Source organism: Macaca nemestrina, chromosome 3, assembly GCF_043159975.1.
Source record: "Macaca nemestrina isolate mMacNem1 chromosome 3, mMacNem.hap1, whole genome shotgun sequence".
Lineage (NCBI taxonomy): Eukaryota > Metazoa > Chordata > Mammalia > Primates > Cercopithecidae > Macaca > Macaca nemestrina.
In genome coordinates this window covers 129189968-129262056 of record NC_092127.1, presented here as the reverse complement: position 1 = coordinate 129262056, position 72089 = coordinate 129189968, and the positions used below count along the sequence as shown (strand labels likewise).

The 72089-nt window shown below is 33.7% G+C and overlaps 1 long non-coding RNA gene across 1 annotated transcript; it reads left to right on the top strand.

Moving 5' to 3' along the window:
- The first annotated feature begins 37808 nt into the window (after nt 1–37808).
- Nucleotides 37809–50847, top strand: LOC105463594 (uncharacterized). The gene is made up of 3 exons (XR_976431.2): nt 37809–37851; nt 45901–46074; nt 47494–50847. It is a non-coding gene; the product is annotated as an uncharacterized lncRNA (long non-coding RNA).
- Nucleotides 50848–72089: the final 21242 nt, after the last annotated feature.

Genomic DNA, 72089 nt, shown 5'->3' with positions numbered 1-72089 from the left:
ATGGAGCTGGAGGCCATTATCCTAAGCAAACTAATACAGGAACAGAAAACCAAATGCTGCATGTTCTCTTTTACAAGTAGGAGCTAAACGTTGAGTACACATGGACACAAAGAAGGGAACTTTTGACATCAGGGTCTACTTGAAGGTGGTAAGAGGAGTGTGAGGACTGAAAAACTACCTAACAGATACTATGCTTATTACAAATGTGACAAAATAATCTGTACACCAAATCCCCTGACACACAATTTACCTATATAAACAGTCTGCACATGTACCCTAGAACCTAAAATAAAAGTTTAAAATGAAATGAAATAAAGTTTTATAACAACAAAAACAAACGGTTTCAGGAATGATGGTAGGGTGCAATTTTAGATAGACTGGTGAAAAAAAGCCCCAGAGGAAAAGATGGCATTTAATTAAAGACCTGGGGCTGTGAAGAATATCTGAAAAGGAAAGCATTCTGGGCAGAGAAAAGAAGGAAGAGAATGTCTAGTGTGTTTATAAAGCAAGAAGTAGAGCAGTACATTTGGAGCAGAGAGAACATATAGCAGAAAAGCAGTTAATAAGGTCACAAAAATTGCAGAAAAACATTTCAGAACATTGTAGATTATTGTAAGGAATTTGGTGTACACTATAATTGAGATGGAAGATATTGGAGGATTTTAAGTGGTGGATTGAAATGAACACAGTGATGTTTTAGAGAGTCAATCTAGCTGCTGCTATGTTTCCCGTAGACTAACAGGGACAATGGTGAAAGTTGGGAGGCCAATTAGGTGAACAATGGTAGTGTCTTAAATTAAGAATTCTGTATGTTGGCAGTGGTTGCAAATATATTCCGGAGGTACAGTAACAAGGTTTGCAGGTAGATTGCATATTGGATATGAGAGAAAGAAAGGAACAAAGAATAATTACAAGATTTTTGGGTTAAGTAGCAGGAATGATAGAGTTGCCATTTGCTGACATGAGGAGGATAGGAGGAAGAGCACAGTTGAGTATAACAGGAGCTCAATATTGAATATAACATGTCTGAGATTGTTAACAGTAAGGAGGGGCCAGTAGAAGAGAAGATATCAGGAAACCATTGATTATTTACCTCTAGAATCCAATGTAGCATCAAACTGGCAATATTTGGTAGTTGTCAGTATATAGATTTATTTTAATCATGTGATTTGATTAGATTACCAAGAAATTAAGTGTAGTGTGAGTGACAATACATCCATGACTGAGCTCAAGATTAGAGGTTAGGGAGATGAGAATGAACCACCATGACCACCACCACCACCAAACTGAATAGGAAGAGTCAGAAAAGTAGAAAAAGCAGATAAGTAATTTAGATTTTTTTCTTTACTCAAAAACTTGTAATGAGAAGGCCCATATTTTTAACTACGTGAGTCCTTCACTGTGGCCACAGCTGATTCAACCAGCACTAGGTAAGTGATTTGAAGAAAAGCAATCCATAGACCTATGATGTGTGAACAGGTTGAACAGATGAGCTGGGACAACAAAATTGTCTCTGTTAGTGTTGAAGCAAAATATATAGGTATACAGAAAGAAACTGAGGAATCGCAAAATGTCCCTGAAAAACCCTACCAGTGTTACCAAATATAAACATCCATTTATTTTCTCCTTCATTCAGTTAATTAATATGTACTGAGTACCTACCATATGTCACATATTTTTCTAGGTGCTGGGAATACAGGGGTGCAAATGGTAGAAGCCTGGCATATGTCAGAAACTTAGAAAACCAATATGGCTGAATGTTACTTAGTAAGGGCTAGGGAGGAATGAGACAGAAAGTTGGAAAAGTATTATAAACTGAGCCTTATAAACTATATTAAAGATCTTGGTCATCATCCAAGGAAAAATTCAATGCCCCTCAACTGTCTTAAATAATTCAGTTGCATGATAGCATGCATAGTTTAACATGTGCCCCTCTGAAACCTTTTCTGAGAACAAATTCAAAAAGATAAAAGTAAAATTGGATACAAGGATGAAAGAAATTGACTACAGTAGCTTAGGTAAGCTTGATAGTTGGTGATATCAATGGTGGTGATAGTAAGATATAGAAAGATTCAGAATACATTTAGTATAATAAATTGATAGGAGTAGGCAAAGTATTAGATGTGGATGATGAAGGAGTGAGATTCATGTATGCCACACTGAACAACAAAGATCGCCAGAACTGAAAATCAGTATTGATAATATTCCTGAGTGAGCTGCATCACTAAATAAATGAGGTTATTGGTCTCTCCAAGCAGAAATGGAAAGGTACCTATGGAAAGGTACAAGAAAAACAAAGTAAAACACATAAGAAAAAGTTGGCTATGTGTCTGGTTGCTTCTTGAATCCCATTTCTCAAAGAAGTCTGGGAGGAGTTGCAAGACTCTAGAAGTCAGGGCAAAATTTTATATCCACTTGTAAACTTTATACGCTTTATCTCACATGCACAGATACATGGAATTATCATAGTTCTGCTTCTGTATTAATCAATTCCATGAAATCACAAATATAATATGTACATGTACAGTAAAATTTTGAAAACATGGGTGATATGTGTTACTGTTCACTGGAACAAATGATCTATAATATGCCATTTCCGGGTAAGTTTACAAAGAACTCTATAGATCATTTTCTGAAAAGCAATTTGTTATTTCCTGCCTAACTTTTTAAAAGTGAAAATGTTTATTATATACCAGAGTACATAGAATTCCACAAATCATCCCAATCTCCTGCTGCACAAGGCATGATGACTTAAAATAAAAACACTACAGTGAGCTGAAAAGCCTTCCACTGTAAGTCTCTGCAATCAACTGGGGAGTGGGAGTGGTCTGAGAAAAAGAACTGTTGTATGTAGATTGAAACTCTTCTGTGAAAGACATGATTGTGGGGGTAGAAGCCCACCTCAGTGTCACAGCAGACCCTAAATACTTCACCAACTATTGGCTTGTACTTTGAGAAAAGCTTACACCAAATTTTTTGGCCCTTTATTTGCTTAGTGTAGGTAATAGAGAGATTGTAAATCTTATACCAAGACAAAACTGTGTATTCTTATTATATAGAAATTTATGACGAAAAGAAAGTGTGATCCTGAAAGTGTGCTCTGCTTCATGGGGTAAATACTGATTTAACTGAAAATGCTGCTAGACATTTTCCATATGAATGCTTAGTCCTGACTTGTCTTCACAGAGATAACATATTACAATCAATGGTAGCAAACTTCAATAAGATACATTATTTCACTATTAATGTTAATGTTAAAGAGTAGCTAAGAAAATATACTTACTAGAAATATGATATTTCAAGTGTTGATATCAATATGTTGTCTTCTGCTCCTTTCTTTTCCCAGACAAATAACTCACTGGAGTTAATCCTACTTGTTCTTTCAATCCACAGTATATTGTGACTTTTCCAGGGCAGTTTTCCTAATTCTCCCCCTATTCAGAGTAGGATTCTTCTAATGTTATAGCTTCCTAAGTTTGGTGTCATAGCTTCCTAAGTTTGCTCATGAAGCTGCTAGCTGAGTTTTCATTGTGCAATTATTTCTATGAGTACATATTTAATATTTAGATCCCCTAGTGGAATGTGGCTTCAGGACAGCACAGAGTGTCTGTTTTGTTCCTATACACGCCCACTACTCAGCAAGGTACCCAAAACTTGGTTTGTATTCATTGATTATATAAAGAAGTTTTTTTCAGTGAAGAAAGACAAACTTTAAAAATGTGGACTTTATTTCGTTAGTCTGATTCTGTCTCCTCCTCAGAATATTTTTGCTTCAATATAAATAAAATAGCATACAATTTACTGAGATGTTTGATTTTTATAATGTTTATAGTAAAATAAAATACATATTTGGCACTAATTCTTCTTGGAAAATGTGTTTTGACTAGTTCGTAAGATGGGTTAGAGACAGACAAATGGTTCAGAAAAGCAACATGATATGATTGGCTTAAACTCACAACAAAAAAATATGTATCAAAATATACTTTACTATTTGTTTTAAAATACTGAACTAACATTAATTTTGTCATCATTCTAGACATGTCAACTCAATTATTTGCCTCTCATAATTTATAAATTTAAAAAACTTCCCTCATTTGTATTCACGTATACTTAGATGTTTTAAATTCTGAATTATAATGCCACCAAGTGAGAAAACAAATTTATAAAGTAGTAAAATCAATATTGATTCAGTTCTCTTCAATTTTCCCATTTTTTCCACGAAGGATAAGCGTGATTCAATAGCATTATGCTCATTAAACAGTAAGACGGTAGAAAAAGTTCACTTATAGTCTTAATTGCAATAAGTATTTATATTTTTAAGCTCAGTGGGGTACAATGAAGAATTTGAACAAAAACATTTAAAATAAAAATATAACCTATAATTTCAAGGGCACTTGTGATATTATTTTCTACTTATCTGCCATTTTAGGATATTTATATTATTTAAAAAGTTTGAGAAACAGTCTGTTATACTCTTTCTGTAAGTTGCACTGGCCCACAGGCAAGAAATTCAGATTTTACTCCTGGTGTTCTAAGTAGTATCCTAGAATTTCTTTCACGATACTCAGATTGCTAGGTGTACTTATTTGCTTGAAATTGTCTGATTAGCTCCATTTTTCCCTGTCATATAGTAATTGCAAAAGTCTTTGAATTAATCTAGCACCGTGTCCACTTCTATAAAAGCTCAATAAATACTTGCCAAATGTTGACTCACACACTCACTGGTTTGACTAAAAAAATTTTTATTACTAATAATAAATAAATAAAATACATTACCAAGGTACTGTCATAAAGAACAATTTTTAATTTTTTTAAAATTTTTAAAATTATACTTTAAGTTCTAGGGTACATGTGCACAGCATGCGGTTTTGCTGCATAGGTGTACATGTGCTATGTTGATTTGCTGCACCCATCAACTCATCATTTACATTAGGTATTTCTCCTAATGTTATCCCTCCCCAAGCCCCCCACCCCATGACAGGCCCCAGTGTATGATGTTCTTCACCCTGTGTCCAAGTGTTTTCATTGTTCAATTCCCACCTATGAGTGAGAACATGCAGTGTTTGGTTTTCTGTTCCTGTGTTAGTTTGCTGAGAATGATGGTTTCTAGCTTCATCCGTGTCCCTGCAAAGGACATGAACTCATTCATTTATATGACTGCATAGTATTCCATGGTGTATACGTGCCAGTCTATCGTTGGTGGACATTTGGATTTGTTCCAAGTCTTTGCTATTGTGAAAGTGCCATGATAAACATACGTGTGCGTGTGTCTTTATAGCAGCATGATTTATAATCCTCTGGGTATAAACCCAGTAATGGGATGGCTGACTCAGATGGTATTTCTAGTTCTAGATCCTTGAGGAATTGCCACACTGTCTTCCACAATGGTTGAACTAATTTACACTCCCACCAAAAGTGTAAAAGCGTTCCTATTTCTTCACATCTTCTCAGCATCTCTTGTTTCCTGACTTTAATGATAGCCATTCTAACTGGTGCGAGATGGCATCTCATTGTGGTTTTGATTTGCATTTCTCTGATGACCAGTGATTACGAGCATTTTTTCATGTCTCTGTTGTCTTTATAAATGTCTTCTTTTGAGAAGTGTCTGTTCATATCCTTTGTCCACTTTTTGATTTTTTTCTTGTAAATTTGTTTAAATTACTTGTAAATTCTAGATATTAGCCCTTTGTCAGATGTGTAGATTTCAAAAAATTTCTCCCATTCTGTAGGTTGCCTATTAACTCTAATGGTAGTTTCTTTTGTGCTGCAGAAGGTCTTTAGTTTAATTAGATCCCATTTGTCTATTTTGGCTTTTGTTGCCATTACTTTTGGTGTTCTCTTCATGAAGTCCTTGCCCATGCCTATGTCCTGAATGGTACAATTGCAGTTTTGTTTCAAGAACATATTGCACAGTGGTGTAGTTTGGGATTTTAGTGTAACCATCACCTAAATAATGTACATTGTACCCATGAAGTAATTTTTCTTCCCTCCCCATTCACCTTCCAACCCTTCCCAGTATACGATGTATATTATTCCACACTTTATGTTCATGTATAAGCAGTATTTAACTTCTGTATTAGTTTGTTCTCATACTGCTTATAAAGACATACCTGAGACAGGGTAATTTATAAAGAAAAAGAGTTTTAATAAACTCCCAGTTTCACATGGCTGGAGAAGCCTCATAATCATGGCAGAAAGTGAAGGAGGAGCAGAGATACATCTTACATGCTGGCAGACAAGAGAGTGTGTGCAGGGGAACTGCCCTTTATAAAACAATCAGATCTCGTGAGGCCTATTCACTGTCACCAGAACAGCAGCTGAAATACCTGCCCCCATGATTCAATTACCTCCCCTAGGTCCCTCCTAAGACATTTGGGGATTATAGGAGCTACAGTTCAAGATAAGATTTGGGTGGGGACACAGTCAAACCGTATCAGCTCCCATTTATAAGTCAGAGCATGAAGTATTTGACTTTGGGTTTCTGAGTTGTTTCACTTATGATAATGGCCTCCACTTCTATCCATATTGCTGAGATGATTTTATTTTTTTATGGTTGAATTGTATGTGTGTGTGTGTGTGTGTGTGTGTGCGCGCGTGCAAGGGTACACCACATTTGTTGATTCAGTCCTGCATTAGTGGACACTTAAATTGATTCTATATCTGCCTTTGTGACTAGTGCTGCAATAAGCAGAAGAGTGCAGGTATCTATTTGACAAAATCATTTCTTTTCCTTTGGGTAATATCGAGTAGTAAGTTTGCTGGAAGTAATAGTAGTTCTATATTTAGTTCTTTGAGAATCTCCATACTGCTTTACATAAACATATTAATGTACATACCCAACAACAGTATGTAAGCTTTCACATTTCTCTCCATACTCACCAACATCTGTTACTTTTTTGCTTTTTTTTTTTTTCTTTGAGACAGAATCTCGCTCTATTGCCCAGGCTGGAGTGTAGTGGCGCAATCTCGGCTCACTGTAAGCTCCACCTCCCAGGTTCAAGCCATTCTCCTGCCTCAGCCTCCCAAGCAGTAGGGACTACAGGCACCCGCCACCACGCCCGGCTAATTTTTTGTATTTTTGGTAGAGACAGGGTTTCACCGTGTTACCCAGGATGGTCTCGATCTTGTGACCTCATGATCCGCCTGCCTTGGCTTCCCAAAGTGCTGGGATTACAGGCTTGAGTCATCATGTCTGGCCCCTTTTTTGGCTTTTTAATAATAGCCATTACTATGATATCTCACTGTGGTTTTAATTTGCATTATTCTGATTAGTAATATTGAGCATTTTTTCATATGATTTTTGACCATGTATATGTCTTCTAAAAAAAAAAAAGTCAATTCACGTCCTTTGACCACATTTTAGTATGGTTATTTGACTTTTGTTGTTGAATTGTTTGAGCTCCTTGTAGATTCTGGATATTAGGCCCCTGTTGGAAGGATAGTTTGCAAATATTTTCCCCCATTCTGCAGGGCGTTTGTTCACTTTGTTGATTGTTGATTATTACATTGGCTGTGTAGACAATTTTTGGTTTAATATGGTGCCTTTTGTCTATTTTTGTTTTTGTTGCTGTGCTTTTGAGGTCTTAGTTATGAATTATTTGCCTGGGCCAATGTCCAGAAGAGTTTACCTGGATTTTCTTCTACTATTTTTTATAGTGTCAGGTCTTACATTGGAGTCATTAATCTATCCTGAGTTGATTTTTGTATATGACAAAGAGGCAAAAGAGGTACAGTTTCATTCTTCTGCATATAAAAATCTATTTTTTTCCAGTCTTATTTATTGAATAGGATCTCTTTTCCTCAGTATATGGTTTTGTCCACTTTGTCAAAGATCAGTTGGTTGAAGATATGAGACTTTACTTGTGGGTTCTCTATTCTTTGCCATTGATTTCTTCATGTATTTTTATACAAATGACATGCTGTTTTGGTTATAATAGCCTTGTAGTGTAATTTGAGGTCAGATAATATGATACCTCCAGCTCTACTGTTTTCGCTTACAATTGCTTTGGCTTTTGGACTTCTATTTTTGGTTTCCTAATAATGTAAAAATTATTTGTATGAATTCTGTGAAAAATAATGTTTTATTTCGATAGGAATTACATTGAATCTATAAATTGCTTTGGGCAGTATGATCATTTTAACTATCTTAATTCTTCTGATCCATGATCATGGGATGTTTTTCCTTTTGTTTGTACCATCTATGATTTCTTTCATCAATGTTTTATAGTTTTCCTTGTAGAGCTCTTTCACCTCCTTGATTAAATATATTTCTAGGTATTTTAGTTTTTATTTAGCTATTGTAAGTGGGATTCTCCTCTTGATTTGGTTCTGTTTGAAAATTACTAATGTATAGAAATGCTACTGATTTTTGTGAGTTGATTTTGTATCCCAAAATGTTATTGAATTCATTTTTCAAATCTAAGGGTTTTTTGATGGAGTCTTTAGTTTTTCTAGATATAAGATCATATTGTCAACAAAAAGAGATATTTTGACTTCCTCTTTTCCAATTTGGGTGCTGCTTATTTCTTTCACTTTTCCAATTGCCCTGGCTAGGACTTCCAGTACTATATTAAATAGAAGTGATGAAAGTGGACATTCTTGTCTTCTTCCAGTTCTCAAAGGGAATGCTTTCAACTTCTTCCATTCAGTATGCTATGGGTTTGTCATACACAACGTTTATTATTTTGAGATATGTTTCTTCTATGCTTAGTTTGCTAAGAGTTTCTTCTCATGAAGAGATGCAGAATATTATCAAATGCTTTTTTTAAAATCTGTTGAGATCCTATGGTTTTGCCCTTAATTTTGTTTATGTGATTTATCACATTTATTGATTTGCATATGTTGAATTATCTTTTGTACTTCTGATGTATTTAAGCCCTCTTGAAATAAGACCCACTTATTCGTGGTGGATCATCTTTTTCATGTGTTGTTGGATTTGGTTTGCTAGCATTTTTATGGGAACTTTTGCATCTATATTCATCAGTTGTATTGGTCTGTAGTGTTTATTTTTTGTTGCTTGTTTGTTTGCCACAAGGAAGATTTTTTTTTCCAGATAATCCAACAATCAGATTCCAACAATCTCCAGGAATATAAGACATCATTGTCTTAGAAAATGTCAGTTTTTACAAAGACAGCATAATGCTTTGTTTTTCATTACAAATCTGGTATAAGCACTCTAACCCATCACGATCAGATAATGCAGACTATTTAAATTGTACAAGTAGCATTTTGCACTTCTGATGTATTTAAGATCTCTTGAAATGAATTATTATGTCTTGATAGCTATCAATTCTGTTGAATTTTTTAAAAATTTCAATGCTGTATTTATCTTTTTTTCCTCTTCATCTTCAGTGCTACCTAATGCCTGATTTCATTGCAACAACTTCCTAGTCGTCTTCCAGCTCTTGTCTGTTTCATTTTGCTAAACATAACTGTAATGACTGTACCTAACTTAGTTTTAAATGTTAGGCCTAGTTTCTATAATTTAGCCCATGCAAAATTTTTAATCATACTTACCATTACTCTGCAATTCCAAACCACAATTTTTTCACTAAGACGTCATGTTTTCCACTCACTATGCCTGACCTATCACTGTCCCGTATCTTGCAACATTTATCTGAGTTTCTATATCCAATTAGAGCCCAACATTACTCTCTCTTTCTCTCTCCCTCTAGTATACTCAGTTTAACATTTTTTTGAAATATATGTATAGGTATAGTTCACAATTTTGAATTGGAAATAATTTAATTGGTATTTTTATTTTTATCTTTAATTTATATGATACAATGTGCATGATTAACTTTCCCCCTCTCTGGTAGATTGAATTAATGTCCCAAATTTTTATTCCAGGCTATATCCATTCTCTTTGTCACATAACTTTCCAGCATCCTCTTACTGAGGATTAGAGTACAATTCTTAGCCTCTTGGTAGCAACATTTGGCTTGTTTTGTCCAGTGAGATATTAGTGCATATAACACAGGCAGCTCAACAGGTGCTTGTACTCCTGGGCTTACTCACTCCTGGAAATAGCAAAAGAAGATCACATGTGAGCTAGCCCATAGTCTCAGGAGAAACATCAAAGACAAATAGAATAGAGCTGCCTAAACTAAGATTTTCAACAAAAGTCCAGCCAGGAATTTAGCCAACATCTGACCCTTAGAAAGACAGACTAGCTAAGTCAAGTAATTGAGTCAATCCTAGATTAAATGAATCATGACCAACCAATAAACTATTATTTTAGGCCACTAAGTTTTGATACAGTATTGTATGCCGGACAAACCACTGTTGATATCTCATAGTTAGCACTGAGTTAATAATTGTTCAGAAGAAAATAATATCACAACTCTCAGTTTTGACATTATGTATTTTCACATTACATGTTCTTTAATTTGATCAATATATATGCTTTCCATAGTCAAAAGAAAAAGTTCTTTTTGTTTTCCATTATTATGAACATTTTGGCAAACAAAATTTTTAGATATTAGCTAGAATCTGTGTTTTGCTTTTTCAGAAATTCAATTGTAACTTTTTATATTATTCTATATGAGAATACTACAGTTGTTAATTGTTTTGACAATCAAGTATGATAACACATAAATAAAACATGTTTACTGATTATCATTAACGCCTATAATGTAAATGTTATGCTCTTAAGGCTTTGTGAGGCAATCATTCAAGATAGACTAAAATGGACTTGAACAGAAATAGAGACAAGGACAACTGTTTAATTTAAAAAACATGGGGTTGGGGAAGGTGGCTCATTCCTGTAATCCCAGCACTTTGAGAGGCCGAGGCGGGTGGACCACCTGAGGTCAGGAGTTGAAGACTAGCCTGGCCAACATGGTGAAACTCCGTCTCTCCTAAAAATACAAAAATTAGCCAGGCTTGGTGGTGTGCACCTGTGTTCCCAGCTACTCAGAGGATAAGGCAGGAGAATCACTAGAACGTGGGAGGTGGAGGTTGCGGTGGACCTAGATCGTGCCATTGCATTTCAGCCTTGGTGACAGAGAGAGACTCCCTTTCAAAATAAATAAATAAATGAAAGGAAAAAAAAAAACAAAAACATGGGGTACTGGACTCGAGAAAAGTTGAGTTAAAATAAATATTTATTATATTGCAAAATGTTCCTTAGAGTATGAGTGTATTGAAAGAAAATCTGATACATCAGAGTAAAAGGAGCAAAACACATCATGTAAGCTACTATTGTATGCCTCTGATATATCAATTATTCAGAAGATTTCTTGCATTTTCTGCCTGATGGCCTATGGAAAATTATACTCCTGAGAGTGCCTTTTTGAATAGCAAACAGATGCACACACACTTGAAGAATCTTTTATAACCAAATTTCACGTGATTATGAGATAAAATTAAGATATACTACTAGGCAAATTTCAAAGAACTAAAGTACTCAGGTGAATTTAACTAAGAATTGTGATTACTATGCAAGTAAAATTGAAGGAATTAATCAAAACAAGTATTTTTAAATGTAACTTGTGTTTATTTATTTGAATTCTCAGGCAAACTGAGTCCCTGTAGTTGGAAGTGTAGGCTGTTAAAAAGTATGAAAATCACTGGTGATTTATATTTTTTAAATTTGAATCTATTTACCTGATTATGAGTCATGTATTTGTGTTATACGCATTGGGAAAATATGAAAAAGAAAGCTAAAATCCAACATCATACCACCAACCAAATATATAAAATTTCAGTGATTTTCAATACTGTCTATGTGTGATCAGAATGTTTTTACGACTTTGAAATCCAATTTTTTGTTTATCATTACATTTAACTATCATCTAACTTTATAAAAATAGTTTCAATATAATTTTAATAGCTGCATATTATTCTACGTAATAGAACTAGAACTAGAAAAATCTAATTTACTAGTTTAGGGTACACATAGAGTCATATGATTCCGTTTAATCATATTGACCTTATTCTGATCTTATTAGCAGTAAATCCATTACTTTTCTCTTGAGACTATCCTTGTCCAGAATTATTTAAGAATATCAAGCATGGTTTATTCAATCCAAAATATTCAGTGATGTTTTCAAATATCAGAGAGAGGGATAACTACTCATAATTAGCGATAACTATAGTTATTTTCAGTATTGCTTTGGTCACCATCACAGGATTGATAAAGACCACTGATTATACATAGTTCAATGATTGCTAGTCAAGTGTAGCAAGTGTTTTCCAGCTGGTTGAGGTCCCCGGTTAGAAAGCAAAGTTCTCTCCCCTTCATCCTAATAATTACATTTACTTATTTTTTTTTCTTTATGATCTTATATCAAGACATTTTTATCAAGAAAGATTGCTGGAGCACCAAGTAAAGAGCGTTTGCCGTCTTCCAGTCTTAATCACAAGCTTTACTAAGAAATGACATTATCTTATAAACATTTAGTTTCTTGTGTTGCCTTTTCCTTTGAGGTCATCAACACAACCTTCTTTATCCATATAAGGTGAACTCCCTCATACTGTGTTCTTCGTTTCAGGATAAAAACAACCTTTTTTTTTTTTTTGAGACAGAGTCTCGCTCTGTAGCCCAGGCTGGAGTGCAGTGGCGACCTCAGCTCACTGCAAGCTCCGCCTCCTGGGTTCACACCATTCTCCTGCCTCAGCCTCCTGAGTAGCTGGGACTACAGGTGCCGGCCACCACGCCCTGCTAATTTTTTTTTAATTTATTTTTTATTTTTAGTAGAGACGGGGTTTCGCTGTGGTCTCGATCTCCTGACCTCATGATCCGCCCGCCTCGGCCTCCCGAAGTGCTGAGATTACAAGCCTTTTTTTAAATTTTTTTTTCTTTTTTCCAGCCCACACATAAAGGACACCTGAGCAAGTCTCTCTAACTTGAAATTTTCAAATGTCTTTACCTACAAAGACATATCTATGATTTTCTATACTAATTGGGGCACTCCTATCATTGCATATTGCATATTCAAAAATTGCTTACTAAGTGCCAACAATGTATCAAGTACTCTTACACTCTTTGAAGACAGAATGATAAGAATAAGACAAAGTCCCCTGCTCTCATGTAGCTTATATTCTAGTGCAAGAAGCCATAAAGTAAATAAATAGACTAATACAGAAATTAGGAACTATTAGGCAGCAAGTAGTCCTTTGAAGCACATGACATTTTCATCAATAACTCAGAGTCTAGAAGGAATAAGTCATGAAATAATATGGGTGAAGAGAGTTTCAGGCAGAAAGTTTCAGCTATGCAAACCTCCTATGCTTTGTGTGTTTTAGGAAGAGAAAGAAAGCCAGTGTAGCTCAAGATGATGGATTTGTTCTTCTAAAAGGAATAGAATTGTAAATGTGGACAGAGGCAGGCTTGTGATAGAACAGGTATTTGGCTTTGTTGGCTAAATATTAAGTTTTAATTTTATTAAATTCACTGGAATGCCACGGAAGAATTTTAAGTAAGGTATTAAGTGTCATTGTTTTGTTTTATTTTTTAAATTTGTTGAAAGATTACCGTATTTGTGGATAATGAATTCTACATGAGTTAAAATGGAATGCAGAAGAATAATTAGGAGGCTATTCTAATAATACAAATCATATAATGGATTTCAAGCTCTGTGAAGAAGGAAAAAATTGGACAGATATGGTAACTGGCAGGAAAATATTTTAAAGTAGAAATGACAAGCAGCTTAAATTAAGTAAAATAAAATACTGCCACAACAAATAAATAGATGGGAATCTAAACAGATACAGAGATAGTTTATATATATATTTCAAAAACTGAAAAAAATTCAATTTCTGAAATTAAAAATCTGCATGACTGTAACAGTAGAATGGGGGTTGTAAAAATATAAACATAGCAGAAAGAATATTGAATTTGAAACCATATCTCTTTAAATGTCTGGCTTATAAAATTTTGCAATCATCGTGAGCCAGTTCAGTAGACTTCACTCTAGTAGTCACTTACTTTATCTGTTAAATGAACATTTAATACTGGCATTCAATTATTAATGCATTTTTATCTATATCTTTATTTTTATCATATTTAAAATCAGGAGCTTATGGGCATTAGCACAATGCAAAAAAATACTGGGAAAGAAGTGGAAATTTGGAAATATGATCAAATTGTTGTAAATTTATGCTCTAAACAATGGATTTATAACCATATCTAACTGTGTAATTAGCTAGATATGTGATATTGGACAAGTTATATGAATTCTGCTATCCTTATTTCTCATCTAGAAAAGTGAAATGATAATGCACATGAACAATATTGCAAAAAATGATAGAAAAATACATGTAAAATGCCAAGAACTTACAAGTAGAAATCACTGACATTGCAGTGTTTCAGAACAGTCTGTTAATTGTAATGATATTATTGCTATTGTATTGGGTGTTTATAATTTAGATAGTAGTTTATGACATATTACAACAGATATTTAGTATGCATAAAGTAGTTAGAATTCTGACCGTATGCTCTGAAAATGATGTCACATGTCAATGGTCTATCTTATTATAAGGTAAAATATTTTATCATTAAGTATTACCTAACTTAAAACTGTGTTAAAATATTTTTGTAAAAGGTAAAATCATCAGGAAAACTTTACAGGTTTTGAGGCATTATAAGACTTTTTAAAAGTTTCTTAAAAATGACAATTGGTTTTTGGAAAATTTTTTTTCATTTACTGTGAAAAAACAAGACTAAAAGTGTGTTTAGTTGTGTATCAAGGTTTTGTTAAAGAAAAACCAACAAAACACACCACACACAAATTAAAAACAAACAAACAAACAGAAACAACCAAAAAGAAACAAAACAAAACAAAACACAAGCCTATGATGCATCACGAACTGAGTAAACTTTGGTTTAACTGTGAGGAAACTTCATTAAGAGACTGAATCTTTATATTACTAGGTAGCTTTACTTCCATTTTGATTTTTGTTTCTTATTATGCTCTCTGAAGTTTCCCCGTGCTGATAGTTTTTCCACATTAATTTTTCCATTTATCACATATTGATGGAGCACCACATTGTATTAGGCATGGTTTCAGACCAACGATCAAATGACCAGTGATCAATAAACAACAACAAAATTCCTACTTTCTTAGAGACGGCATTCTTATTTGGAGAGTCTGATAATTATGAACTAAATAGGCAAAATATATACATTGTTAGATGATGTGTGTTGTGAAAAGTAAACCAGGTAAGGGAATAGAAAATGCTAGTGCAGGGGTGAGTCAATATTAAATAGAAAGATCAGGGAAGGCATCCCTGAGATGACATTTGAACAAAGATCTGAAAAATATATGGGAGGCTTTACATTTTTTCCTGCGTGGAAAACAGTGGAAACTTCCTTTTAAGCCAAGGAACCAAGTTCAGGTTTCTAAGTGGAAACTCTTTGGGTTGTCAGAGGATCGGGCTGACAGCCAGTGAGACTGGAGCGGTGTAAGCTAGCAAGGAAGATAGAGCTTCTGTTAGAGGAGTTGTATAGGGACCAAACCCGGAGGGCTTGGCCTAAAAAGAGAATCACCACTGAGCCATGGATAATTGTGTGAACAGCAGCTTGGAGGAGCCAGGTGTTTGTTTTGGTACATAGGTGTAGATACAGAATATAAGGTCCAAAGACTCAGCATTGAGGCTATCAATTTTAAAAGTTAAGGAAGAGAACAGAGAAGATAAAGATACTGAGAAGAAGAAAACCAGAATTTTTCTTTTGAAAACTTAGGAAGAAGTAACCAACTGTATGAATAATGTTGGCAGTCAAGTAAGATGATAACTTAAAAATGCCCACTGGATTTAGCAATCTGGAGATCATTGGTAATTTTCTTAAGAGCATTTTTAGAGGTAAACAGGGAAAAAAGCCATACTGGATTAAATTCAAGAGGGGGTAGTAAGTCATGAATAATGTATCTTGTACAGATAAGTCTTCCAAATGATTGTGTTACAAAAGGTAATAGACAAAAGGAGCAGTATAGAGATATGGAGTCAAGATAATTTTTTTTTTTTTTTTTTTTTGCTGTTTGTTAAGAGTATGAGAAAAATAGAAGCATGTTTATATGCTAATATAAATTATCTAGTAACCAGAAGTAAATTGATGATGACAGAAAAAAAAGGGGAGAAAAAATATAGACATATCATTTATTTGGTAAGTGGAGATGGCTTATAGAGCATAAGTGGGGGATGTCTTGCTTCTAGTAGGAGCATATGAAGTTCATCTGGAACAAAATGGAATAAGGCAGAGTTTGTGGCCACTGATGATCCTACGTAAAAACTTTTAGTGTCTTAGAAACAGAAAAATAAGTTATTTTCCCACAGTTCTGTAACTGGGGCAGGGATTGCAGAGAAAGCTCATCTCTGCCCCACATGTTTCTAAGGGAACTGAACTGTCAAAAGAGGCTCTTCACTCTTATGGGCTAATGTCTTTACTAAGATGGCTGACATAACTGGAGCTTTGCCATGTATCTCTCTTTATTTCTACATAGTCCCTTGCATGGCTAACTTTGGCCTCCATAAAGCATGATGTTTTATGTTGGTTGGAATTCTGACTTAGTAGCCAAATTCACCCACAGTACAAAAGCAGAAGCTTCCATGCTCATAAACATCACTTTTTGCCACATTTTTTTAGTCTAAGCAGTCACAGGGCCAGTGCAGTTTCAAGGGAAGATAAAACAGATTGTACCTTTGGATGGGGGAGTGGCAAAGTCATATTGTAACAGAACATGTGGAATATGAGGTATCGTAGTCATCTTTGGAAACATGATCTACCATGCTACCCTATAAAGTCCTGGTAAACATTTATAATATGTTTAATAAGGTTACATGAAAACATTTCATAATTAGATACTGAAAAATGAGAATGTGATTATCATATTACAATTTAATAGTATAACATTTATCTCTGCATTATACTCAGTCTCAAAATTCCCCCAACTTCAAGTGGGAGAATTACTTTTATTTAAGAAAAATGGAGAATCAAATTGTAACACAAAAACTAAAATTGAAAAATGACTTTTAGCTGTTACTTCCTACAACTCTCAACTTAATATGTGACAAAAATCATCACTACAGATTATTATCATTATAAAGTAGGTGCTCAAATATTTGTTTTTATTTTAAAACTCTTCATAATGAATTAGTTTTTGGCTACCTTATAAATGATTTTAATTACTGAAAGTCAATGACTTTATAGAAAAATAACTTAAACAAAATTTAGAGAATGATGAATTATTTTATTTCATGCTCTCCAAGTTTTTGCAATGGAAGGCATTATTATTATTATTATTATTATTTTTTGAGACGGAGTCTCGCTCTGTCGCCCAGGCTGGAGTGCAGTGGCGCGATCTCGGCTCACTGCAAGCTCCGCCTCCCGGGTTCACGCCATTCTCCTGCCTCAGCCTCCCGAGTAGCTGGGACTACAGGCGCCCACAACCGCGCCCGGCTAATTTTTTGTATTTTTAGTAGAGACGGGGTTTCACCGTGGTCTCGATCTCCTGACCTTGTGATCCGCCCGCCTCGGCCTCCCAAAGTGCTGGGATTACAGGAGTGAGCCACCGCGCCCGGCCGGCATTATTATTTTTTAAAAGTGAGAACATTAATATCTAATGACACATTTTCTCATGATGTGTTATATCAGTTAGGGAACACCTGAGTCATGCATTGAGATAATTGCATTATCTTCTTTGACCTAATATAATTAATTGTACAGTCTTTGGTAAAACAAGCCACATTTAGATTAAGGCATCCATTTATTAAACAAAAAATAGTTTAAAATTTGTAAATATGCTAAAATGTCCTGCGTAATTAGTAAATGATCTTAGCATTGAAATTACATTGAGCAAATATTCTATACAATGTATGTACCAATTTATTTCTGCATAAAAAAGCTACACAAACATGAAAACTAAAAACAGTAGCAGTGCATTAGCTCAGAGGTTTGTAAGGCAGAATTACAGTGTGGCATGGTTGGTTCTCTACTCAGAGTATCACAAAGCTAAAATCAACATGTCAGCTTGACTGTATTCTCTTTTAGGGGACCTGGTGGAAAATCCACTTGCAAGCTCGTATTTGTGGTTACCGGAATTCAGTTTTTTTGTGGTCACAGGACTGAGGTTTCTATTACCTTGCTACATGGTCAGCTTCATCATCAAGTCAGCAATAGTGCATCAAATCTTTTCTGTGCTTAAAGTCTCTGGTTTCTGCGTCCATCTTGATAAAGAAAAAAGAAAACAAACAAACAAACACCACCACCACCACCAACAAACTCTGCTTTTATAAGGCTCATGAGATTAGGTCGGGATAGTCCACATAATCTTTCTATGTGAAGGTCAACTGTGCCATATAGCATAACTTAATAATGGAAGTAAAATCTGTCATATTCATTTTCCTGGAGATTATATATAGAGGATATACTATGGGTAGAACATTTTCAGGGACATCTTGAAATTCTGCCAACCACAATATAAAATGGCAATTTCTTATAATCGCAAAATGATCCATGCTTCTTTTTCTAATCCAGACATGGAAATTAAATAAAGCATGATTTTTTTTTTCCCTGAAATGATCATTTTCAGCACTGTAACAGTATTCTTTTAAAACTTTATTAAAGTTTTTGTATCATTGTAGTAAGAACACTTAACAGTTCTAACCTTGTAAAAAGTTTTTAAGTTGACACTACAATATTGTTAATTTTTGACACAATCTTATACAGTTGGTTTTGAAATCTTATCTTGTTTAACTGAAACTTTATACTCACTGAAGGACAGCTCCCCATTTTCCTTTCTCCCCAGACTGTAACAACCATCTTTCTACTCTCTGCTTTCATGAGTTTGACTATTTTAGAAGTTAGAGGACATTATTTTAAGTGAAATAAGCCAGTCATTGGAAACATACTGCATGGTTCCACTTATATATGAAATAACAGCACTCTCATTGAGAGGTAATCCTTTTATTGCCACCGTGGTAGTGAGAAACAAATACTGTAAGTAACAAAAGTTTCTCTTAAATGTTTGTTTCACTAGAAGATGGATTTACTGCCAAATGGTTTCTTATGTATACAAAAAACTCTAAGGTTAACTTTAGAGCTAAGATTTAGGGTAAAGATTCTACAGTTCAGAGCTTTCCAAATCCCGCTCTCAATCTAGCTTATTTTAGGGCTTAGTATAAAGGAAGTCAGGAAAGAATTGAGTGGCTGCCTTTCTTTTGACCAGTCCCTTCAGGGTCTTTCATTTGAATAACCATCATTATTAATCTAATTGTTGGCTTATCTGCAACATACAGGTAAATATTCTATTCTTTTCTTTTTCTTTTTAGATTTAGTAGATTGCACGTGTTACATAGCTAAAGGAGCTATGAAATGAAAACTGTAAAAAATAAAGGAGATTGATCTTACGATGTTGATTATGGTTGAATTACAAAGTTAGAGAACCTGAGCCTCTTAAAAATAAATTAAAATATATGTATGCTATAATCTTACTGAAAAGATTGAAGTAAAAATACAACCTAAGAAACAATAGGAAATGATGCTCTGAACAGATGTAAAAAGAGTTATAGATAGATACTGTATTCTATTAATATTTTATGGCTTAGTAAGCTAACCTGTGAGCAAGATCTGACCACCTGTTTTTATATGGCCATCAAGGAAAGAATGGTTTTACAATTTAAAACATATGTGTATACACACACACACACACACAGATATACACACACACACAGAGAGATAGATATAATAGGGATTATTATTGTAATTATTATTATTTTAGATGGAGTCTCATTCTGTTGCCCCCAGACTGTAGTGCAGTGGTACTATCTCGGCTTACTGCAACCTCTGCCTCCCAGGTTCTAGCGATTTTTCTGCCTCAGCCTCCCGAGTAGCTGGGACCACAGGTGCACACCACCACACCTGGCTAATTTTTGTATTTATAGCAGAGATGGGGTTTCACCATATTGGTCAGGCTTGTCTTTTACTCCTGCCCTCTTGATCCTCCTGCCTCGGCCTCCCAAAGTGCTGGGATTAGGGGTGTGAGTCACCGTGCCCGGCAAATAGAGATTTATATTATATATATATATTATGTATATACTCTGGCATTTTGGCCAGAACAGTTGCTCAATTTTACTTTCTGGCCTGCAAAATCTAAAATATTTACTATTTGGCTTTTTACAGAAAATGTTTAGCAACCTCTGCTCTAGTTTATATATATTTTTCAAATAAGGGTATGTGTTATCAATTTTTAAATTACTTTTTATGTATCTAAAGTCAAACAAATAAATGTATGAATTATAGACAAAGGAAGCCATAATTTTTACTGTTAGAGAATAAAGTGACAAGCAAGGGGGGAGAGAGAGGCTAGAATGAACCTGATGGTGCTGGATTAGAGTAGAGTACACAAATGAACTCATGTCTATTTTAATAAAAATATATGATAGATCATGAAATATTGGTTGAATAGTACATTATAGATAGATGGAGAGTATATGGCTACAGATACAGATAAATAGATGCATATGTGTGCATATGCTTCTTATTATACACATGTGTATTTGCTTGCTCTGCCAACTGAGAGGGCCTAGAATCAATGACACCCCAATAAAAATGAACACACTAAGTGCCTGAATCATGATTTCCAAATACCCTTCTCCATTAAAATGAATTAAGGCCTGGAGAAATAAAACTATGTTATTAAACCTGAAATATTTTACAATGCTAGAAAGTAATTAAATGCTCAAAATCAACCAATGAAATAAATTATATACATTTGTTAAATGGATATAACAGTCAACCTGAAAGTCCTCATGCTGGTCAAACCTGGAAAAAATTTGAGTAAAAAAGATGAAAAAAAAAAAAAACAAAACAAAAAACACAAGAGTGTAACTCAAAGAATAGCATAAAAATGTATGAATTCATACTGATATAAAAATATTCAGTAGCAAATGGAGAGAAAGCTCAATTCATCCTAAAAGCAAAGTTTAAAATAGTATGTTCTGGTAGTCTCCCCCTCCATGAGGTAGTAGCTAATATCACCCCCTACTCCATGTCAAGTATGGGATAGACTTCCTGACTTACACCCAAAAAATAGAATATGGAAAGAAAGAAACAAAAATAGTAAATTCTTTACAAGTATACTGGCAAACACTATCTTAACCAAACGGTTAAGTTTAATATCACTGGTAAGAAGTCATGTTGATACCATGTAATCCATGATACAATGTGCTGAAAATGAACCATCAACAGACAAATGGATCAAGAAAATATGGTGTATATATACAGTGGAATATTTTTCACCCATAGAACCAGATTCTGTTATTTGCAACAACATGGATGGAACTAGAGGTGCTTATATTAAGTGAAATAAGCCCAGGTACAGAAAGAAAAACTTCATGAGTTCTCACTTATTTGTGGAAGTTAAAAATTAAAACAACTGGACTCATGGAGATAGAGAGCAGAATGATGATTACCAAACACTGGGAAGGGTACAGTAGTGTGGGGGTCGGGGTAAGAACAGGGTGGTTCGTGGGAAGTAGAGATGGTTAATGGGTATAAAAATAGAGTTAGAATGAATAAGAACTAGTATTTAATAGCATAACAGGGACACTACAGTCAAAAATAATTTATTGTACATTTAAAAAACAAGTAATGGTATCATTTTATTGTTTGCAACACAAATAAATGGCAAATGCTTGAGGTGACAGATACTTCATTTACCCTGATGCGATTATTATGCATTGTATGCCTGTATCAAAAATGCTCATGTACTTCATAAACATATATACCCACTATGTATGTACCCATAAAAATTAAAAATGAAAAAGAATAGCACTTCACCTCTGTGGACTCCATCCCCATACCCATCCCTCTAATCTAACCATGAGAAAACATCATAGAAACCCTATTTTAGGATTTGCTTTGAAATAGGTAACCAGCATTCAGAAGTGACAAGATTGTAAACACATAAGAAAACTTTGTCACAGATGAAAGAGACTAATGATAAATTGCAACATCGTTTCCTGGATTGGATATTGTAACAGAAAAAAGAACATGGATGGTAAAACTGGCAAAATTCACATGAAATTTGCAGTTTATTATAAATACTAATTTCTTAGTTTGGATAAATTTGCTATAGTTATATAAGATGTTAATATTGAAAGAAGCTGGATAAAGGGAATATGGAAACTTATATATGACATTATCCTTTTGTAAATCTAAAATTATTTCAGAATAAAATGCTTATTGATTAGCTTACAATAAATGAGAAGAAATAAGAACTACTTATCCAATAATAATTTTTGTTTTATTTTTAATAATTTGAAATGTTCACCCACATCTTCCAATATAACATGGAATTTGAACATAAATGTGATTTTACAATGAACTAACACCCTTTTTTTTCACTCTAAAAAGCAGCATTCTGAAGTAACAAGAATAAAAACATGTAACCTAAAAATGATCTTTAAGTAATTTTGCTTTACAAATAAAAAATATATATGTATGTATGTATATATGTATGTGGTACTATATATATATGCGATACAATGATTCATGCTTGTATTCTTTATTGAAAAAATCCCTAGCCGGGCGAGGTGGCGGGCGCCTGTAGTCCCAGCTACTCAGGAGGCTGAGACAGGAGAATGGCCCGAACCCGGGAGGCGGAGCTTGCAGTGAGCCGAGATCCGGCCACTGCACTCCAGCCTGGGCGACAGAGCGAGACTCCGTCTCAAAAAAAAAAAAAGGAAAAAAAAAAGAAATAAAAAAAAAGAAAAAATCCATTAGCACACTGGAATATAGGTACAGTCCATCAACTCTCTTAACTTTGACTTCTTTGATTGATGGATTTTTAGAAAAAATAAAATAAAATGTTTTGCTAATGCCAGACTGACTGTCACATTTGACATTGGTTCACTGAGAGGGTATTTCCACATTCCAGATTGTGACAAATGAAAATGTGTTTTGTACCAAAACTATGTTAGAAACCTTGAAAGGTTCAGAAGCTCATTTCAGATAAACTCTTCAACCTTATACAGTCGTGATATGGTACAGTTACAATACTGAGCAGAAAATTTACTTGGAACATGTTTTCTTATGTGATTCCTAAAGCCATATCTTTTCCCCCTAGAATGACTTGTAAATAAAATGCCTTACGTCTGGAAGTCAGTACTTCTAGGGGCAGTATTCAGGGAAGATATTTCCTATGCTTAAGGATTCATGAGTCTATTTTGCTCGCATAAGCTCTGCTACCCAGAGCCCTGACTAAAGTTAGAGACCGCATTAAGACAGAGACCAAAGTCAGTAAAAAAATTTTATTCTTTCTTAGTGTCCATGTTTTTCCAGTGCCTCATCTATAAGTCATAAAGCAGGTAAGAACATGTTAAAAGTGAAATAACTTAATACTATAAAATATTGAAAACTTTTACTTTTCCTAAGGGTGTGCTATGACTTTGGAATATTTCAAATATTTTCAATTCTATTTTTCAGACTTAATTATTACATTTAATTTGATATAGATATATAGATATATAGAAAATGTTTTGAAGAGGAATAAAACTTCGGATCTAGTCAGTAAATTTCAACCTGAAATGAACACAATTATGGGTTTAGTTATAAGAAGGTGCCTGATATTGTCATGTAATCTGTTATATTTCCTCCATTTTTGAACACAATTTTGTGTTTTCAATTTCATGTATATTTCCCTGCGTGCTCTCTCTATTCCTCCCAGGAAATATATTCAACCTTTTTTTTTTTCTTACTGATTATAATCTGCTATAAGCTGTTTCCCCAACTTCACACGTTGAAATCTGATTTTCAAGGTGACGGTATTAGGAGTTGGGGGTTTTGGTGAGATGATTACATCATGAGGGCAGAGCCAGAAGGTGCTGTCTATGAAGAAGGGGACCCTTGCCAGATACTGTGCGTGCCTTGATCATGGACTTCCCAGCCTCCTGAACTGTGTGAAATGCTTGTCTGTTGTTCATAAGCTACTCAGCCTCTGGTAGTTTGTTGGCGCAGCCCTAATGGACTAAAAGAAAATCTTGCCTAAAGAAATGTTCTTAGCTTTTCCCTAGACATAGAACTCTTCTGTGCCATTGCATATTGCTTTCTTTTTTTTACATCTTTTTACTGACATCATTCAAGCTGCTTCTAGGAGACATTTCTTCTATAATTAATGACAGAGCAATATTTACTTTTTATGATTACTATGACACCTTCTTTATATGCTACCTTAAGGACATTGACTCATAGGAAACCCTCCCTAGTTGAAGAAATTCTATAGGTTACTGTCAGTATTTTAAATATTTGTAGTTCAGTTTGAGAATATAAAACAGTGCTGAATGCACAAGGCAGTGAGGTAAATGTTTCTTATCTTAATTTGGCATTTTATTTCTCTGTTCTCACAATTTTGTTTTACGTTCTATACTAGAATGTATTTACTTACCTCAGACTTTTCAGAGAAAAATGTGAAAGTGTTTCATGCTGTTCTGAGTATGTGATGGTGATTGAGTGTTACAGTTTTAAGGGGTAAGTAGGCAACTGTGAATAAATGTTTTAGAAAGATTTATTATTGCTTTATATTTTCTCTAAACCATGACAAACAATTCTTCCCATATTTAAAATGTCCTTCGAAGACTGGAATTTACCCAATTTCATAATTTGGGGGGACAATTTAGTAATAAAATTAAAAATAGTGCTTTCTTGTAAGAAACTCAAATTATACCCTGAAAAACAACCAACAAAAAATAACCAAAAAGATGAAATGGACAATTTTTTAAACATAAAAATTACTAAAACTGTAACAAAAAGATATAGTACATCTGAATAATCTTATGTCTAATTAAAAAGTTGAATCTGATTTAAAAACCTTCCCAGAATGCAAGTTAGTTCCACTGGTCAGTTCTTCTGAACATATGAGAAATTATCATTATCCTCATACAATTATTGCAAAGAATAAAAACAGTACATTCCCCGAATTATTTCATGAGCCTAGTAATAGGACTTGATTGATATGAAAACAGTTTTATTTTTTCAAAATGTGGTTAGACTACCTGAAAAAAAGTGTGTTATCTATAATTTAAAATGTTTATTCAAATTTGAAAACTAAAAATACAGCTGTAATCTTAGAATTATAGAATTAGCAGTAAAAAGTCTAATCCCTATCTTTCTCTGCTAGGAGCTGTAAGACACTAATGATGCACTGGCATATAGAAATGTCTTATTTAGATTGGCTCTGTAGAAATGTGGAGAAGCAGATAGGAATAGTAGCCTCAAACCTGAATTAGTCTCTTTATGCCCAGTATATTATTGACAAAGAGGCCACCATGTCATCACACTCCCTGAAACACTTATTAATCAGTTACATAGAGAATGGTAGAGAATTTCAATTTATTAATAATGATTTTTGAGGTATACATATAACTGTGGCTCTAAAATTTAGTCTAAGCATCATCATTGAATACTTTAAATAAAACCTTGTAAGATGACTTCTCCCAGCCACAACAGAGTACATTGTAGTAGAACAATATTGCTACAAACAAGTAGGAAGCACACAGAACAAGTTTTTTAAAAATACCTGCTTGGTGGAACTAGAGAATTACAGAGTCAAACAAGACTTGCGGGGTCAAAATCCCAGGAAGAAGGAAAGGCAGAGAGTTGATGTGCTATTATGTAACAAATTTTCACCCTCAGTGCTTGTGCTATTACTTGTACATGAAAAGGTCAAGAATCCAGAGAGTCAGTTCCGGCAGAGGGCTTTCGCTAATAAGTGAAATTTTGGCAATTTCTTAAGTTTGGAGAACTTAAGAACTTAAGAAGTTCAGAGAACTAAGTTTTGGGCTGCCAAGGTAGTTAGGAAATTGAGAGTAGGCATTCATCTTGTAAGCAGAGAGGTTCAGCAAAGTGGTAGTGATACTCTGTCAGTTTTCCATTTAAAGGATATGAAAGTCTTGAGGTTCACAGGGCCATAGGATAAGAAGTTAAGACACAGAGCCCCTGATGAGTGGAGCTGAGTTTTCTAGTGTCATAGTACTACAGATAAAAGATAGATAGATAGATAGATAGATAGATAGATAGATAGATAGATAAATTTCCAAAAAGAAAAGGGCCTAGAAAATATCCCATATCTCAGTTGGAAGTGCAAGTAGGCTATACTAATATTAGTAAACATACTCCCTAAGAAATTATAACCTAGCTTCTAGGGAACTCAGTCCCTCTTGACTCCATTCTTCCAGTCTGTCAGAGGACAAACACAAACTTCTAAAGAGGAAGGAAAAATCATCTAGAGTCTCTACAATTTAAAATATCTGGAATTCTATCAAAAATAACAAAACCTGCCAAGAAAAGAAGAGAAAACAATTGATTATATTAACAGACTCACAGATGACTCGCTTTGGGGAATTATTACAAGTGAATTTTAAAATCAAGTATCATAAATTGAGAAGGCAGATGAATTTAACAGAAGAATGGCTATATCACAAGAAAAAATGAATAGGCTAAAATAAAGAGCAAAGTAATGTATTAAATGTGGAAAAATGTAGAAGAGACCTACATGACAGAGTGACATTAGTAACATACATGTAATTAGACTCCCACAGTAGCCAGAGAGTGAGAATTGGGAAAAATAATATTGGAATAGCTATTATACAAGAATTGTCCAAATCTGCTTATTGGTAAAAACCATAAATTATAAAGCCCCAAAAATATCAGATAAGATAAATACAAATCCAGCTAAACCTATTATATTAAAAGTGATAAACAACTCACTATGCTAAAATAATGAGATAATAACCTTATTTTCCTCACGGTAAAGGAAAAATATTTTATAAAGTTCAACATATTCATAACAAAAACATTTATCTTAGCAAATCAAAATTATAGAAGAACAACCTCATTTATAAAATTAAAAAAATCACTAAAAGCTTCAACAATCATAATTAATGGTCAAGTGCTGAAAGCTTTGCCACAGAGATGGGAATCAGAAAAGAACGCCCAGTATAATGATTTCTGTTCAGTGTATTTTAAAGTGGTTAGCGAATGTAAGTTGGCAAGAATAATGTATAAAAGTCATAAAAACTAAAAAGGAAAAATTTTTAAATATTGTTAGTTGACCAATGTTTAAAAATCTGATTTATAACAAGAATACAAATCAAAGCATATTTGGGGAAAAATCAAAAAAGTAAAAAGCACTTAAGTGAGTCAAATCAAAACATGTCTGGGGAAAAATCAAAAAAGTAAAAAGCATATAAACAGGTGAATGGATAGGCCATGGACCTGGATTGGAAGACACAATCCCAATGAAAATATGATATTTTCTTTAAAACACACACACACACACACACACACACACGGAGAGTTAGTTATTTATTTTAAATTGATAATATCAAATCTGTGAAGTGCACTAATTTCATATATATATATATCTCAAATATTTTCTAGATATGGAATCTATGTAATTGCCACTTAAATAAAGCATGAGAATGTTTCCTGCAAGCCGCATGTTTTCCTCATATACATTTCCAGCCTATAGAACTACCCAGAGGTAATACCATTTAGATAACAATCTATACTCAAATTTTACATGAGTAAAACTATGTACGTTTTTGTTTAACTTCTGTTATCCATTGCTATGTGTTTGAGATTCAGCCCTCTTATTACTTGTAACAATTGTACCAATTTCCTTTGTAAATTGCTGTGTAGAATTATTCTGTTTTTAAAATATATTATTATTTATTCATTTGTCGTTGGTGTGTACTTAGAATGTTTCCAATTTTTTAAGTATTAGGAATAAATCTACTGTAATATATTGTGCATATATTTTGTAGGCATATGCACTTATTTCTCATTCGTATATAATTTGTAGTAAAATTATTGATTCTATGGTGAATGCAAAAACAATAGCTTTCCAGAGTGTTTGTATCATTTTTCCTTCCTAAAAGTCATATGTGAGTTCTAGTTGTTCACCTTTACATCAATATTTGATATTCACAATGTTTTAAATTTATCTCATTTTGAACATGTACTGAGATATCCTATTATAATCTAAATTTGCAATTCAAAAATGGTTAATGATGTCCAGTGGCTTTTTAAATACGTGTTTGGTCATTCCACCACACTCTTTGTGAAGTACGTGTTCTTTTCCCTGTTTAAAAAATTGGATTGTGTATATTTTTACTTCTTTGCATTCATTATATATATAATATATTCATTATATATTATGTGTAAATAAAATACATATGAATAAAAACACAAATAAAATATTTACATATAATATAAAGAATATATTATATATTATATATATACATTTTTTATTAGAAATTTTGTAAAATAAAAATAGTGTAAATTTTATTGAAATCATAGCATTTTTATCTTATTCTACTTTTTAAAAAAAAGTTCAGTAGATTTAAAAATGATTTTCCCTGCCTACTTTTACAGAAATATTACAGTATTTCTCAACTTTGTTTGGACCCCTTTGCCTTACTAGTAGTGCTCTGTTTTGAAAATTAACAAATGTTATGGGAAAAATCTCAGCAATCTGAATAAACAAAATTAAGTCAGATCTTTATGCTTCCCACTGACTTGCTAAGTTCCAGAATCGTTTGTCCAAAATACAGCTAGCTTACTTGCATTGTTTTTCTTTCTCTCTTTCTCTCTTTCCTTCCTCCCTCTCTCCCTCTTTCTCTCCCTCCCTCCCGTCCCTCCTTCCCTCCTTCTGTCCTTCTGTCCTTAGAGAGAAAGATGGGCAGACACTACACTGCTGGATTTGAATATGTAGGTGAATTATGGAAACTGGAAAAGGCAATGGGATGGATTCCTCCCTACAGTCCCCAGAAGGAACAGAGCCATGCTGACATTTTGATTGTAGCCCAGTGAAACCTATTTTGTATATCTGACCCCCAGACCTATGAGGTAACAAATATATGTTGTCTTAAGCGACTAGGTTTGTGGTAATTTATTACAGAACTAATAAGAAAATAAAACATTAGAATGTCACATAAACATCGGATACTTAGACATGATTTGGGCGACCTCAGCTTAACCGTGCAGGTGCATGAACATATTTCAGAGTTGTCACAATTGTTAAGTGTTTAGGCTCTTCTAGTGAGAATAGTGTTTTTTTAAAGCTAACATTAAAGCCTTACAATACATCAGTGTGTGGCATTGATCTAAATAGATAGGCAGGCCAGGTGTAGTGGCTCACGCCTGTAATCCCAGCACTTTGGGAGGCCAAGGCAGGCAGATCACCTGAGGTCAGGAATTCCAGACCCCTCTGGCCAACATGGTGAACCCTGTCTCTACTAAAAGTACAAAAATTAGCCAGGTGTGGTGGCATGTACCTGTAGTTCCAGCTACTCGGGAAGCTGAGGTGGGAAGATCGCTTGAATCTTGGAGGCAGAGTTTGGAGTGAGCCAAGATGGCGCCACTGCATTCTAGCCTTGGCAACGGAGTGGAGCTCTGTCTCAAAAAACAAAAATAAATAAATACATAAGTAAATAAATAGGCAGTTTTATACCCGTTATTTAACAGAGCCTGTGGGGGGAACTCTCAGAGGAGTTAAATATTTTACCAAAATTATTTTGTATAATTGCCAAATATTCAAATAAGTAAACCTTAAAGATTCTATTCAAACTACAAACCCCCGTGACACAAGTTTACCTATGTAACAGGTCTGAACTTGTACCACTGAACTTAAAAGTTAAATTATGTATATATAATATATAATATATATAATATATATGAGGTGTGTGTATATATATATAAATATATGTGTGTGTATATCAAAACACACATCAAAATTTTAAAGCTAAAGTATAATCATTGTATGGTAAACAGGAGTATTAGTCATGTTTGTCATGTGACACTGGCATTTGTGTATATATATATAGTATATATAAAATAATTAGTTACATATATACACACATTTTAACATTACAATTTTTTTAGATTAAATTTTTAATTTTTGAAAATATTAGCTTCAGGGGTACATTTACATGTTTGTTATATAGCTATATTCCTTAATGGTAGGGATTGGGCTTCTAATGTACCCATCACCCAATTACTGAACATTGTACCCAGTAGCTAATTTTTCAAACAATGGGTAATTAAACTCAGTTAATCTAGGATGAAGGATTATTGTTTTTGTAGTTACGTTTTTTTCCTTATAATACATGTTCTCAAGGAGGAGTTGATATGTGCCCCAAGAGATTATTCTTTTTTTATTAAAAATTTTTAACACATTAAACAAATTCTAGTTGTCTTAACAAAGCAATATTTTATTCTATTCTGAAATAGAGAATTTGACATTTTCAATGGTTAATTTATTTGATTGATGAGTTTTGGGAAATAACTAAATAGGTGTGGCTAAATCTTACTTTGATTCTTTTTTGTAAAATTTTATGTGCAAAATAAATTCATTCTGCATTTTCTCTACCATGCGCTAAGAGACCTCTTCCTGACAGAGGCATTCTGAGATTGTCCAGTGCTGCTTGTAACTACCTAATTCTAATGTAATTCTGGCGTCAACAAGTCCATTTTATCATAAATCTAAAGTATATTTTCTGACTGGTTTACTTAGTAAGAATAATGCTATTTTGATTTTCATTTGTCTGACAGAGACTCTTGTGTCATTGTTTCAATATGTTACACATCTGTGCAAAAAATGGTCCAATACAAAAATAATATAAAATTTGAAAGCTAAAGTACAATTATTGAATGGTAAACAGGAGTATTAGTCATGTTTGTCATGTGACACTGGCATTTTGTTTGACAGGGAGTACTTTAAAATGGAACAGCACAGACATAAGCATACACTGGATATTGTGCACTGAAGCAATCCCAAATAAATGTCCTGTTATAGCAATGTAATTATTATTATGCACGATGTGCATCCTACCAGCTAATGCAATAAGAATCAGTTCCAAAGGAATCAGTGAAAGATTTCACCACTTTGCCCCTTTCAGTTTTTTCCTGAGTCCACAAGAAAGCTCTGTCCAAGCTCATAAGCTCACAGCACTCTGGCTTTGTCCTCTGTAATGCTGCAATCTCTGTACACGTCTGAATGAACCTTAAGCACTGGAACATTTGCATTGGATATGCAGTCTTCTGAGATGTGTCTAATGTGCATATTGCTAATTAACTCTGCTACCACACCTGGGCCGACTGTCCATGGCTGTAAGCACATTTTCGAGAGAGGATTTGAAAGGCAATTCATTAAGTTGGTGCTCTTCTCCAAAATCAACAACAATAAAAACATACAAAGGAGAGGGAGATTTGATGTCTAGTTCAGCCTAGAACTATAACATCTGCCATGAAACTAAATTGGGTTTATTTTGGCTTTTATTTTGAAACATTATTGTAAAAGCTCCAATCTGTTTAATTTGAAGATTTGGGAGCAGGGAAAGATAGTTGAATGTCAGAGATCCGAGAATATAGGTTGATTTTCTAATAGGGCCTGAGAAAGGCAGAGTACAAACAACAGCAAGAAAATGGCAGCATCAATTGCATCAAAGGCATGAGAATTTCAAACACAAGACCATCATAATTCAGACCTTGGATCTGTCATCTGCATAACCGGTTGTTCCTGGGAAGTTAATTAACTGCTTTCAATTTCAGTTTTCTCATCTACAAACTGGGTATAATAATATTTGTCTCATAAATTTTTCAGGATATTTTAATGATAAAATGTTTGTAAAGAGCTCTGCATTAGATTTGGTCTGTAAATGGCAATCAGTAACTATTATTCGAATCTGAATTTAAAGACAGATGGCAATGCATGTTTGACTTACAGGGACTGAATTGGCATATTACCTGGATAAATAAAATTTCACATACAACTGCCAGTCAAAATTTCCGCATTTATTTGCTCTAAAGGCATAATAAACAACTTGAGATAGACATTCCTTAAGACAGAGGGAAAATCACGGAATAAGTTTTATTCAATTATACCAAGGCCACACTAAATAAACATTCACTCTAAATGAAAAATGTGTTTTCAGTGCAGAGATTTTCAAAAATCTGACCACAGTCCTCCTTTCAGCAATATTGCCTGCTATGATTTCCTCTACTATCAAAATTAGGAATGCATATTTGTTGAGGAGTGTGTATGAGATAATGTAATTGTCATCAGATGTTAGTAAATTCAGTAAAATGAACAGAATTGTTAGTAGTGAGTTGGCAAAATGTATCTGTGTTGTAACTCTTATGTCTTGAGAAAGCCTTGCTTTTTAATTTTATTTAATAGTGTTTATTTTATTCAATTAGTTTTCATCAGAATTCACTCATGGGTTAATATGACCAAAAAAAAAAAAAAAAAAAAAAAAAAAAAGACCTAATCTGTTGGATTAGATGGAACTCATTGGTCCTCTCAAACCGAGCCTACTGCCTTTGAGTATAGGCAGCCACCAAGTCCCAAGTTTCAGCCACATTCTCCAAAAGGAAAATTATCACAGGCTTGTAGTTCCCCTCAGTTTCTGCGGCTGGGGACAGAAGAGTGTTTTTCCTGCCCTGCCCCTGTAGACTTCCCAGCAAACCTTCTACCTCTTAAGTCAACATTCAAGTCAACTGCTGCATGAAAACTAAGAACTTTGAATGCAAGATAGGCGTCCAAACTTCCCTTTGTCAAAGCTGTGCTCATCCAAGGAGAGTGGTATAGCCCCATCAAGAACCTGGGTTTCAAAGACAGTAACACTGACATGGTGTTTCCAGTTTATAACATACATACCCCTAAAGGAGGCAGCAAATGTAAGGTTTATAATATTTAAATGTTTCAAAATACGGCAGCTGGCTCTGAGGTGCAATGCAAAGGCAATCTATCTTGCTTTTGGTCTCCTATAGTCTATTGTTATAACGGACATCTACCAACCTCGCTCCGCATTACTTCTGTGAAATGTCAAAATGCTTGTTTTATTTGTGGACACTAACAGCATAGGGAAAAAGTCCTGGGAGCAGGTGTAAATACCTAGGAAGAGAGTGTAATAAATTAAAACCTGGGACCAGAATATCTGGAAAGGCTTATACAATGTATGTGAAGCTGAAGTATTTCTATTGCCTGCTGTTTCTTCAAATTCGACTTTCTGCCTTTGAACATCATTAAATGATTTTGCCATTGGAAATACCTATATATGTTCTTTAAATCCTAGAGCTTTATATTTTCTTTCTGTGAAAGATGTCTTCATCTTTTAAATTATACCCATACTTTGCTACACTGAAATAAGAATTAGGCTTTTGTTCATTTCCTTATTATTCTTATCTCTCCAGTAATAATGTTACCTTGGCATATGATTTAGATAATTTCAATGCATTATTTCAAAATTTTTAGTTTTTACAAAATAATTTTTAGTTTTGATAACATAACAATCAGGAAAACCAGTGCCTTTGACTCCATACATCACAAATTTTATTCCTTCTTGCCTGTAGTTCCTGTCCTTATTAATGAACTTATGTGCCTTTGCCCAAAATATGTTTTTGATAAAATCTCTTCTATAAAGACACATGCACACATATGTTTATTGCAGCACTATTTACAATAGCAAAGACTTGGAACCAACCCAAATTTCCATTCATGATAAACTGGATAAGGAAAATGTGGCACATATACACCGTGAAATACTGTGCAGCCATAAGCAAGAATGAGATCATGTCCTTTGCAGAGACATGGATGAAACCAGAAGCCATCATTCTCAGGAAAGAAACACAGGAACAGAAAACCAAACACCGCATATTCTCACTCATAGTGGGAGTTGAAAAATGAGAACACATAGACACAGGGAGGGAAACAACACACACCAGGGCCTGCCAGAGGGTTGAGAACAAGGGGACAGAGAGCATTAGGAAGAATACCTAAACCATGTGAGGCTTAAAACCTAGATGACAGGTTGATAGGGTTGATAGGTGCAGCAAACCACTGTGGCATATGTAGGCCTATGTAACTAGCTTGCACATTCTATACATGCATCCGAGAACTTAAACTAAAATTCAAAAAAGAAATACACATTTAAAAAAGGAAAATCTCTTCTGGTTCTTTAGAGCCTCTTTGGAGGAAGCAGGGGAGACATCATGAACTTTACAATTGCTGAATAATTGATATGTATACTAAGCTTTTGTGTAAGGAACCAGTAAAGCAAGTGATCAACAGGTAGAATAATTTATTTAAAAATGTATATCTGAAAATAAGAATTAGTTAGGAATTGACACTTTAGTACTTATTAGTAGAATTGTTTTCAGTTTTGAATATTTTTGTCTGTTTTCTCATTTTAATGTAGCAAAGAAGATCATCCTTTTTTTAGTGTTTCATGAAGGCTGCTAAATATCTGATGTTGTGTTTCTTGGGACTTTGAAACCCTCTGCTGCTTCTATTACTGCAATTCTAATGCTTTCTATTTTATATGTTGAGTTCACACATAGATTTTCTAGAAAAACTGTTCTTATTGCCTTAAAAAGCTTTGATATAAGCATTGTCTTTAAAAAATTTGATAAAGCCACTCTTCCACATGGTTGGCGTTGTCCTGCTAATGGAATTTTAGGATACTTACATCCATTTCAACAAATGCATTTGACATACTTTTGACTTGATATACTGCATCAACCTTCTATTTCCATTCATAAACGAATAGTTTTCTAGACTTCTATGTCTTTGGATTATATATAATTGTAAATCCAATCTTTTTTTCCCTTTGTGACTCATCCTTGCAATAAATCTTCCAAGTTATATCTGATATGCCTTAGAGACAACCATTTTACTTGAACTAAACAAAACTGCCTGCCTTGTATGGCTTTTCTACAGCTTCTGACTTGAGAGTTCTAAGTCCAGTTCTTTACATCACATTCTTCTCTTTATAGTAGCCTGATTTATTTTAACATATGTTTTCAACTTCATCTTTTCCCAAATTCAGATTGTCATTTTAGAAAAATTAATAAATTCGTCAGCTTTCAATTGAATTTTCCAAAGTCAAGATTGTTTTATTTACTACATGCCCTTCTTTTTTTACTGTCATATTTAGTCAAAACACTTTTAGTATAGGTATGTCACAAATACTAATTTTTTATCTGATATTGAAATTTAACTATGGGCAATCCTACCTTCTTCAGAATTACCTCTGAAAATTTCAAAATTTGACTCTTCTCATGCTGTTTATTATTTCATATCTACTAATTATGCTAATTTTGAATGATTTCGTCAATAAAATCATCTTCAAAATAAAAAGATCAGCAAATAAAAGGAGTTAAACAAGATTTAACTCCTTGTTAAAGAAGGAAGAAAGCAGGAATAGAGGTGCTTATAAGAAATACATATGTGTCAAGTCCACAGGAATACGAAGTAAGAAAACCCTGCAGAGCTTGGGCACCATGTCTCACGCCTGTAATCCCATCACTTTGGGAGGCTGAGGCTGGTGGATCACCTGAGGATGGGAGCTCCAGACCAGCCTGGCCAACATGGTGAAACACTGTCTGTATTAAAACTACAAATATTAGCCAGGAGTGGTAGCACACGCCTGTAATCCCAGTTACTCGGGAAGCTGAGGTAGAAGAAATGCTTGAACCCAGGAGTCGGAAGTTGCAGTAAGCCAAGGTCGTGCCATTGCACTCCAGACTGGGTGACAGAGTAAAACTCCATCTCAAAAAAAGAAAGAAAGAAAGAAAAAAGCAAGCAAGCAAGCAAGAAAGAAAAGAACAAGAAAAACTGCCAAGGCGTGGTGGCTCATGCCTGTAATCCTAGCACTTTGGAAGGTCAAGGTGGGCGGATCACAAGGTCAAGAAATCGAGACCATCCTAGCCAACATGATGAAACCCCGTCTCTACTAAAAATACAAAAATTAGCTGGGCATGTTTGTGCCTAGTCCTAGCTACTTGGGTGGTTGAGGCAGAAGAATTGCTTGAATCCAGGAGGAGGAGGTTGGAGTGAGCTGAGATTCTGCGACAGCACTCCAGCTGGGCTAAAGAAAGAAGGAAGGAAGGAAGGAAGGAAGGAAGGAAGGAAGGAAGGAAGGAAGGAAGGAAGGAGAGAAAGAAAGAAAATCATCCAGACGTTGTAGTTGAAAAAAAGTTCAAAGACACAGAAAAAGTATAAATTAAATAAGTTGGATCATTATTGAAAACATTTACATTCCTAAAGGAACTTTGTGCTGCTAACTAGACCAAGGCCACCCAGTTGCCATTAAGTTGAGTGAAACTGGATTCTAGCCTAGGGTTTCAAATTTCAGAGCCCAACCTCTTAATCACTTTGATGCTGAAGAACCTTATCACCTATGCCCTGCATGATCAAAGGTCATTGTGCTGTTCACAAAATGCCTTTCACAGTCTATCTTCCTAATGGAATTTTAGTGCATTTTATATTTATTTTAATAAATATTTTGTAGATTTACTTCTCCCAAGTTTCCTATTTGATTGCATTTATTATATTAAAGTGCTCTTTTTAAACTTAAACATTTTTCATGAATTTTTCTATCTTTTATATCCCAAAAATACCTTAGACAAGATATAGATTCACCCATATTTTATTTATATATGATTTTATTTATTTGTTAACTATTCAGTATATCAGAAATTTATCTTGGTATTTGGTATGAAGTGAAAAATACAAAAAAAGCTTTTTGCTGTCCTCAATAAGCAGTCTTGACTCTTCTCTTTTCATATGTGTAAAGACCTACTATATTCAGTAAGCATAGTTCTGCATTGTACTTACAGTCCTTTCTCAGTCCAGCAGGCCTGTGTACAACTTTACTGGTACTGATGATATACTAATTTTTTAAATATAACTGTTCTTTATTGCACTGTTAAATGGGAGAGCTGCAAAGATTCTTCAACAAATATAATCTCTATTTCCTTTAGCCTTATCCTTATTTTTCTCTCATGCTTGTATGACTCTTAAAATTTTTCATGAAACATGCAGTCTCTATGAGTTTCAAATCTTTACTCCAAATACATTATCCCGTGGCTGTATCATTGTCAGTGGATAAGATTGAATGCACTAGAAGAAGATGGCCTGGGTTTGAATCCAGGTTCTCCTATTTACTATATTTTTGATCTTATATAACCTATCAAATCATCTCTGTGTGAATGTCTTCTTTCATACTAAACGCAGAGATCATAATTATAGCTTTAGATAAGGCTACTCCAAGAATTAAATGTCATATTGCAAAGTGGGTAAAGCATGCAGCAGAGTGTGGAGAGCATAGTCAATTTCATAGTAAGTTTCTGTATAACATAATTCTTAGTAGAACTCAGAGTCTTGTGAGTTTGAAGCACTACTCTGTCAGTTACTGGCTTGTATGACTCTTAAAAGGCTCATGAAGCTGGGTGCGGTGGCTCATGCCTGTAGTCCCAGCACTTTGAGAAGCTGAGGCAGGTGGATCACCTGAGGTCAGGAGTTTGAGACCAGTCTTACCAATATGTTGAAACTCTGTCTCTACTAGAAATACAGAAATTGGCTAGGCATGGTGGCATGCGCCTGTAGTCCCAGCTACTTGGGAGGCTGAGACAGGAGAATTGCTTGAACTCGGGAGGTGGACGTTTCAGTGAGCCGAGGTCATGCCATTGCACTCTAGTCTGGGTGACAGAGTGAGACTGTCTTAAAAAAAAAAAAGACAACATTTAACATAATAGTGTCTAGCTCACAATGTAGTTACTGTAGCGTGTAAATGTGGGCTTTAGGGATACATAATTCTTGCTTACATTGTGGCTTTACACTTATAAGGTGTGTGGTCCTGAAAAATCTTGGTTTCTTTCTCAATAAAATGGGAGCAATAACTGCACCTAATTTCTAGAACTGTTATGAGCCTATAAACAAGTTAGCACATGTTCAGCACCTAGAACAGTACCTGATAAGCAAGAAGTGTTCTGTACAATTATGATATCACTCTTGGTAAGTTCTGCTGTTGAAAGGCCGTTGATATTGACATCCTACTCATGCCACACAAGTAACATCAAATTTCTTATATTTTTAATTTCTTTATTGATTTATCAAACTTTTATGTATGTCTAATTTTCTATTTTTTGCCTTGTATTCTCCATATTATTTTCTGCTGTTGACCTTATTCTATTCCAACTCTTTTCTTCACTATTTCTAATCCTCCTTCCTTTCATACATCTTTATTATAAACTTTAACTTCTCAAGATTCATTCAATAAACCACTCTTTCTACATATAACTTGTAAAGCTGAACAGAAAAAAGTGTAAGATATATTGAATGGTGCACTAAAAATCATGCCTACCTCACGGATGAACCAGTATTAAGAACCAGATTATCAATGTTTTTCTAATTAAGTAAAATCTAGTTAAATAATCATATTCATAATATGACTAAATAGCTTAATGATTGCAGATACTTCACTATTTAATATATTTCGTTTTAGTGGTTTAGTCTAACCAACCATATTGATTGTAGTCCAAATATAAATTTTAAAATTGTGGATCATGGTTCGTTAATAGGTCCTAAAGTAAATTTAATGAGTTAAGTCCTGCATTAATAAATAAAATAGAATTAAGTAGAATAGATTAGAACTGAAACAGTATAGAGTGGAATAGAGAGGGTTGCCATTATACATTATAAGGGGGAGTATTGTTTTAGGAAACATTTTTTATTCTAGGTTTGTGTATGAGTGTGTGTGCATGTGTGTGTTGGACGTCAACGTGAAGTGTATTTCTCATTATGATCCATGGTCTGAAAATTTTGGAAGACACTAGGCTGCTTGTCTTGTGAAAATAATAGACCAAAAATAAATTGCTGTGTTATGTCAATTAGTGTTGAAAACAAATAACTGAGATTGGGATTGAAAACTGAGCAAGCCACAGATCGTTCTACTTTAAGCTTTTGTGACCACTTTGATACAGACAGTGAAGAATTATCTTTTTGTTGATTCATAAGCATTTTCAATTTACCCATGTCATATTGGTAAATCCAAACTGGCTTCTGGTTACCACTTTCTGGGACAGATTTTCTCATTTCTGTCTCGTGTTTGACACAATGTACTTATTACAAAATATAAACAAAATAATTTATAAAATTCTGAAAACTGTTTTCATCAATTTCTTCTTTTATTTCTGTCAAGTTTTCTTTACATATTTTGAAATATTATTAGGCACAGATACATTTGGAATTTTTATGCCTTCCTGTGAATTCAACCTTTTACAAGTATAAAATGTTGTCTTTATCTCTGCTACTACTCCTTATCTTGAAGTCTAATTTTTCTGATATTAATAGTGACACATTATCTATTTTATAGTTATTATTGGCATAGTATATCTGTCCTTATACTTTTAATTTCAATTTATGTGTGTCTTTATATTTAACGTGCATCTCTTTCAGACAACTGATAGCTGGATCTTACTTTTTTTTTATTATGGCTGATAATCTATGTCTTATAAGTGAAGTGTTTAGTCTATTACCTTTAATGCAATTATTGAGGGATGTACGTCTAAATATTTGCTATTGTGTGTGTGTGTGTGTTTCATTACTTTTTAGTTCCTGTTTATTTTTTCTCACTTTATTTTACATTGGCCTACATTTTTACATAGGTTTTAATTCCTATATTGATTTTTTAGCTAAACAGATTTTTATCGTATTTTAGTGGTTGCTATAGGAGTTACAAAGAAAATACATCTTTAATTTATCTCTTTGCTTTTTAAAATTACCAAATCATTTCATATTCATAATTTAAAAATATATGAACTTTTCAAATGTATAATTACAGTTATCATCCCCTGTGCATTGGCTATTACTCTCATGTATTCTAATTCTGCAAACAATATAAACCCCTATTTACAATGGTAGGTTTTTTTGTTTGTTTTAATTAGTTATTTGTTTTTACATTATCCAGGAGGCAAAAAATTTAGTCCTTTATAGCTATCATTTATTTTCCATCTGGGGTCCACTTTAGTTATTTATTTATTTTTCTTCAGATGTAGTTTTCCTCCTGTTAGTCTGGTATAATTTATCTCAACCTGATTAAGTTTCTTATTCATTTCTGGTAGCACAGTTTTCTTTTATTATTATTATTATTATTATTATTATTATTATACTTTAAGTTCATGTGCATAACGTGCAGGTTTGTTACATATATATACTTGTGCCATGTTGGTGTGCTGCACCCATCAACTCGTCAGCACCCATCAACTCATCATTTATATCAGGTATAACTCCCAACGCAATCCCTCGCCCCTCCCCGCTCCCCATGATAGGCCCCGGTGTGTGATGTTCCCCTTCCTGAGTCCAAGTAATCTCATTGTTCAGTTCCCACCTATGAGTGAGAACATGCGGTGTTTGGTTTTCTGTTCTTGGATTGTTTTCTGAGAATGATGGTTTCCAGCTGCATCCATGTCCCTACAAAGGACACAAACTCATCGTTTTTATGGCTGCATAGTATTCCATGGTGTATATGTGCCACATTTTCTTAATCCAGTCTGTCACTGATGGACATTTGGGTTGATTCCAAGTCTTTGCTATTGTGAATGTGCCACAATAAACATACGTGTGCATGTGTCTTTATAGCAGCATGATTTATGATCCTTTGGGTATATACCCAGTAATGGGATGGCTGGGTCATATGGTACATCTCGTTCCAGATCCTTGAGGAATCGCCATACTGTTTTCCATAATGGTTGAACTAGTTGACAATCCCACCAACAGTGTAAAAGTGTTCCTATTTCTCCACATCCTCTCCAGCACCTGTTGTTTCCTGACTTTTTAATGATCGCCATTCTAACTGGTGTGAGATGGTATCTCATTGTGGTTTTGATTTGCATTTCTCTGATGGCCAGTGATGGCGAGCATTTTTTCATGTGTCTGTTGGCTGTATGAATGTCTTCTTTTGAGAAATGTCTGTTCATATCCTTTGCCCACTTTTTGATGAGATTGTTTGTTTTTTTCTTGTAAATTTGTTTGAGTTATTTGTAGGTTCTGGATATTAGCCCTTTGTCAGATGAGTAGATTGCAAATATTTTCTCGCATTCTGTAGGTTGCCTGTTCACTGTGATGGTAGTTTCTTTTGCTGTGCAGAAGCTCTTTAGTTTAATGAGATCCCATTTGTCAATTTTGGCTTTTGTCACCATTGTTTTTGGTGTTTTAGACATGAAATCCTTGCCCATGCCTGTGTCCTGAATGGTATTAACTAGGTTTTCTTCTAGGGTTTTTATGGTATTAGGTCTAACATTTAAGTCTCTAATCCATCTTGAATTAATTTTCGTATAAGGAGTAAGGAAAGGATCCACTTTCAGCTTTCTACTTATGGCTAGCCAATTTTCCCAGCACCATTTATTAAATAGGGACTCCTTTCCCCATTTCTTGTTTCTCTCAGGTTTGTCAAAGATCAGATGGCTGTAGATGTGTGGTATTATTTCTGAGGACTCTGTTCTGTTCCATTGGTCTATATCTCTGTTTTGGTACCAGTACCATGCTGTTTTGGTTACTGTAGCCTTGTAGTATAGTTTGAAGTCAGGTAGCGTGATGCCTCCAGCTTTGTTCTTTTGACTTAGGATTGTCTTGGAGATGCGGGCTCTTTTTTGGTTCCATATGAACTTTAAAGCAGTTTTTTCCAATTCTGTGAAGAAACTCATTGGTAGCTTGATGGGGATGGCATTGAATCTATAAATAACCTTGGGCAGTATGGCCATTTTCACGATATTGATTCTTCCTATCCATGAGCATGGTATGTTCTTCCATTTGTTTGTGTCCTGTTTTATTTCACTGAGCAGTGGTTTGTTGTTCTTCTTGAAGAAGTCTTTACATGCCTTGTAAGTTGGATTCCTAGGTATTTTATTCTCTTTGAAGCTATTGTAAATAGAAGTTCATTCATGATTTGGCTCTCTGTTTTTATGTTACTGATGTATAAGAATGCTTGTGATTTTTTCACATTAATTTTGTATCCTGAGACTTTGCTGAAGTTGCTTATCAGCTTAAGGAGATTTTGGGCTGAGATGATGGGGTTTTCTACATATACAATCATGTCATCTGCAAAGAGGGACAATTTGACTTCTTCTTTTCCTAACTGAATACACTTTATTTCTTTCTCTTGCCTGATTGCCCTAGCCAGAACTTCCAATAGTATGTTGAATAGGAGTGGTGAGAGAGGGCATCCCTGTCTGGTGCCAGTTTTCAAAGGGAATGCTTCCAGTTTTTGCCCATTCAGTATGATATTGGCTGTGGGTTTGCCATAAATAGCTCTTATTATTTTGAGATACATTCCATCAATATCTAGTTTATTGAGAGTTTTTAGCATGAAGGGCTGTTGAATTTTGTCAAAGGCCTATTCTGCATCTATTGAGATAATCATGTGGTTTTTGTCTTTGGTTCTGTTTATATGCTGAATTACATTTATTGATTTGCGTATGCTGAACCAGCCTTGTATCCCAGGGATGAAGGCCACTTGATCATGGTGGATACGCTTTTTGATGTGCTGTTGGATTCGGTTTGTCAGTATTCTATTGAGGATTTTTGCATCGATGTTCATCAGGGATATTGGTCTAAAATTCTCTTTTTTTCTTGTGCCTCTGCCAGGCTTTGTTATCAGGATGATATTGGCCTCATAAAATGAGTTAGGGAGTATTCCTTCTTTTTCTATTGATTGGAATAGTTTCAGAAGGAATGGTACCAGCTCCTCCTTGTACCTCTGGTAGAATTCAGCTGTGAATCCATCTGGTCCTGGACTTTTTTTGGTTGGTAGGCTATTAATTATTGCCTCAATTTCAGAGCCTGCTATTGGTCTATTCAGGGATTCAGCTTCTTCGTGGTTTAGTCTTGGGAGAGTGTAAGTGTCCAGGAAATTATCAATTTCTTCTAGATTTTCTAGTTCATTTGTGTAGAGGTGTTTATAGTATTCTCTGATGGTAGTTTGTATTTCTGTGGGGTCGGTGGTGATATCCCCTTTCTCATTTTTTATTGCGTCTATTTGATTCTTCTCTCTTTTCTTCTTTATTAGTCTTGCTAGCGATCTATCAATTTTGTTGATCTTTTCAAAAAACCAACTCCTGGATTCATTGATTTTTTGGAGAGTTTTTTGTGTCTCTATCTCCTTCAGTTCTGCTCTGATCTTAGTTATTTCTTGCCTTCTGCTAGCTTTTGAATGCGTTTGCTCTTGCTTCTTTAGTTCTTTTAATTGTGATCTTAGAGTGTCAGTTTCAATCTTTCCAGCTTTCTCTTGTGGACATTTAGTGCTATAAATTTCTCTCTACACACTGCTTTAAATGTGTCCCAGAGATTCTGGTATGTCGTATCTTTGTTCTCACTGGTTTCAAAGAACATCTTTATTTCTGCCTTCATTTCGTTGTGTACCCAGTGGTCATTCAGGAACAGGTTTTCAGTTTCCATGTAGTTGAGCGGTTTTGATTGAGTTTCTTAGTCCTGAGTTCTAGTTTGATTACACTGTGGTCTGAAAGACAGTTCGTTATAATTTCTGTTCTTGTACATTTGCTGAGTAGGGTAGCGCAGTTTTCTAACAGCAAATTATCTCAGTATTCATTTATCTGAAAATGTCTTAATGATGCCTGTATTTTTAAAGAATATTTTGGGTTAATATAGAATTTGGGGTGAACAACATTGTTTTCATCTTTCGAAGCATGTCATTTTCTTTTTTATTCTGGCCTTTGTAGGATCTAAAGAGAAGGTTGAGATGATTTATACCATTGTTTTTCTGTATGTGGTTTGTCTTCTCTTTTTTCCTGGCTTTCTTTAAGATTTACTTTTTATCTTCCTTCAGAGGATTGACTGTGTGTTTCTAGATGTCCTTGTCTTTGCTTTTAACGTTCTTGAGACTCACTGAACTTCTTAGACTTCTAAGCTGATGTTTGTCACAAAATCTGGAAAATATCTTATCTTTATGTCTTTAAATTATTTTTGACCCATTTCTTTCCTCTGGGTCTCCATTTAAATACATGTGAAATATTATATTATCTCACATGTCACTTGGATGCTGCTTATTATTAACCCGTCTGTTCTTGTCTCACATGTTCAGACTGAAAAATTTCTCCAATCAGAGTCCACGCTTACTGACTCTTCTTCCTTCTCCAAGCTGCTTTTAGTCCAACTCAGTGAGTTCTTGTTTTTACACATAACTCACCAAACTGGCCCTGCGTATATTTATGATGTAGTGACATGACAATAAAATATAATCATCAAATGTTACTCCATAACAGGGTTTTCAATCTCAGAATTACTGATGTTTTAGCCTGGGTTACAAGGGGAATTCTCCTGTGCATTACAGAATTTTCAGAAACTTACTTGGTATCTATGTACTAGAGGCCAGCCCCTCTTTCTGTCATGACAACTGAAAGTATACCCAGATGTTTCTAAATGTTGTCTTGAAGGAAAAAATAACTCTTGGTTGGGAACCACTAAGTAACAAAATATGTTGTCTTAATTTATTTATATTCATAGCTACGTTTCCTTTGAGAAAATACTAGATTTGTAAAACAAGAGGAATTAAATTTAATCATAGATTGAATCACAATTAGTCAAGGAACAAGTTTGATTTACATATTTTAGGAACTAACTTAACTACGTCTTATGAGGCAATTTCTCTGAAATTGCTTTCCCATGATACATTCAGTACGGGGTTAGAGAGCACATAACTGCATCTTTAAATTGCAATCGATTTCAAATAAGTTAAGTGCAAAAACCTTGTTAACTATACATGTGCATTACATTCTCAACTCTTTTCTTCATAATCTGCCTTTGAAAATGTAGTGCAAAGGGAAGACCTGAATGTCCAAATTTAGCATATGACTTTCTGTAAACTGCTGTGCTTGCAGCCAAGCTGTGCATCTGTGCATATGCCCAGATGGCTTTTCGTAGCTATTTAAATTGGGGAATCCATAATAAGAAATCACTGCTTATTTAATCTGCTTTTTCAGGATACTTAGCATACATATTTGGTTAAAATTTCTAGAATTTTGTCATCATGAATGCTATGTCTATGAACAAGTGTGTGTATGTGTGCGCGCATACATTTTTGTGTAGAGAGTTGTGTTATATCAGCTATTTCTCAATTTTGGTCTATTCTGTCAATAGAGATTTTAATTTGGTTTTGTTAGTTGGGAAATGACATTAACTGCCTTTTAAAATTAAATGCAACTGTGATAACTAGATATGCACATGTGCAGGCCCTTAATATATGCTTGCTGAAGGTATAATAATAAGAAAAAAATAATGAACTTTAAATGGCATAAATTATATACTTCTAGATAAAGGAAAGAGATAAATTATGGACAAGGCAGAGTATTGGTTTTCTTTGTAATTATAGTATTAGAATCAAACTAATACCCCTTTTAAGAAAAAAAGATAAAATTAGCTTAAAATAGTCATGTGAATTACATTTTTTCTTTATTAACAAAATAGTATTCAGAAACCAGGAGAAGCATATGCATTTGTATAATTTATATATATTTCTCTAATCTTTTACTGCTTCTTGTCAGCTATCAAATCTTTATTAATGAGAAAAGACAAATAATAAAATATATTACTAACAATTTTTTCAGAAATTGATTCTTCCTATGTTAATGTGGCAGAAAGTAAAATGTGTATTTTATGTGATCAAATACAGCCTAATAGAGTCTTTAAACTTTTAAAATAAATACCCCAAATTTATTTGAATCTACTTCATGATTAAAAGAGCACATTGGTGTTCAGTGATTTTTGAATAGTTCTTTCTTGTGTATTATGTTCTATACCTTATGTATAAAATGTGATAATACATAATTAAAAAATATTTGGCAAATGATTGGAAACAAATTGGAAGTCATGTAGGGACACGGTGGTCAAATACTTTTGATTTAACATTTTTTAAATGAAATATTATCTCAATGAACATATACTCCCATTTGCCATTTATTGTTGGTAACAATAAACAAAACCCATGACAAGATGTGGACACAGTTTTAGAATAATCACAGAACAGTAAGTAATATTCATTACATTTGTAGCATACAGAATTTTAACTTCACAATATTATGCTTCTTTCTCTCCCTACATTAAACAGAATAACCCCTTTCCCAAACAGAATCAGCAATGGACTGAGTGATCTGGAAGGCTACTCTGTCATAGAAGTGGAAACAGTCTTGGGAGTCCATTTGGCTCTTCTGGGTTCAAGTTTTATTTTTGCCACTTAACATCTAAGTAAATGAATCCACAGGAACTTAACCCACAACAGAAGGTACTTGTGCATTTTAAGAAAGGTGTTTTTATTTACTTATTTATTTATTTGTTTATTTATTTATTTATTTATTTATTTTTCTTCTGGTCACGGTGGCTTACTCCTGCACCTGTAATTCCAGCATTTTGAGAGGCCAAGGCAGGCGGATCACTTGAGGTCAGGAGTTGCCTCAAGTGGAGGGACCAGCCTGGCCAATGTGGGGAAATTACCCCACGTTGTAGTCCCAACTGCTCAGGAGGCTGAAGCAGGAGAATAGCCTGAATCCCGGAGGCGTAGGTTGCAGTGAACCTAGATGTCGGAGGTTGCAGTGAACCTAGATGTCGCCATTGCACTCCAGCTTGGGTGACAGAGCGAGACTCCACCTCAAAAAAAAAAAGAAGAAGAAAAAAAAAAGAAATGTATTTTTGATTTGGAAACGGGGCTACATAGATGCTCAGAGAGATATAAAGGGAAACAGAGAATGTAAGGTTCCCCAGAAATAAGTCCCACCAGAAAGTCACTAGATACCCAGAGACAGAAGGTCAGAGGGAGGGAGCAGTGCTGCTGCAGGGCAGGGTCTAGATCACTCAGAAAATGTGACGATTAGTTGGTCCCACTTAATGTCAAATGAAACCATACAACAGATATAGCTAGTAATAGAAATGGAAGGAGAGAAAGGAGATGCAAAGGAGAGGCAGAAATAACCTGACTTATCTCTTTCTTCAGTCCTCCCAACTCCCAATAATGCCACATTGTCTGATCCCATCCAGAATCCAGCTGACAGTGGAGTGTGTTACAAGCAGCCTGTAAGCCAGCCCCTACAATGCAGAGGAGAATAGAAAAGGGCCCTTGGGCAGAACAGACACTAGAAAAGCACAATCTCTTCCATGTCCCTTGATCTGTAAAATACAAATTATAGTAACCACCACAAAAAATTACAGTCAGGATTAATGTAAAACAATGTGCTAGGCTTTGAAAAGCATCACGAGAGTTGTTACTATTACTGCTTGATGGAATACGGCAGTCCCAGAGGTAAAGAGTCTTCCTTTTGGTTTCTTTATAACTTTGGATATGATACCGGTCTGTGATCATCAGTAAGACTTAAAATTAGGAATTTATTTTTTTGAGCCTTGCAAAGGTCAATGGGCATCTTTAATAATTTGCAATATTGATGTTGGAAATACCTTGAATTCCTGAATATAAAGAGTCAAGGTTTCCATTTTCAGTATGGCAATGTGAGGAGCCCTTGGACACACTCCTCAGGAAAACTGGTAAAAATTACAAACAATAGCAACAAAGATAACAATAATGTTTAGAGTATCTGGAAATGCATCTAAGAATATGTAGTAAATAATGAAATATTCAACATACTCTATTATAAAGACTCTGTAAAAACAGCGGTATTTGAACCACAACCTCTCCACTCTTCTCCCCTTCCAGCTTAGTGTAATGGAAACTCCATCCCAACCAGGAAATGTCAAGAACACAAAGTTTCCTCTAGCTCCAGCTTCCTGTTAAGGACTACAGTATCTTCTCCAGAGAGTTGGGACATCAGCATTTTATATCCTGACTTCAAGTTACCTGTCAAAGAGGATGATTCCTGAAAAAAAAGCAGCAGTGTTATATTCTTCTTTCCAGCCCTATTTGTGGTATCAAAGCTTTAACTAAGGTGTAGTGAGCTGAAAGTATGGGATTCCTGTTCACCCTCACTGTCTTGGTCATAAAGTGGAGATTAAGTGTTGGGAAAGAAAAAGCTAATAAAACTAGGTCCCGAGGCAACCACCTCTCTCTTCTATGTACTCAGCTACTAAAGTAGTGGTGGCACTCTGAAAGAAGGATGGCACTGTCCTTGATCCCAGCTCCAGAACCGTGGCTCAGATATTTTGCCCAGGCAGAGAGGCAGGTCCTAACAAACAGCTTAAATCTCTCCCTAAAAGAAATTACTTTATTGGCAACAAAGTGTGGGAATATTAAGCCCAAGGATACTTTCAAAAACAATGGTGTTTGTAGTAAACAGAAATTGAAAAGAGAATTGTAGCTTCATTGGTGATAAGAGCCAAATCATGTACCAATTACTTTACAAGAAAAAACCAGGAAAAGAAACAAGTAAGTAGAACTTTGCTGGGAGTCACAACAACTCTCCATCACTGAGTCCATGAAGTATCACTGCAAAGAGGCCAAATTTTAATTGGATCAGTCTGTGGAACAATTAATGTCAAAAAATAGATTGTGGAAATTGAAAGCAATCAACTAACAATTAGTGAAATTCTCTTCTGGTGTGATCAGAAAAAGAGACAGTCAAATGTTGTCCTGCTAAAACCATTGTTATCCCCAAGGTGACTATGTGCATGCACAAGGCTGTGCCCTCTACATATCTGATGGAAAACAGATTTTACTAAATAATCTAAACAATTTGTCAGAGGAAACGGATTTTACTAAAATAATCTAAGCAGTCACTAAAATGAACAAGAAAACCACAGTAATAAGCCCTGCATAGAGAGAGATTAGTTCTCAATTTTGTTGCAATATATTTGCTAAAGTATCTAGGTTTCATTAGCAAATATATACGAGACATACAAAAAAAACAAGAAATTCTTACATGAGAAAAGAGTAAGTCAACAGAAGCTCCCTGTTAGAGCAACCAGATGCCATATTTAACAAAGACTTCAAAGAAGCAATTAAAAATATGTTCAAAGAACTAAAGAAAGCCATGTTTAAAGAAGTAAATGAAGTTATGCTGACAAAGTCTTATCAAATAGATAATACCAATAAAGAGACAGAAAGTGTATTTTTTTTTAAGGACCAAATGAAAATTCTAGAGTTAAAAGGCACATAACTACAATGGACAAAAAAATAAATTACTAGGGAGGCTCAACAATAGATTTGAACTGTCAGAAGAAAGAATTTGTTAAATCAGCAGTAAATAGAGATTTATACTATCTGAAGAACAGAGAGAAAACAATGATACAAATGAACATAGCTTCAGAGAAATGTGGGGCACCATTAAGAACATCAAATATATATAATGAGGTTCTAAGAAAAGAGGAGAGGAAGAAAGAGAAAAAAACCCAAGAAATTACAGCTGAACACTTAAAATTTGATTAATACCATTATCTACACATCTAAAAAGCTTAACAAAATTTAAGTAGGATAAATGCAAAGAGGTCTGTTCAATGACATAATAAAATGCTGTTAGACAAAGTAAAATATGAAAAGACAAAGACAAGGGGTAAATTGTATAAGCAACAAGAGAAAAACTCACAAATAAAGGAAACCCCCATTAGAGTAACAGTTAATTTCTCATCAGAGCAATGAGGGCAAGAAAGCAATAACGTATTTAAAATGCTCAAAGAAAAAAACAGCCAAAAATCATATATTTAGCAAAACTAATATGCAAAATATAGACACACCACGATAAACAAAATCTGATTAATTTTGTTGCTGGCAGAACTGCCTTATGAGAAATACTGAAGAAAATTTACAATTGAAAGTAAGTCGTCCCATATTTAAATAATTTTAAAAATCTTAAATCAATAAACTAATTTGCTGTAAGACACTGAAAGCTCTGGCCAGGGCAATTACTCAAGAAAAAGAAACATACAGTATCTTTATAAGATTGGTTGAAATAAGTAAAATCTATCTCTATTTGCAGCTGAAGAAATCTTCTATATGTGAAATCCTAAGAGATCCACTAAAAATATCTGTTAGAACTATTAAACTATGTCAGTAATATACAAAAATCAATTGTATTTCTATAAACTTGCAACGAAAAATCAAAAAATGAAATTAAGTAAATATTTCACTAGGAATAGCATCAAAAGAACAAAGTATATAGGTGAGAATTTAACAAAGGAAGCATAAGACTTATTCACTAAATATTGTGAAGCATTGTCAGAAAACAAAATGAATGGAAAGTATTCCATATTCATAAATTTGAAGACTTATTATTGTTATGGTTGCAATATTTCCCAAATCTATCTACAGATTTAACACAATACTTTCCAGAATTTAAACAGGCTTCTTTTTTTTTTAAGAAATTGACAACTTGATCCTAAAATTTATTTGGAAATTTAAAGGATCCCAAATACCAAAAGCAATATTAAAGGAGAGCAAATTTGGAGGACTCACACATCTAAATTTCAAAACATACTACAAAGCAAAAGCAATCAAGACTGAGTGATACTGACATAAGAATAGACATACAAATCAATGTAATATAATTAAATATCCAAAAATAAAGTTATATGCCTATCATCAATTGATTCTTAGCAAGGGTGCCAATATTATTCCATGGAGAAAGAATAGTATTTTTAACAAATAGTACTGGGACAGCTGGATATCCATGTATAAGCAACGAAATTTGAAGACTACCTCATACTATACACAAAAATGAACACAAACTGTATGAAATACCTAGATATAAAAGCTAAAACTATGAACTTTCAGAAGAAATTATCGGGGTATATATTAGTTACCTTTGATCTGGAAATAAATTGTTAGATATAACACCAAAAACATTGGCAAAATAAAAAGTAGATACATTTTACTTTATCAAAATTAAAAAAGTTTATTCTTCAAAGAACATAATCAGAAAGTGAAAAGATAATCCATAAAATTAGTGAAAATATTTGCAAATATTATATCTTATACAGGACTTATGTTTAGTGCACATAAAGAACACTTACAACTAAATAACAAAAAGTCAGATAACTCAATTACAAAATGGACAGATATTTGGCAGAGGCATTTATCTAAAGAAAATAAACAAATCGTCAATAAACACATGACAATAATCTCAGTATTAGTTATTAGAGAAATGCAAGTCAAAACCGTAATGATATTCTACTTTACACTCATTAGGATGACTTCAATAAAACAGTCAGATAGTATCCAGTGTTGATGAAGGTGTGAAAGATTAGAATCTTTACATATTGCTGTTGGGAATGTGAAATGATGCAGCCACTTTGAAAACATTCTTATAGTCTCTCAAAATGTTAAATATAGAGCTACCATTTGGTCCAGCAATTCCACTTCTAGGTATATACCCAAGGGAAATGGAAACATATGCTCTTACAAAAATCTGTACACTAATATTCACAACAACTTTATTCACAAAATCCAAAATATAGAAACAATCTAAGTATGAATCAACTGAAAAATGAATAAACAAAATGTGACTTGTCCATACACTGGAATATTACTCAGCCAAAAAAATAAAATATTGATATATGCTAAAACTTGGGTGAACCTTGAAAACAACCTAAGAGAAAAAGAAAAGCCAGTACAAAAGACCACATATTATATTATTTCATTTATATGAAATTTCCAGAAAAGGGATATCTAAAAGACAGAAAACAGATTATGGTTGCCTAGGTCTGGGGGGCAACAGGAGTTTGGGAATGATAGTTAAGGAGCACGGTGTTTTGTTTATGGGTGACAAAGATATTTTAAAATTGATTGTGGTGATGGCTGCACAATTCTGTGAATACAATAAGTTCTAAAAACAAATACTAAAGAGTAGAAAAGTTGAGTTGTACATTTAAATGGGTGAATTGTATGGCCTGTGAATTATAACAATAAAAGTGCAGCCAAAAAAGGGTCATAATTTCATCATTTTTAGGGAACTATAAACAAAATAGAATGCAGTTACCATTGTTTTCTACTTGTCATTTTTTGAAGCATAAACCACTGTCAAGGGGCAAAAAATGCAGTGGCTATTAGTATTTTTTACAATTAAATAAGTAATATACTTTTCTATATTTTGCTGCTACTTATGCTTGTACTTTTCAAAAGTGACATTTTTTTTTCACTAAAAATTCAAATAACTGAGCTTGATGTTCAAGGACGAATAAAATATACACAATTTTCTAGGCATGCTAACCTTTAATTTTGATCCCTTTTCCTGCATTTGGGAATGTGTGTGCTTTCCCCAGCAGGGCAGTCTAAACACCTTTAGGCAGCTTTAGTTTTGCAGTTGCTGGCTTTCATGTGCATGTATCTTAACCTTAACATCTCTTAAATAGAGTTTATTTTGCAGAGAATCTGTTTATCTAGCATTAGTACATGACAAAACCAGAAGTGTAATAAGCATGCATAAATTGCAAATGCATAGTGTATAACTGAATATTTGAACGTGTCTCAAAGCAGTGGAGCAATTTGATCCTTATAATCCAGTTTACTTTTTTTTTTTTCCCTGAGAGAAAAGGGCATGCTTATCTAGGATTTATTTCATCTGCAATTTTCACATGACAAACTTTACTTTTAAGTTTAAAATGATGTTGTTTCAGTCCCTGGTGTCTGAGTGTGATGAGAGTTGGAAAAGCAGACAGAACTGCAAACGTCTAATCTTCGCATGGTATTTGCTTTCCATTTTCTTTAGTGTGCGCTGGTGGGATATTACTGAATGTTAAAACCTTGGCAGAGTCACTAGTGTGTAGAGTCCATTTCTTTTGTGAAGAGGGAAGTGAATTTGAAGTCCAGTTATGTTTATCTATTTTTAAAATTATCGGAGATTAGGTTTCATTGCTTTTCATCATTAAAATTTCTCTTCAGCTGTACATAGCCTGAAGAATGCTGAACTTTCAGCCCACTAAAAAGTTATATGTACGAATATACTATTTCTTCTAGGTGAAGGATAGGAATTTCAAATTTTGTCCTTTGTGAATATACTGCATTCTTGTCAAGAGTTAAGAGTGACCCAAAATTATACATCATTTAGTGTCATCACACTCTCTTCTCTTGCCCTATATTCATAATTTCTGATTCTCTAAAAACACTTCCTCCTAGCTTATTTCAGGACATTTATTAAATATTGGTTATTTAAATATTTTCCAAGCATAATTTATGTGTAATACAAATTTAAAATACATTACCAAATGTTTACTATAAAATAATTGAACCTTATTTAATATAGGTATAACATCTTCAAAATTGAATTAAATACAAAAAAACCCTTATATGCTAAATTTTTATTTGGTATTTCTGCTATAATAATTTCGTGAGAATTATATGGATTATAATTTCAATTTTATTTTCTGCTTAGCATATCCATGCCATATATTTAATTGTCAGAAAACATATCAAGTATAAGAAATACTTACTTTCAATAGACTTGTATTTCCCTTTCAGATTCCACTTTTGGAATTGTTTCAGTTGGAAAATAAAATATTACTGGAAACGAAGAAATTTCTGATAAAATGGTGGGGTGGGGACGGTAAAGTTATCTGTCATTACCCCTGTCTATTGCTGGCCACACTAACACAAACAAATCTTATCAAAACTATCCCTGCTCTGCTCTCTTTTGAAAGCTTCATAATAGCTGTCCTTCAGTGCTACACTTTTTTCCACCATTAGTTGAGAAAATGTTCCTATAGTTCTCTGATAGACATTCTAACACACACATTCACACACGTGCACAAATACAACTATAAAACTTTTTTAGACCTAAATATCACATTTTAAAGTAACCTTAGAGACTATTGTGATTTGAATAAATGTCCCCCTCAAAACTCATGTTGAAATGTAATTGCCATTGTAACAGTATTAAGAAGTGGCTTGTTGTTGTTGTTGTTTAGACGGAGTCTCGCTCTGTCGCCAAGGCTGGAGTGCAGTGGTGCGATCTCGATCTCGGCTCACCATTCCGGGTTCAAGCGCTTCTCCTGTCTCAGCCTTGCGAATAGCTGAGATTACAGGTGCCCGCCACCACGCACAGCTAATCTTTCTTATTTTTAGTAGAGACAGGGTTTCATCTTGTTGGCCAGCCTGGTCTTAAACTCCTGATGTCGTGACTGGCCCACTTTGGCCTCCCAAATTGCTGGGATTATAGGCAGGAGCCACCGCGCCTGGCCAAGAAATGGAACTTTTCAGAGGTGGTTATGCTATGAAGTCTCCACTAGTAGGTAATATTCGTGCTGTGATAAAAGGGCAATTTGGCCCCCTCTTGCCCTCTCTTACCCTGTCACCATCTGCCATATTATCACATAATGCAGCAAAAAGGCTCTCTCCAGGTACTTAGTCCTTGATACTGAATTTTCCAATCTCCAGAATTGTGAGCCAATAATTTTCTGTTCATTATAAATTACCCAGTCTCAGGTATTTTGTGATAACGATACAAAACAAACTAATATAGATAATGTTCATGGTTGTGAGTAATCATGCTTCTAGAAGAATCTCAAAGCCTTTAGACAGGTGATGATATTTATCCAGTGATTAATACAGATTATAGAAGAGAGATCAATTTACATCATATATTAATATGGGAGCTCTTCCCTGGGTCTGCTTTGCTAACATCTCTTTTGAGTTAAAACTCTCCAAGAGACAACTTCTGTCACTCCAACATTGCATTACCAATGGTGACCCTTTTGTGCTGATTAGCTTCTAAAACATACATTACCAATGCACTCGTCACCAGTTTTCTCCTCTGTCTCTCCCACAAAGCTAAAAGTTCCTTAAGAGAAATAATTATGGCATATTCCTGTCGTCTAGTACCTAATATAATATTTGAGTCTGAGTAAATGCTAATAGAATAAATAGATGGTTATCTTAATATAGAAACTCAAAGAATTCTTATCTTTAAGAAATTACCTATTTATATCACCAGAAGAAATTTGTTACAGCTTTTCTGATTTTTTGATAATTGACTTAAAAATGTTACAGATTAAGTAGCAAAAAAAAAAAAAAAAAAGAAAAATGGAAACGTTTAGATGCACTTAATAGTATGCATTAGCTATATTTCTGAAAGCATTTTTAATATTGCTCTTAGACTCAGGTAATTCAGGTAATGAAGTCCCCTTACATGAGCCTTGAGTTTTAGAATGCTTGCCACAGGCACTTCCCTTTTCAGACTTGAATCCAGCCCCAGCGTAGATCTAATGGAATGCCATTACCCAAGACACATGACTTCTCCTGCCTGATCAATCTGTTTTAAGCCTCTGCTTAAGCTGGAACACAGTTCTTACTGCTCTTGAGAACTGTCCCAGACACATCTGGAAATGTGGCTCCTATTGCTACAACCAAATGGGTTATGCAAAGTGAGAGAGAGAGAGAGAGAGATCTTCAGAAGGAATCTAACAAGCTCTCAGCCCTCTTTTCTCTCAGAGTCTCCCCTAGCCTCAGTGGATTTACTATTCATATTCAGTTCTCACAGATCTAAAGTCTGTTTAAATGGCATGCCTGGAAGAAAGCCAGCTCAAGACTATGTACATATGTGTTATATGGCCTGCTTGTTAAATTATTCTTGGGAAGTCTTGAGAATGGTGGAGATCCACTGAGTTGAGTTTTGCACCATGTGATTTCTATACTTTTCTAAAGAAAACTGATTCAATAATTCTACAAAATAAAATATGATAAACTGAGAAAATTGCATGTTTACTTTTTATTTCTTTAGTGTATGCATGGTATTCATGATTTTGAAACATACCAAAATAAATGTTGGTATCAAAATGAAGAAAATCGTATTATATGTCATATGATTTCAATGATCTTTGAAAATGAGATGAAACATATATAATTGCACTTATGATTTAGGCTTGTATTTTCCTTTACTTAGGTGACAGTGTATCAGTACATGAGCCTAAGATGAAATGGTATTATGATGGTTCTTTGTATTGTTATATGTCTAAGATTTTAACATTTCTATTAAAAAGGAAGATAGTAAAAAAAGGGCATTAAATTGGTCTTTATACAAAGTATATAGGTATTACTTCATATAAGAAAGTGTTTTATTTTACTTTCTTTTAACTTTTCTGTTAAAGATTCAAGCCTAAGTATTTTCATGAATATCTTATTATACATGGCTTCTCATTGTAAAACAGTTACTTACTACCTATGTGACCTTGGGCAAATTATATAAACTTTGTATTCTAGTTTACTTAACCATAAAATAAAGGTAGTGATAATACCTTTTTCACAGAGTTATTGGTAGGCTATAAATTATGTGGTAAGCTCTTAGAACAGTGATAATGATGATAATGATAATGATAGCAATGATGCTAGGGCAAGGCACATTACAGGTAATGACTAGACCACTTAACTGAAGAGGATTAACTAGGTAGTATGATATGAGTTGCTAAGGTGGGATACGTCCCATTATGTATAACCTACCTTGTAAGGTAAAGGAATGTATATAATTCATGTTAAAGTTTTAGATAATCCTTAAAAATGGTTGGATAAGATAATATTAATAAATTCAATTAGATAAGTATCTATGGAAAATAACCTGAGATCATGTGACTTATGATATATGATTCAGATAATTGTTATATAAGAGGACAAAGTCAAGTAAAAATAATATTTTATATTTAAAACCACTTTTAATTTTTCACATGGAAATTAACATATATGAAGTTTTAGTGAAAAAAATTTTAAGGGAACAAAATTTGATTACTAAAATAAAACTGAAAGATTACATTGTTTTTTATAAATAATATTTACTGATTTATAATTTTTTCATAATCTTAGTGTATAATAATTTTAAAATAACAATGTAAATTATAAATGTTGATCATCCAGACTATTTTGTTTTCTATCTTAAATGTCATCAAGGTCTTAAACAATGTCACATACATTGAAAAATCTCAAAATTTCTTTTTTTGATATTAAAAATAATTGTAATAAATTGCTCATTGAGAAAAATATTAGTTATGCTATAGTTATCTGTCATAGCATCAATATTTATGCTACAACCACCATCCAGGTCAAAGGATAAAATCTTGCCACCAGCTGTAAACTCTCCCCATTCCCTTCCAAAACATCACCTTTAGCTTCTTATCAAAAATAACAATTATTTTAATATCTAAGTATAATTTTTAGCCTATATTTGAAAACTGGATATCTGAAATTATAGAACATTCTTTTGTTTTGGCTACCTTTTTTCCACTAAGTGTTTGTTAGTGTTTGTTTGTGTCATTTACTCATATGTCTTTGCTAGCTATAGTTTGTTAGCTGTCATTTCTGAATAATATTCCTTGGCCTGAACACCGTTCATCATTTATTAAAGCGTTCAGTTAATGTAAAGGTGAATACAATATTAGAAAATCTACTCTTAATTTGCAGCAAGGTAGTTGACTGTGAACTGGCAATGATGCAAGTGAAAGAAGAAAAATTATTGAAAGGAGAGAAGCTGACTTACAGAGGGATAGGATAAAACAATCAAACATCAAAAGCATAGTAAGTTGTCCTGAATTTGTAAACTCAATAAATGAAACAGATAATTTGCTTTGAAGTAAAGAAAAACTTCAAGCTCCTGATTTAAAAATATGAGAAATTACAGGAAAATTTAGTATAGAACACTCAATAGCATGTGCCACCTTGGCTAACGTTTTGACCCTCAAAAATGAAGAAAGGACGTCAGAACTCTGTGAAGAAAAGGAAAATAACTTAGAAAAGTGAAAACATCAGGCTAGCATCGAATGTCTCCACAGAAACATTGTTTAAAAAATACTGGAGCAGTATTTACAGAATTCTGAAAACAAGTGACCTAAGACTATTAAACTCAAGCAATATTACGTGCTTAAAGAGATAGATATTTAAAAGATGAAAGGAGTCACTACGTACATATATTAGCTCTTCTTGGGGAAAAAACAAAGGAAAGAGAGAAGAAAAGGAGGAATGGAAAAAGGGAGGCAAGGAAGGAAGAGGAAACAAGAGAGAGAGGAAAAAGAGGAAGGAAGGAAAGAAAAAAGGAGAATAAAGAAAAAGAGCAAGAGGGATGGAGGAAGAAAGGAAAGGATAAAAGAAAGAACGAAGGGAGAAAAAATGAAGGAAAAAAGGAAGGAATGAAGCAGAAACGTTACTGAGGAAGCTACCAATTTAAGATAGGATATGTATCAAAATAAAGGGCTTAAAAATAAAGAAGCAGAGGATAAAATGAGGGTAAGCAGTTATTCCATTTAAATTGTTCATGTAATTCCATGTAAATTATTGCTAAGAAAAAAAATAATTTAAAGTTTGAGACTGAAACAAGTGATGCTAGAATTAACAGAAATCAGAGTGGGGGAGTAGGAGGAAATGTGTGAGCACTTCATCAAAACAGAGAGGCAAATGAAATTGCCTACAATCAAGACATTTGAAGTTCATACATTTTTTTCATAATATCATTTTTAATTAATAGTTATGGCAATCTTTTAGAACATTATTTTTCTTCTCTAAAGTATACTATGACTATGTGAATTTTAACTATTCCTTTACTTTCCATTTTGTTTTTCTTGTCCTAATATAAATAAATTTAATAATCTACATTCAGATTACCACATAATACCACATAATCAAGTTTTTATAGTAGTATTTTGATCTATCCAACCCTCCTAATCTTTCTACATAAAAATAAAAGTAGGAATGATACTCACCTAAGTTTAATAATGATGTCTATTTCCTGGTAGTAGAAGTAAAGCAATTATTTTATACATTTTTTTCTTTTACTTTTCATACATAGAATTTTCTAAAACAAACATGTATTATTATTGCAATAATAACCACTTTATTTTCATGATAGTAATAGTGTTAACCAATAGGCCACGAGCTTGCTTTCAGGATTGCAGGATAAAGAAAAACATATAAGAGAAAGTTGAAGAACACGGGTATTTAATTATCATTGAAAGTTATCCCAAAAGTAAATCTACATTTGGATTGTGGTTAAACAATCAGCTCAATTGCAACAACAACAATAACAATAACATTTCAACAAGGTCCCTATGTTATCCGCCCCCCCACCTTTTTAAAAATGGTCCATCAGGAAATAGCTGTGTTTTCCCCTCAAATGTATTTAACTATGACTAAAAATTCTTTATGGGAGGTTTAGTGTACATCATTTTAAGTAGAATCAGGGATACCTTACACAGAGTAAATTATCAGTGTGGTTTGTGTTTAAACCATGAAGAAGTAACATTGAATTCTTGATTTAAGAGTTCTGAAGAAAAAGTGGCAAATGGAATAGTAACATGAATTTTCTATTTTAAAATTTAGACATTTTAAATATTTTATTTATTGATTAGGTTCAGTACTAAATCCTTCATAAAATCTAAAACTACATGTTAGTTATTTTTTACTAACATATTTTATAAGGTTCTAACCCAGAATAAAGGCTAAGATTGAAAAGGCAAGTTATTACCTGGAGTTATATAAACCTTCTTTCTTTGAGATTTGCTTACAAAAAGTCCCACAAGTGTAAAATAGTATTCATGTGTTTTAATGTGCAGATGCTTGTTCAGTAATAAAAGTGTGCTGATCTGTGATTTTTGTATTCTGATTTTTATTTTTGTGTTAACATCTGCTCATGGAGATGACAAGTTTTTGTGGGATTAGGGAGCTGCATTTTATTCCCAATTGAATTAATGGGTGTTATATTATCTCCTATTTTTTAAAAGTTGGCTTAAAAAATTCAGTGATAATATCTATGTCACAGATTTGCCCAAACGGGAATATTACTGTGGTTTCCTATGGGATATAGTAAATGCAAATAATATTTTAAACAGTCCTATATGAACAGATGGCCCAGCAGAGGGTTTTACTCTAGAGAGTCCTGTTTGATTCTATGTTGCTCAGGGTGGGCTGAGATAATAACCATGGAAGCTGCAAATCTCCTTATACACATGGAAGAGATAAAGAATGTACAGCCACATCAAGATCTGGAGAGTCTGGAAGACCGCAGCTGTATCTGGCACCTACCAAATGGCATTTTAAAAGATTAAAATGATGGGCTATGAAGAAAATGAAAGTTAATTACTGAGGTCCACCAGGGTAGTCAATACATTTTTCATAAGCATTCAACACAATAAGTCAGGTGAAAGGAATAAACTTTAGAGCATTAAATATGGCAATTTTAAGAAATTGGTTGCATGATGAATGTGAGTATTTGAAAATTATTTTATTCAGCTCATTCTTTTACTTAAAAACATTTATAAGGAAAACCTCAGCAAGTATTTCCTGAATCTGAAGTCATTCCATGATATTGTTTGAAATTTCTGGTTACTTGTCTTTCTTATACAAATTATGCAAAACAATGATGCAGAATTTAAAATGTGGCAAATGATCACCATGTAGATTTTCAATGCTACCTTAGAGCATTTTCCAAAACGCGTCCCTAAAGTCATCTTCTGAAGAAGCCAAAAGAGTTTCTTTATTGTTTGACTGTCTCTTTGCTCCTCATTATGGTCCAGAGTCTGGAATATCAGGTGCTATCCTGAGGAATATTGACAATTTAGAAATCTTGTCTGATAGGAATGCTAATGATTTCTATTTGGTAGAAAAGATAACTCCACATAAATACAGCTTTAATATCAATTATGTATCTGTATTTTACAATTCTACAATCTAATTTTAACATTCTTTTCTTTATTGACCATATATACTTTGGCCTCACACCTTCTCTTTTGAGCTTTGCCATCCTCCTGGTTGTCTGTTCAGTGACTTAAATTTTGAAATGTGCTTCCTACGTCTTGGTATGTAACTTCACAAAAGCTATGCATTTGTAGCTTTGAAATGCCTATGCTGATGCCTCTGCCTGTGAAACTGAGAACAGAAACTCTGTTTCAGCTCTGTATCCCTAACAAATCTATTGTAGCCAGCCTGGCACTTTCTAGGCTCTCAATAAATGCTTGTTCAAAGAATGTGTTAATAATGGTAAATATATACACATAAACAATAGAGCAGTAATTACATATCTGTTTATAAATATACTCACGTATGTATGTGTGCACATATGTATATCATTTTGAAATATTTGTTGATGTAGGTTTCTACTGCCTGAGGTAACATAGAAAAAAGATACTTGCACAGAAAACTATTCAGCCCATGTGAGCAAGGAATTAAAAGATAAATCCAAAGTCATTATATTTGGTCACCTCACGAAAAGGTCTCTCCAAAAGATTTAAAGTCAAAAGGATAAGTTTTCCTGGTAACTACACATAAGGTCTCTTCTTTTGACCCTTATCTGACAAAATGTAAAAGCCTCTAAAACATATCTTTCAGAATTTTAACACAAAGCTATTGAAAGTCCTACACCTTCAGACCTGCTAAGAGAAAGGACTATGTATCACAATTTTACACTTTCTGTTAGTTCAGTTTAATTCATTTACACAGGGAATCATGGGCATAATGCAGCTTAATCCTAACTGATATTGTCTTCAGAGTCCTGGGGAAGGAACAAAAGGGATGTAAAGAAATCTCTTTAGGGTGAGGAATGGAGAAGACCTATATGCTGACTGAAGGTAAGTATAAAGGCGACAGTAATTTAGGAAAAAAAAATGACCTACTAATTTATTATGCTAAGTACCTTTTAAGAATAGAAAACATTTAATATTAAAAGCATCTCCAACTGGAATGAAAAAAATTTTGGCACAGAGAGTTGAGTAATTTGTTAAATATCAACAACTAATGTTGATTTTATCTTGATGCCTTTATTATAAACCGGGCAAAGTTATTGTCCCTAAAATTTTGTGTCTTCTACTTTTGGCTGTAACATTCCAATTCTCCAGTATCTCCAAAAATTGTTTGACATCAACTCACTAATACGAAATTGTGGATCAACAGGTTATTGTTATCTGTGAGAAAATGTGTCCTTCTTTATAGTGTGGATTTAGGTTCTTGTAATTTCCAAAAACTAGTTTAGTCCAAGAAAACTTATTCTGTTGAAGTAGAGACACTTTTGTCTCCATAGTTTAACAAGGTAGTTGGTAGAAAATGCAAAAGAAGATTCTATTATCAGAGAAGAAGGATAATTAACACCAAACATGCATACCTAAATTTTTGATGACCACACAAAATTAAAAATTTTCAAGTAATTATAGCATATACAGAAAGAATAGAAGTTGTAGAAAACAGCATATTCACTACTTATTTACAGTTCTTAAATAGGTTTCTAAAGCTAGTGACATGAATCAGAAAAGATACATTATTCCTAGTTTAAAATTTTCTAAGAGAAATAACATTTTCATTTAGAATTATTAAAAGCTCCATAGCTCTTATTATTTTGAGGTTATGTTCCATCAATACCGAATTTATTGAGCGTTTTTAGCATGAAGGGCTGTTGAATTTTGTCAAAAGTCTTTTCTGCATCTATTGAGATAATCATGTGGTTCTTGTCTTTGGTTCTGTTTATATGCTGGATTATGTTTAGTGATTTGCGAATGTTGAACCACCCTTGCATCCCAGGGATGAAGCCCACTTGATCATGGTGGATAAGCTTTTTGATGTGCTGTTGAATCCGGTTTGCCAGTATTTTATTGAGGATTTTTGCATCGATGTTCATCAGAGATATTGGTCTAAAATTCTCTTTTTTTGTTGTGTCTCTGCCAGGCTTTGGTATCAGGATGATGCTGGCCTCATAAAATGAGTTAGGGAGGATTCCCTCTTTTTCTATTGATTGGAATAGTTTCAGAAGGAATGGTACCAGCTCCTCCTTGTACCTCTGGTAGAATTCAGCTGTGAATCCATCTGGTCCTGGACTTTTTTTGGTTGGTAGGCTATTAATTATTGCCTCAATTTCAGAGCCTGCTATTGGTCTATTCAGGGATTCAACTTCTTCCTGGTTTAGTCTTAGGAGAGTGTAAGTGTCCAGGAAATTATCCATTTCTTCTAGATTTTCTAGTTTATTTGCGTAGAGGTGTTTATAGTATTCTCTGATGGTAGTTTGTATTTCTGTGGGGTCGGTGGTGATATCCCCTTTCTCATTTTTTATTGCGTCTATTTGATTCTTCTCTCTTTTCTTCTTTATTAGTCTTGCTAGAGGTCTGTCAATTTTGTTGATCTTTTCAAAAAACCAACTCCTGGATTCATTGATTTTTTGGAGGGTTTTTTGTGTCTCTATCGCCTTCACTTCTGCTCTGATCTTAGTTATTTCTTGCCTTCTGCTAGCTTTTGAATGTGTTTGCTCTTGCTTCTCTAGTTCTTTTAATTGTGATGTTAGAGTGTCAATTTTAGATCTTTCCTGCTTTCTCTTGTGGGCATTTAGTGCTATAAATTTCCCTCTACACACTGCTTTAAATGTGTCCCAGAGATTCTGGTATGTTGTATCTTTGTTCTCATTGGTTTCAAAGAACATCTTTATTTCTGCCTTCATTTTGTTATGTACCCAGTAGTCATTCAGGAGCAGGTTGTTCAGTTTCCATGTAATTGAGCGGTTTTGATTGAGTTTCTTAGTCCTGAGTTCTAGTTTGATTGCACTGTGGTCTGAGAGACAGTTTGTTATAATTTCTGTTCTTGTACATTTGCTGAGGAGTGCTTTACTTCCAATTATGTTGTCAATTTTGGAATAAGTGCAATGTGGTGCAGAGAAGAATGTATATTCTGTTGATTTGGGGTGGAGAGGTCTATAGATGTCTATTAGGTCTGCTTGCTGCAGAGATGAGTTCAATTCCTGGATATCCTTGTTAACTTTGTGTCTCGTTGATCTGTCTAATGTTGACAGTGGAATGTTGAAGTCTCCCATTATTATTGTATGGGAGTCTAAGTCTCTTTGTAAGTCTCTAAGGACTTGCTTTATGAGTCTGGGTGCTCCTGTATTGGGTGCATATATATTTAGGATAGTTAGCTCTTCCTGTTGAATTGATCCTTTTACATTATGTAATGGCCTTCTTTGTCTCTTTTGATCTTTGATGGTTTAAAGTCTGTTTTATCAGAAACTAGGATTGCAACCCCGGCTTTTTTTTGTTCTCCATTTGCTTGGTAAATCTTCCTCCATCCCTTTATTTTGAGTCTATGTATGTCTCTGCATGTGAGATGGGTCTCCTGAATACAGCAGACTGATGGGTCTTGACTCTTTATCCAGTTTGCCAGTCTGTGTCTTTTAATTGGACCATTTAGTCCATTTACAGAAGACATTCATATAGTCAACAGACACATGAAAAAATGCTCGTCATCACTGGCCATCAGAGAAATGCAAATCAAAACCACAATGAGATACCATCTCACATCAGTTAGAATGGCGATCATTAAAAAGTCAGGAAACAGCAGGTGCTGGAGAGGATGTGGAGAAATAGGAACACTTTTACACTGTTGGTGGGATTGTCAACTAGTTCAACCATTATGGAAAACAGTATGGCGATTCCTCAAGGATCTACAACTAGATGTACCATATGACCCAGCCATCCCATTACTGGGTATATACCCGAAGGATTATAAATCATGCTGCTATAAAGACACATGCACACGTATGTTTATTGCGGCACTATTCACAATAGCAAAGACTTGGAATCAACCCAAATGTCCATCAGTGACAGACTGGATTAAGAAAATGTGGCACATATACACCATGGAATACTATGCAGCCATCAAAAAGGATGAGTTTGTGTCCTTTGTAGGGACATGGATGCAGCTGGAAACCATCATTCTTAGCAAACTATCACAAGAACAGAAAACCAAACACCGCATGTTCTCACTCATAGCTGGGAACTGAACAATGAGATCACTTGGACTCGGGAAGGGGAACATCACACACCGGGGCCTATCATGGGGAGGGAGGAGGGGGGAGGGGGGAGGGATTGCATTGGGAGTTATACCTGATGTAAATGACGAGTTGATGGGTGCTGACGAGTTGATGGGTGCAGCACAGCAACATGACACAAGTATACATATGTAACAAACCTGCACGTTATACACATGTACCCTAGAACTTAAAGTATAATAATAATAATAATAATTAAAAAAAAAAAAAAAAAAACTCCAGGTTTCGGTTTACGTTCAGTTTGGGTAATGCATTAACTTTTGTTTTGTTTGTTTGTTTGTTTGTTTGTTTTAAGGATTTCTTTCCTGCTTGATAGCTTCCATGCATTTTCCTGCTGGGTCACTTCAACTTGGTTCTTTCTCTTGTTTGTTGCACATGGAATACGTCTGCTTGGATTTCTTCTTTGCTTATACCTCCAATTCAGCTCGACCCTTTTTTCAGACCCACTAAATTATCTGGAAATGATGCAGTCTCTATCTGTATTCTTTAAAATCTCCATTCAAATTCTATTCTGTATGTTCATGCATATATTGAGCAAATTACACTGTCTCTTTAAACCAATATTTTAAACAGTCTTTAAAACTATCTTGTGGTTAAGTAAAATTTGAAGATATTAAAGACCTTATTCAAGATTGCACAGATTGCACAACTAGTCAAGTCAGTTTTCAAAATCACTCTGATTCCACTATCTTAACACTTAAAAACTGTAGTATACTTCCTTCTTGACTGCAATGCCTTTCTCCTTCTAGTCCTTTTACAGCTATGAAAAAGTACAAGAAACAGAAACCCTTTTAATGTTATTGTTAGTTTGTGCTTTTTATTTTTCTTAAAGTCAATCACATTGAACTACTCTGATCTTTGATTCTAATTAGTCACTTTCTCATATTTTACTTCTTCCCAAGCCATAATCCTCAGCAGTACATAGCAAAATTCAAACTTTAAAATGTCTGTATAGTCTCATCTTCTGCTTATGGGAAGGTGGTATAGACATATTTTTGACTATTCCTTCCAATGAATACTATGAAAAACATATATAACAGAAACATGAGAAGACTCTGAAAGTTGGAGAGAAGAATGAAGACCAGCTAGGCACTGCAGTATCATGGAACAGTGTAATGCAGTTTCTAGGTTTTCTTTTTGCCTCAAATATTCCTGACTTGGGAGTGAAAAAAACCCCAAACTTGAAAATGACCTATTTACTTCAAAATATTACTTAAAGTGTAAAGGTAGGTAATATACTCCCACAGTTTTATAAATGATATGTATGTAATTTGGTATTCTTGTGTGATGTTATCAGCAAATAATTAAATACAGTAAATGTTTAATCAATAAATGTCAAATGAGTGATAAAAATTAGTAATTAAACCAGTTTACTACATATACATTAAGGATATAAGAATAGCTTTTATTTTCATGTACTCATAATGGATATTCAGTAAGAAAGAAGTTGTTGAACAAAATGTCATTATGGTAACATTTTTAAGGAGTGATTTTGATAACATATTTTCTTGATGCATTTTTTCTCCATTGAAATGGCCATTCACTTGAGAACTACAGATAATTAGAGTTCTTTTTAACTAAGTCTTGTTTTCTAAAAATGGATCACTTTATTTTTTTTATTAATAATTTCTGACATACAACCTTTACTCAAAAGGTGCTTATGAGAATAAAAGGAACTTTTTATAAATGAGCTCAGTGCTGTTTATTCTCTGACACTTATGTACTGCTCAAAAGTACTTGTCAGAATTCAAGAGACATTTGACAAATGAGCCCTGTATGATTTTAGACTCTGAGGACATCTTGTTTTTTTGATGAATTCTCCACAGTGCTTAGAAAAATGTGGATAAATTAATACTTCCTGACAGATTGGACTTAGAAATTCCTCATTACAGAAATTTTCTGTACTACTAATGAATATAAGTTTTTGAAAAAGAAATATTTATGAAATATATGATGTTTAAATGTTGAGGTGAATTACTCATTTTGAAGCGAGCATTAAATCAGTTCCACAGCTTTAATAGTTTACATTTCTAATGCACTGTTTATGACATGGTAGTTCAAATCCAAAAGCTAGTAAGCTAGTGCTTTGTTATATACATTTAAACCAATTTCTCCAACTAAAATTTTTTATTTGTGAAAGAATGCAAACACATTCAATACTAAGGGGTGTTATTTACAAATCTCCATCTGATTGCTAAAATGCTGATTTACAATGAGAAAAAAACAATAAAGAATTAACTGACAAAAACCCATTGTACCATTAAGCACAAAGAGATCTAGATACACAGAATATAAGTTAAGATGAAGAATCAAATTATTCAATTTTTGGAAAAATATATTCCAGTTAGTGTTGTCTGGCAGTACAGGAAAAAAATACATCATTACTTACTAAACTTTTAAATGCTGTAGAAAGTTATTTGCTGAAATTCTGAAGAAAAAGTTTGCCATGCGCAAGAAAAGCCTAAATATGTCACCGTAACTATTGGTAGAAAATAATTTAATCAAGTTTCAGTTTTTTAACATGTGAATTATTTACAATGGATTTTCCCCTGTCATTTTTTTACCCACTGATGTGAAATCAAAGAAAACAAACAAAAACGAATGTTAACTGGGACAAAGTATAGCCAGAAAAAATTTATTTCAATTCATTATTAGATTCCCAAATTAAATTATTTTTGTATCACTAAATTGTCCTGTATAAAGTTAATTCTCTTTAATTTTAAAAATACATTTATTGAAATTAGTGAGTTAAAGTCATTAGAAAGACAGAAAATCACCTGTAAAACTCTTTGATGTTGACATAATAAGTAAGGTCAATTTTTCCATAATATGTAATAGTAAGAAATTCCCTGACTGTGTGCATCAATATTGACACTATCTTTTGGGTTAGTGTAAATATCTGAAAAGTAACTGTATAAATGTTTACAAGAATATTTTAGTTTAAAATATTGAAAACTAAAAATATGTTATTTTGTTTTTTTCTTAATTTATAGTGAAATTACCCAGAGGATTGAGGACAGTATTTATTGTAAGATAGTGAAATGATAAAAATTTATACAAGGTAAGAAGAGAGTATAGAGAAAAATATGATTAGTGGGAAAAGACCTTTAGCACTTTTGACACTATGAGTATGGTTTCCACATTCCTATATTTTAAAGACAATATATTCAGCCAAAATAATTGCTATCACTTGTGACTTTACATTATTTTAATTTTACAACCAGAAAATATCAAATGCATTGTGTTTGATAAATGCTATATATACACACACTCTTACACACATATATTATTTAAAGAACTAATTATAAAAGTTTGGATTGATGAAGGGATGAGGTCAAGATATTTTTCTAAAATGAGGCTTTGATTTACAAGGGTTTTATTCTTTGAAAAATGTGCACTTTAGATATATAGGGTCCACATGGCAGCCCTTAGCAATATCTGGGTATGTAACCTTTACTTAATTACAACAAATAAAAGATTCATTTCCTCAGTCTCACTAGCCATATTTCAAATGCTTGTAGACGTATGTGGCTAGTGAACAGTGCTGTTCTGGAGTTCAGATACAGGACATTTTATCATTGCAATAAATTCTATTGGAAAGCCTAGAACTAGAACTCTTAAACTAGGACTCATTTTTTAAAAGTTGTATCTATCACCAAAAGTGAGTTAAAACACTTATTATATAAAATGGTATGTTATTGCAAATAATTTAAATACTTCATTACATATTATTTAAATAATCTTTTGTGAAGAAGGTATTTAAATCAGATGTATTTAATAATTATTTATCGGATCATTGTACCAGTCTAGAGACACAATTTATATTTAGTTATTGAGTTTTAATAAAAAGCCTTCTTTTATCATCTTGTCCTCTCTAACTATTCCACTCCATTCCAGGGAATGTGGATGGATCTTATACAACAAAGAGACATTTTTCTATGTAAAAACTAATATTTGATTACTGCTGTTTTCTTATACCATATAAACTTACTGTTTGATTAATACTTCTAGTCTGAAGCAAAATCTTGGACAAGGATATATGTGCCAACTCCAAATTCCCAAAGAAGCAGGAAGTAGATGAAGAACATAAGGAAATAAGAATCACATGTAAGACATGTGTAACCAGAGAAACAAAACCAGTAAGAGTTATACATTAAGGTATTTATTGAAACGAATTGGCTTATGTGATTGTAGGACCTGGCTGGGCAAGTCTGAAATCCATAAGGAGACAATAAGGCAGAGGAGGCTGGAACTTCTGGGCACAAACTGATGTTTACAAACATAACATCTTATTCCGGAAACCTTTAGCTTTGTTCTGAAGGCCTTTCAACTGACTGACTCAGGGCCATCTGGATTATCTACAATAATCTCCCTTACTTATCATCAATTGATTATGGACTTTAATTGCATTTACAAAACACCTTCACAGAAACATCTAAATTCCTTTCTTATTGGATGACTGGGAACTCTAATCTAACCAAGGTGACATGTAAGACTGACCATCACAGTGGAGAATATAATTAATTGCTGCTAGATTTTAAAAGATAACTTATGGTGAAAAAAAGTGTTTTGTAAGTTAACAAATATTCCAGTCCCATCAGGACCTTTTAGATTGACACAATAGAATATGTTTTGTAAAAATGACTTGAAATGAAACATTATAGAATTCTTTATATTCTTCAGGAAAACTTTTCTATCTCTTTAACAAATATTATATAATTTCAAATAATTCATTTTCTATACATCTGAATTGATTGTAAATATAAGAAATGCAAATTTAATGTTTATGTAGGTAGGGCACATTGCTTTATACCTTATTTCAAAATTCCCATCTTTCCTTAAAGTAAATTAAAGAAAACATAATGTATATTGTAAAATGCTTTGGTAGAAATTTTAAAACAATTTAGGATGTCTTGTTTATCCCCAGAAAGTTTTTATCTAATTTTTGGCTAAAACATAAACACAACAGACCTTAAGTTGCACATCAAGACATGAGAAATCTCGGAACACAACCCAGAACTCTTATTTCATCCATTTTGTTTTGTTTCTGCAAAATGAAATTGTTTAATAGAGATGGATATTCTGATTATTCCCTTATGCACTGAACTCTCATTTTTAACCAATGTTCTCATTGCATTTCAGTCCTGATTCTAACCCTTTGTTTCTTTAAAAGAAGCTCAAAGAGAATGAAAAAAGAATAAAATTCAATGTTCATTATCTATAACTATTACCATTTAAAATTAAATATTGCATTTGTTCTAAGATACCTAATATTCTTTACAAAATGGGTCAAAGATACAGGCATTTGTTGTCAATCACCTCGGTGAATATAGATAAAAATATACTGTTGTAAAAAGAGAAACAAAAAGAGGAATATATATAAGAGCAACATGAATTTTTTGAATAAATAAGGAAAAGCCAAGGTCATAAGATTTAGTCTAGGGAGGTAAAGCTCATTTGTCATTCCAGGATGAAAGCAAACAAAATAGCTACTGTTTTGTTTGTTTGGTTGGTTGGTTGGTTTGGTTTATTGTTTTTGGTGGTGGTGTTTTTTTCTTTTCTTTTCTTTTTTCTTTTCTTTTCTTTTTTTTTTTTTGTAACTTAGCCTCTCACTTTCAAGATAAGAGTTTGACTTTAAAAACAAAAGTGTTTTGCATTTATAACAATATATTGGTAATCTCACAATTGTGCCCAATTTATTTTTAAGTTTTTCATACATTTGGAGGGATTTATTTTTCTCAAAAACAATGTTTAATCAACGTACTTGTTCAATGCTTGCTTAATCTCACTGCTAAATGGAATACACCTGATCAATACACATAATACACATTCTACAACATCAAAAAGACCTCAACCTAGACAGACAGACTGAAAATTCATGTATAATTCAATAGCATGACCAAAAAAATAGAATGCTTCTATTAAAGTCAATGAACAGGTCGTTATAATTTTAGGAGTAAGAATGGGTGAGTTTGACAATGAAACAGACTTTTATTGGAAATATTGTTCACGTTGAGTCCTAAAATTTAAAGAAAGTATAATGCCTGTACCAAAACAAAAATGAGAAGGAGACAGAGTTGGGGAGGAGAGAGTTTCTGTTGTAGGGAAAAGTATGTACAAAAGCCCATGTTCAAGGGAAAACACAGTCTGTTTAGCAAAAGGAGACATTTCATTAAGTAGAACATAGAATTTGGAAGAGCAGAGACTAGTGTACCTTAGCAGTAAATAAAGTTATGAATTGTTTTCCATGATACAGCACATAATTTACACTTTTATATTAAATATGATTTGTTAAATTTCCAGTGCTTGTGGTACATTTATTCATATTTTGGGCTCTCAGATCATGTACCTCCTCACCTCTAATAATCTTTTAATCTACTTAACTGCAATAACACATCCTCGGAGCCTTAATCTAGACCATGCCAACTCAACTGAATCATCTCTGAAATTCAACTGCAAGCTTTTTGGTCTTTGTGAAACCACCTAGTTTATAGATCATTTGCTCTATTATACCCAATTATTACAAATATATTTTGATTTTTTTTTAGACATCCAATCCATTGACCCTGATACCTTTCTTCTCTTAAGTTAACTTTCTCCTTATGCATCTTAGATTCATTTGGACGGTATTATAATCACACCCTACTAAATAAGAATGGTAAATAGACCTTCTCCTATCTTTACATTAGCTTGATATATATTTGACATTATAATAACAACACTCAAATCACTCTCCTTTTAGCTCACATTCTTGGCTCAAATTATAATAAAGAGACTAAAGCTTAAAATGTTATTCCTTGTGATTTTTACATTTTTGTCACAGGTACTTTGGGGCTTCTGATCCATATCTTTACTCTGAGATTCAAGCTAACATGGAGGATGGAAAATTATGCTGTGGCTTTTAGAGCTTCACACGGAAGTAACTTATGTCAAATTTGCTTATAAATCTGGGGAAAGTAAAAACAAGTCACATAATGATACTTATTTTCAAATGGTGGAGGAGTACAACTTTATTAGATACCTGGAGAAGAGAATAATTGTGGTATTTATATATTAATAGCTCTAACTATGAACAGCCCTGACCAAATCTAGCCTTCCTTGCTCAAACCCAGATAGCTGCTTATTTGTTTTCACCTTAACAGGTGAACATTTTTAGAAAAACAAACATAAAAGCCTCCTAAAAATACTCACTTTTCTCACTTAATGTGCATGATGACAAATAACAAATGAACACTGAAAATTGCCCAGCAATCCTGCTATACTTTCCTAAAATGTGTAGCACCCTGCTGTGCAAAGTAAGTATTTCACACTCTTATTACTGTTCAAAGCACACTTTTTCCTACCTGACTGATGATGACATTGTTCTATACTGAGAAATCATAAGCACTCATTCAGGAACTATCTAATATTCCTAGTTCATTACTTACCATTTATACCCTTCCCTCCTATTACAATGAATGACTCAGGTTTGTATCCATCAATGCCCAAACCTGCCATCGGTGTCATGGATCCTATGCCTCAAACGGTATGAAAAGATTCTCTTCTCCATTTTTTTCTCTATCTCCTTTCTAACTGTGTTTTTTACTCCTCGGGACCATCC